At 39.5% G+C, this 72,089-nt stretch overlaps 5 protein-coding genes across 5 annotated transcripts; all 5 read left to right on the top strand.

Annotated features, from left to right (window-relative positions):
• The first annotated feature begins 19,344 nt into the window (after positions 1-19,344).
• Positions 19,345-31,931, top strand: LOC119745102 (complement C1q tumor necrosis factor-related protein 3-like). The gene is made up of 3 exons (XM_038221325.1): positions 19,345-19,476; positions 19,654-19,911; positions 31,917-31,931. Exons 1-3 carry the CDS (start codon positions 19,345-19,347, stop codon positions 31,929-31,931), a joined length of 405 nt encoding a protein of 134 aa, XP_038077253.1.
• Positions 31,932-34,838: 2,907 nt separating this feature from the next.
• Positions 34,839-45,181, top strand: LOC119745101 (collagen alpha-1(X) chain-like). Its single transcript, XM_038221324.1, has 4 exons — positions 34,839-34,993; positions 35,261-35,405; positions 44,914-44,976; positions 45,122-45,181. Exons 1-4 carry the CDS (start codon positions 34,839-34,841, stop codon positions 45,179-45,181), a joined length of 423 nt encoding a protein of 140 aa, XP_038077252.1.
• On the top strand, positions 43,602-47,130 carry LOC119718786 (collagen alpha-1(X) chain-like). Its single transcript, XM_038188208.1, has 3 exons — positions 43,602-43,632; positions 44,914-44,976; positions 46,294-47,130. The coding sequence occupies exon 3, from the start codon at positions 46,294-46,296 to the stop codon at positions 47,128-47,130; it is 837 nt and encodes a 278-aa protein (XP_038044136.1). The 5' UTR covers positions 43,602-43,632; positions 44,914-44,976.
• An 11,309-nt stretch (positions 47,131-58,439) lies between these two features.
• On the top strand, positions 58,440-59,417 carry LOC119745100 (collagen alpha-1(X) chain-like). Its single transcript, XM_038221323.1, has one exon. It carries the CDS (start codon positions 58,440-58,442, stop codon positions 59,268-59,270), a length of 831 nt encoding a protein of 276 aa, XP_038077251.1. The 3' UTR covers positions 59,271-59,417.
• Positions 59,418-70,314: 10,897 nt separating this feature from the next.
• LOC119745099 (collagen alpha-1(X) chain-like) lies at positions 70,315-71,322 on the top strand. Its single transcript, XM_038221322.1, has one exon. The coding sequence runs from the start codon at positions 70,315-70,317 to the stop codon at positions 71,143-71,145; it is 831 nt and encodes a 276-aa protein (XP_038077250.1). The 3' UTR covers positions 71,146-71,322.
• The last annotated feature ends 767 nt before the right edge of the window (positions 71,323-72,089 follow it).

The raw sequence follows: 72,089 nt of genomic DNA, 5'->3' as shown, positions 1-72,089 counted from the left end.
ATTAGGCGAAGTAAAAAAAAAAAAAAAAAAGTTTCTTATCCACGCAAGCTTCCTTTTTGGAGGCCGCCTGGATTTTTGTATTATTTCTTATTTTTAAAATATGCAGTAAAAAACACCCCAAAAGTCCACAAATTCATCGGAAAATAAATACTTGTATCTAAACTGTTCACTGTAGACCAATATTCAACTCTAAATGACACTGTAAATATGTTCAGTTCTCTTGTCCAACTTGTTTTTTTATTTTAAAAGTGTCTTTGAACAGTGGTAACACCAACGGATGCAGGACATTTTTAAATGGCGACCATCTTGAAAAAATATAAACAACAAATAAAAAGCCCATCTTCCTCTTTTTTTTTCAAAAACCAGAACGAGAAACATTTTTTTTTTATTCAGCCTTATGTGTCAAATGTATGTGCACGATCCTCCAATTGCATCGCCGGAGTGGTAATTTGTTTGATATAGAATAACACTGTATAATACGACATGATATTGATGATATAGTAAATACCACACACATTATGTTGTACAATTAATGTCACTGTCCTGTGGGTGTTCAGTACAACAGCTCTACCACGGTCTGTGGCAATTACAACATACATTTGTAGGATACTCTCCTTGAACCTCATGTCCTCATTTGTGTGTGTGTGGTACCACAGGATATCGAAGGTACCACACACATTTATGTGGTACTCCCCTCCAATTCCACTGACCTGTGGTATAGTTTGTGTGATATTTATTTAGTACAGTACAACAGAAGTACCACAGGATGTCGAGGATACCACACACCTCCTCCAATTCCACTGACCTGTGGTAGTTTGTGTGGTATTTAGTAAGTACAACAGAAGTACCACAGGATATTGAAGGTACCACACACATTTATGTGGTACTCTTCTCAAATACTACTGTTCTGTGGTACTTTGTGTGGTACCTACATGTACTACAAGAATACCACAGGACCGGGATATCCACCGTTGGCATTACCACATAAATTTGTGTGGTACTCTGGTGATATATACTTTTCCTGTGGTAATTTCTGTGGTAAACATATGTAACACAGAAGTACCACAGGAATACCACAGGACATTTTCGTAAGGGTTCAACTCAGTAGATTTTACGGAACGTACATTTTGAGGAACCTGTTGAAGTTTCAGCTCAGTAGAAGATGCGTACATTTTGAGGAAAATTTATGCGCTATGTTTTGATTCTCGTAATGGATTTCCGTCCCTAAACGTACGTACAAGAGCGTGCCCGTCGGTATACCATTTAAAAAAGAAATTTTTGCTAGGGTTATTCGAACAAATTCAAATAGAATTTGAACACGTGTTATCTTCACTTTCGACATTGCACAGTTTTTGTCATTAAATAGGTACTTGTCCGGGCATTGCAAATGATCTCACGTAACTTCAACTTAAATTTGCTGAATGCTGACATAATTATGTTTAACGAAAATCTCATTTGGTGATGAAATCACTCGATTCCAAACTAGTAAATCCTAAAACAAAGATATGATTGAGTCCAGTCAGAGCCTTTGGAGAACACATTTCGTTTGAAATATACAAAAAAATCAATCCTTAATCTTAGAGATATTTTTTGCGGTGTTTACGTGAAAAACTCAGCTATGCCTCCCCTACCAGCCCCCAAATTATCTCAGATCGAATTCTTAATGACTCATTTTTTTGGGGTATTATTTTCAGCTAGCAATCTGCTCGACTGTCGAGGATTCCTGTCCTGATAGAATTCCAGCACGTTTACTTCAAGGTGAGTGAATGTTATTTGATAATTGTTTTATTCAAGCATCACCATAGAGCGATGATTTGGTGGGAGACTGTATCTTTTTATGTGCATTTTGTACATTGCTGGGTCAAAATTATAACAGAAAACGTCACTCGACGAAATGAGGGACCCCCTCCCCTATCACCACCGTGGAGCTGTGCCTGACATTTTGGCTAATCGCAGGCCAGACATACCTTTTTGGCACATAGTTCTTAATCAACGTGTGATTGAGGTCAGGAAGATTATTTCTGACGCAATAATTCGGGCGATTCACAATGTAGTGCGCCACCAAGAGTTTGCCGTGCAGGCAGTCAAGGGTGCACTGAACCAATTCAAGCCCCATTGAAAACACTGTCAAATTAACAAAGTTCAGGGCCAAATAGCATGCAAGCCGAAATCACTTGGGTTTCTTAAACAAAAATTTAATTATTGTCTTGTCCTTCATCTTTTTATTTCTTTTCAATTTTGGTTAGACTAGCCAATTACATTTTTAAATATAAATACCAAAACAAAATTACCTTCCGAAAAGTGATTGTTCCCAAGCCTGCATGAAGCCATTGTACAAGTGGCATCCTTCCACTTTTTCAGGCAAATAGGACCATTTTTTAACCGTAATTTTATCAAGTCTGTCCGCAGATGGAAGCTCCAAACACCAGGGAGTTGAACCTTGGCCATATTTACACAATTCCACCGTTTCTAAAGCCAAATGGTCTCCGTTTTCGAAATAAATTGTGTGGGTACCTTTTTATGCTAATGAGCTCGCGTAGAAATTCTCACTTGAATTAGTTCACTGCACCCTATATATATTTTGATTTTAATTACCTGACACAAAATGAATACTAAAAAAGATCAAGAATGAATCCAAGACCTCAATTGTAGAAGAAAAAAAATAAAGAGTTGATCCACTGGCCGTCAGTTTTAAACCAGCACACATACAGAATCTGCAATGTCTTCAGAAATATGCTAGCATCATTTAATAATATGCTAGCATCATTTAATAAAGTTCTATTTTTTTCCAAATGTACGTGGGTGTTTAGGTTGTTGGGTGAGCTCATGAGAAAATGTTTCGTTTGTTCGCTTGTTTTCTACGATTTTTGTTTATTATTTAAATGTTTAATTCTTTTTTGTGGGGTGGGCGTGGTTATCTTGAAAAAAGGTGGCAGGGGAGGAAATGTTTAAAAGTCATTGAAGATTTTACTTTATAGCAGGCTTATGTCTTCAATGAATACCCCCAATCCACCACACCCCACCCCCGCAACAACCACCCCCACGTCCGTACCCCCTTCAACAACATCACAACCCCCCCCCCCCCCCCCCACACACACACACACTATTCCAGTTAGGGTTACGTTTCATAAGTTATCTTCCGTTAGGGTTAGGATTTGTTAGGGTTGCCTCCCGTTAGGGTTACGATCATATAGGGTTGCCATCCGTTAGTGTTACGGTGCCTTAGGGCTGCCCTCCGTTAGGTTTATATCCTCCGTTAGGGTTGAAGTTGGCCTGAGCTAGGGTTATATAACTATTGCCAATTTCATAGTCTGAATATCGTGTACATCAATTACAATTATGCACTTTGGATGAGGCAATGCCCTGTACAGGCCTTCTTCTGTGCACAATCCAGAAAACTGTCTCCCAAGATAGTTCCTAAGCCTGCATGTAGCCATTTTACAAGTGGCATCCTTCCTCTTTCTCAGGCAAACAGGACCCATTTTCAACCGTAATTTTATCAAGTCTGTCCGCAGATGGAAGCTCCAAACACCAGGGAGTTGAACCTTGGCCGTATTTACACAATTTTTAAAGTCATACGGTCTCCATTTTCAAAAGAAATTGTGTGTGGGGGGTACCTTTTATGCTAATGAGCTCGCTTAGAAATTTTCACTTGAATTAGTTCACGCACAGAGCCATGGTCGACCTCAGTTTCTTGTCCCGAGGTCACGCACGCATGGCCTGGAAGCCTACGCGAGATTTTACGAGACCGTCACGAGATTACAGAAAAAAAGTGGTCCGTTTTCAGATTAGTCATCTTCAGATTTCCAAAGATGTTTTTTCGGCAACACTGTCAATTTTAGACTCCGCGACATTCTTTTCAGAAGGCATATCTGTCATTCGAATTCGACAAAGAGCGGATTCGTCTTGAAATAATCCGGCAATGCTCGACAAAACTGTTACCTTCACTTTCGTCGACGGGAAATGAATTCCCTTGAATGAGAATGTTTTTAAAGTGAGGCTTTCCGAACTTGATCAGAGATGTTTGAGAATATGAACTCTTTTCAGTGTTCACATGTTAATATGTATGGATTTCTTTTTATTTTAAAACGGCGGCAAATTTCACAGAAAGCCTAAAGTGAGTCATTTGACGAATTATCGTAATGAATGAGTCATTTTATCTGTGTAGTGACACACTTTAAGCCACATGTGTCATTACCGGACAAATGACTCATTTTTTTCACTTTGGGTTTTCAAAAGTCTAACTCTAATACCCATTTTTACTGACCCCAATATCGTTTTATCTCATCTTCCCCCTACTATTTTCAATAGTTTTTGTATTTCAAATGTATTGTTCTCTTTACAGATGAAGAATTGCGTGCTAACCATTATTTCAATTGCCCTCCTTCTGGGTAACTCTGTCAAGCTCCAAGCTTCCGATTATACTGGGCCGGTTCCCTCGGATGGCGATGGTCCTGCGTCTCAGGTGTGTCAGCAGTGCTGCCAGGGACCTGCCGCATTACCCGGCATACCAGGTCTGCCTGGGCCAGCAGGACCGATGGGGCCGTACGGTCAGCCGGGGTCAAAGGGCGATGCAGGTCAAAAAGGTGAGATTGGCCCGAGTGGACCTATGGGTGAGCGGGGAGCACCTGGGAACACTGGGTCTAGAGGTAATGATGGATTTGGCCTACCTGGAAAGATAGGTCCTAGAGGTCTACCGGGTTTAGTTGGTACAACCGGGGAAACTGGTGTCAAAGGTCAGAAGGGTGAGCCAGGGGAGACACCAGACGACTCCGACCACAGCGGGTGGCATTCACCGTAAGGAGGACGGGCCCTTCGGATACCTTTACGAGTCACGACTCCAATTTGCCCTTCGATGAGACCGAGACACTTCTACCGCGGGTACCGGCTTCGATCTCGAGACCGGTACATTTACCTGTAGAGTGCCCGGCACCTACGTGTTTACGTTTTCTGTGCTCCAATACACTCCAAGCACTACTCTTACCATTTGCCTAAATGAAAAAACGACGTGGTTGTCACTGGCTACAGCAGTGATTCAGGTAGTCAAGAGCAGGTGTCTGGGAGCGCAGTGCTGGTTCTACAGATAGGGGACACGGTGTATCTAAGCATGGTCGGTAGGGCGGGTAGTGATTTCCGTGGATACACCTCATGTAGTGGCTTCCTCCTTTACGCCGAATAATACACATTACATTTCCCATAATAAGTACTCCTATACGTAATCAAAAATCTTTGGCGATGAAACGCTTATGCCATTGCTCATTCGTTTTCCAGAAACAAATAAAGCGATAAGGAATAATAAAATCAAATAATTTGGATATTGTCATTAGATTAACGATCGTGTGTCGTGTTCTTCGTCAATTGTATGTTAATAAGGCAAACACGACATTAACTGTCAATACATTATTAATTGAGAGATATTCATGTAATGCATTATGCCTGTGCAGAAAATACGGACAAAGACTGCTGGGTTACGGGGGTATTTGTACACTATCCTGTATTCATAAATACCTCAGACAGTTGAACACTCCATTTTTTTGCTAGAGGGATGTTTCAAAAAGCATGAAGTGAACTTGTTGAACAAAATCAGGATTTTTTGAACGAATTATTTGATTTTTTTTTAACAAAAAGGTATTTATGAATGGGAATAAGTATGTGCTCGGTCGGTATTGATCACTCGGGTCGGCTCGGGTAATTATCAGCACCCAGACTCTAAACGGTCTTAAACAGAGTGATAAAAGCCTCTCAAGCACACATTTATTCCCTTAATGTAAAGTTTGTAATCGTTGAATTTGAACAGCACCCCCATTAAAAGTATTGCACGATTCCCCTCCCCCCCCCCCCCCCACCTCCACACTTCCCCCATCCCACACCTATTGATTTCACGGAGTGAAGGACATATTTTAATGAAAATATATTGGATATTTCATTTATATCAAATTTGTTCAATTATGAACAGGGTTAAAAATAATAACGACTGTCAAACGGACATTGATACTAGCGGATACAGATATTTTTTTAATCGAATTTTACGTCCTTTATTCGATGAAGATATTTCTTTGAGGATTTTCTTCTTAACTGTACACGACATTAACGTGAAACTTAGAACAAACCTGAAACCTGATCCCAGGCGTGTAATGTTACTCTGACGTCATGATGTCGTCATTGGCTATCAAATTACAAGCAATTTTGGTTCAAAATACATGTATTACTATTTCCTATTATACAAATCATGAATGTTTGTGAGTGCAATGGTAAGAATAATTTCATGAGATGACAGATGGAATGTTCCATTCCACGAGGCGAAGCCGAACATTTCATCTGTCACCGAATGAAATTATTCTTTCCATTGCACGAACGTGAAACGTTCATTATTTGTTTTGTATAACACCTGAAAAAAAATCCCTGTCATCTTATTGGTTGTTTTTTTAATAGCCAATTTATTCAGGTTAAAAACTGTTTAAAAGTTCGACAAGTTCATCATATTTATGTTAATGCAAACTGTTCAACAGGTTGAGAACAATCATATTAAATTTATCTCGATTTAAAACAGCGCCACCACCAGCAGCAGCAGTGACACCGTGCAATGGAAGTTCTATTCAGCGTGCACTTCCATTGCACTGTGCGCTGCGCGCCACGCGCGTGCAGTGCGTTGGTATGAATAATTCAATGACATGTGAACAACGATCCACCAATCAGATGACAGGGATTTATTCAAGCGTTGTATAACATTGTATAACTCACGAACAAAATGCACAATAACGTTCACACTTTGTGATCATACTTGATTAACAGTTTGATTACCAAATGCAAAGTCGGGGGAACTGGAAGGTACAAGTCATCTGAATATAAAATGCATAGAGAAGCTTAAAAAAACCCGACTAAATTCTACATAACGGATCAATGGAGAAGGATGAATCCTGGTACAAATTTGAACCTTAGTCAACTGTGTAAAAGATGTGTACGTTTGTGTGACGTCATCATGATGTCATTCACTCACTCACTCACTCGTCTGCATAGACAGCATAGGTCCGTCGCGCCGATCTCCTGTGCCCGCGTCCTACAGCCTCATTCCACATGCAGTCAATCAGGCTAGGCCGTCCGAGTTGTTCCAACCACAATGATCTGGGACGGCCACGGGGTCGTCTCCAGCCTGGAGTTGGTCGTTGACCTCTCCTGGAATTGGTGGAGTTTAAAAGCTTTCGTGACGTCATCGCGATGTCCTTGCACATCAAATGATATGTTTAAAATTTGACAAATATTTTGAACTATATCGTTTGAACTGCACTGACATGCTAAATAGCACCTTGTTCATTTCACTGTGGATGTACATGATGCCTTGGGAAGCATTTCTAATTCCCGAACACATTCAATCGCTTGGTATTTACTTCCGGTGTTACTGGAAGTGCATTTAGAATTAAATGTAATTTTAAAACGGTAGGGTTTTACTACAAACAAATAGTGAAAATATTTAGTGAGGAATGCCATTACACTTTTTTGTAATACTGGTCAAAAGTTTATAAAAAGTCCCTAGATGTTTTTGGACAACCTGACTTTGCGAGGATTCAAATTACGACCGTAAGTTATTGTAGAAAGAATTTGAAATTATCTAGTTTCAATTGTTTTAATGCCAATCTATTATTTGATCAGTATCCATGACTACGTTCGTAGTACGATAACGATTTGCGTTTGGGCTTCGGCTGCCAAATGTGTGACGTCATTTAACCAGAAGTCATATGTTATTAATACAAACACTTTTGAAAATAAAAGTTGTTTGTATTGTGTAATTAAACACTAACAGGTTAATGCAAACAAAGTAGAAAAGACAAACATGAACAAGTTACTAAATACAATTATTTTTGTTCCTCATTACCTTGATAGTATTTGGGTCGTTATCGTGCACACACAGTTTTATTTCTCGGCTGTATGTTCCCTATATAACACGCTGTTGAAATAGCTACATCATACGCCGCCGGGGTCACCCGTTGGCGTATTCATTGGAAAATACAAATAACGGAATCCGAGACGTTCTGAGTGATATCTAAAGTCAGCTTCGAATCATTGTATCATTTCCGGGCTTATTTATTCTTAATGTTTCAGCATATTTAAACGAGAAAATGTTCACCTAAGTCGCCCGTACAGATGATATGGTAAAATTGGCGGACGAGACAATGTGTGGAACGGCCACTATTGTAGATGACGCCGCGTGACGTTACACTTCTGCGGCGTGTGCCCAGCGCAGAAAATTTAGATTTAATCCATCACATGCATGTATCATTTTTTTATTTTACAAAATATCCAAAAAGATTTCCTGGCCTGTTGACTTACATTTGGTGATTAAATAACAATTATTCAAAATATTGTATTGCTATCTATAGCATTTATATGAAACGTTGAGATTTGCATGTAAACTTTAACAGTTTACAGGTGCTTCGAAAAAAAGGAGAATACACTTTTTTTTATTTAAATGATTGCATTATTGATAACATGATAATCTGTTAGCATTTTTGTATAAGTTATACTTGACTGCAAAAAAGTACAATTGAAAAAAAATGAAATGTACAAAGCCTCATTCTGATGATTACGAAACACGTTTACCACCGTTTTTTAATATTTTTGCTCGACTTTTGTATAGAAACAAAAACGTTTTATATGCTTTACGTTGAGAAAATAAACAACCTTCCTCATTTTCCGAAACAGAAAAGTGCCAAAAATAGGGGGGGTGGGTGGAATTTTCCGAAGAGTTCAAAGCCCCAAAAAGGATGGCATGTGTTTCTTGATTAAAAGACTCAATAAGCCTCTGTTCTAATGATTTCACACTTTGTTTACATGTGCACTTTCATATGAAGCCAGTGAGGCCAACGGTCTACTGAGCACCATAGGAAAGCACACACATAAACAAAGTGTGACGTTATTAGCAAAGAGGCTTATTCAAGAAACTCACTTTGAAAATATCAAGTATACAAAGTAAACATTCCAATCGAGTGAGGAGGGATTTTGGACTGGTTTGATTTGTTCATTTCATCCAATAAGCTGCCATCAGATGGGATAATTTTCTATTATTTTAACTTAAATGTCTTTGTTGACTTCTACTGTGATACCAAATTTTGAATGAATAATTTACCACTACCTCTCTCATGGATGTGGATCATATTTATTGTATGATAAAGTTAAAATTAACACATTCAACATTTTAACACAAAATATCCTCTTCGGTTTTTAGAATTTGGAAACCTTCGTGAGTAGATGAGCGAAAAGTAGCACATATTTGGGGTCGCCTGATTGAGAATTTATTATTGAATTATGTAATGAGTGCACTATCGTATTATGAATGCGCAGGATGAGGAGTTATAATTCACATGTGACCCACAACCTGACTGAATAAATTAAAATAAGGAAATTTCTGGTCACATTTTGCTGAAATACTTTGTTCCAGTAGAAATGTTTGATTGTGAAATGAGGTTTTGTTAGATTATACATATTTGGTTAATAGTTGTGAACAAGTTTTGTGTTGACACAGTTATTGCCTGGCGGTCTTGTGAGAAATTACAATTTTTGAAACTTGAACAAAGTCAGTTTATATCAGGCCCAGGGCATAAAATTACAAACAAAATCCATCTCCATCAAATGCTGGAGTTTTTTCAATTGAGGATTCATGCGGTATTTCTACAATTTGAACTCCAAAGTAGTTACAAGCTTACAGTGACGACTCAAAACTATAAGAAAAGAATAATTTGATATAAAACTTCTCTATACCCTATTACACTAGCTTTTGAACATGTGGAAACTATCTACGTCTTTGGCTGGACTTCATTTATGCTTCAAACATGTTTGATCGTTCAACTGAAAACAGTTATTGATATCGTGTGTCGTAGCAACGTAGCAAATCCCAATCTTACTTTTTTGGGGAAAAAATTCTCCCAAGTTCTCAAATCTGCAATGATTGTTAAAATTATAATCACTTTGATATTAAAAGTCCTGTATGTATTAAAAGTCTGTCGTTCGCCTTGTAATGCTTTATGGTTTGATATTTCGACTTCTGGCAGGTCATGATGATTACATACATGTATATGAATTGAAAGAGTTTAATTTGTATAAATGATTGTTCATGATTTATTACAATGTGGGTTGTTAAATGTGACACTATCACAGAGAGAAGAATAACATTGTTCCCATCGCTTGTCAGTAACACAGTAGTAGCTTATAATTGTTTTAAGAAAAGGATTGCTTAGTTTCAAGTACAGCTGGTTATATCGCTCTCTTTGACAGCTTATATATTTGACAACACGAAGTAATCAATTTGATAAATGTCGAATATAACTACACAGAAAATGTACGAAAATAATAAGAGAAAATATCTTGAGCTTTTGATTACTGCAAAAACGCTTTTTAAAACTCCTTCGGCTGTACTTCATTTATGGTGCCAAACACTTTTGAAATACACTCTAAGTTTGGAAGACGTCAATTGAATTCACGGGGAGTAAAAGCTCAAGGCATTTTAGGGCGTTTACTTAATTTAGAATCATTTGTGACTCATAAACTCATTTCTTACAAGTGCGTATATTGAATGTGTAAACTGAATAAAATAACCATTGCCTATCATTAAAACTATTGCCGATATTGTCCATCATGTACTTAGGATCAAGCTGTAGCATGTTTTGATTTCTTAAAAGCCAGGATGATCAATATTGTGATGAGCCTAAATGTCGGGTGAAGATTTGTAGAGGATGGGTGGGTTTGAGGGTTAGTTGAATTAAGGCTGATGGGGTTGAAGATAAGGGATTGGGAATTTACGGTTGAGAAGTTCGAGGATGAGGGTTTCGGGTAAGTGGGGGTCGGGAACGGGTTGGGGACAGGTTGGTGTCGAGGGAGGGGGCATGCTCAAGCGCCCCACCCCAACAAACCATTGTATTTACTTTCAGTAAGCAAACAAAGAACAAGATAAAACCACCATATCAAACACGATGATGTCTACTCATTTAGCTTTCCTACATTGATTCTTGAAATCCACCGATCCTTTAAAAAGTCCGCGACCCTGCGCCTTTTTTGGAATAGCCAACTTGTCGGACATTGGGCCTTCTTAATTTTAATCTTCCCCTCCCCCTCACCCCCCCCCCCAAAAAAAAGGTTATAGAATAGATCCACCGGTGAAAGGCGGGGGGAGGGGTCAGGCTTAGTTTGGGTTTGATAGTACGGCAGAGAGGTAATGGGGTCCTTTGATGATACAAGTGTGGAATTTGGCACACATCCAGAGTATGTCATGAGAAAGATATGTGGTTATTTGGCCATCGTAGAATTGCCCTTTGAAAAACAAAAATGTTAAATAACAAGAAAAGGCCGTCATTTTGAAAATTTTGAAAATTGCATATTTTAGCTATTTTTTTTTTCAAAGGACAAATCTGCGATTGCTGTATCGTAGCCAAATATCGTTTTCATGACAAGAGCAAGGATATAATAATCAGAATTTTGATTTTTCAAATCAACACACAAACGGGCAGTGTACAGTGACGGTTGCGATGCAAACCCCTTCTACATATGTTTAAATGGGCGTTGTTCACGAGTCGGCCATAATGAAGTAAAAGCGAGGTAAAATCGTCATTTTTGGAACTTGCGAATAGAACGGAAAGCAAGTAAATTAATAATTACTTCAAGTCTGCTTCAATGAATAATTTAAAATTTCTATTTAAACATTCCCTAATATTTTAAGCCAAATTTAAAAGGAAAATGACAGTAAAATAAGGCCGCATAAATAGTCTCCCGCCATCCCATTAAACAGTTGAGAATGTATAAATTACATTCAGGGAACTCAACAAAAATGGACAACTCGTGCATAACGCCCATTACGTAATCGTTTCTTGCTATTTAAATTGGCGAGCGCCCTCTTAGTTGTGTAAACCAGTTTGCGCACTTTCCGCTGTTCTTCGTGGGTTTTTTGGTCGAAGACCAAGAATAAACCACTCTCTTTGTTCCTGAACAGGTACCGATCTTTTTATATTTTACCTCATTCTTTCCCATAATTAAAACATATTATTTCACAGTTACGTGTAATATCCTTTGGTTTCATTGGTATTGTTCTTCGGTCATTATTGTGTAGATTCTGGAAACATATGACCAGATATTGATTGACTTGCGATCCTTTATGTATTTAAGAATTATTTGTATTTTTGAAGATTGATTCTGTTTTCGGCGAAGATCAAGTAACAAACAGTCTTTTGTGCTTCAACAGAATCAATGTTCAACGTACAAAAGAACGAATGAACAAAATACTTATCACCAAAATAGTAAATGATCATCATAAAATAGTAAATACAAAACAGATGCATCAATAATATTAAACAATAACCCGCGGTTCGCGCCTGAATTCGGGCAGCGTCCGTAATCATGGAGGCCTGTGGGCAACAAGGAGATGCCAAGTAAGTATGTTCTTGGCAATTTTACTGATACAAAATTTAAACAAAACCTGTTAATATAAGACATATTTCTCTTTAAGGATTAGAATAATGTTACCTTTATGTGCCATTTTTGGGTGGGCAAGTATATTTTTCGTTATTAGAATATAAGAACGTTACTTAATTGAAATTAACTCATAGGTTTGTTATTTTTTATTATTTGTATTGGATATCGATGTTTACCCTTTTCACTGTAAAAATATATTTACTTTTGAGAATTAAATTTTTAATAAAAAAAAAAAATCAGCCCCGGATCACAAGACTGGAATTGGCACCCCTACGTCATGCAAAGGAGGAGGGCTATCGTCGAAGAAGAATCTTGTAATTAACCCAAGGGGCCTAACTTATCGCACAGACAGATTCCTTCGGGACATCATGGGCAAGAAGCTACATTCCAATAGACGGAAACGTAAACACACTCAATGTCAGGAGATTATGTTCAAATGAACAACCCAACAATGGACTTCACTTATGACATTTCCCACAACTAAAGGAAACACTTGTTGTTTGGGCAGGTATCCTGGGCAATGGATCCATCATCGGCTGAATTTTCATTTATAGTAACATGAATGCTGGCGAGAACCTGGAGCTCATCAATGTAAATGATGCAATCGTTCCAAGATTTTGACAGTCTTTACGGGCTTTGCATACGTAATTTTTAAACAAAAGGTCAAAATCACAGAACAAAAATCTTGTTTTGGTTAAAGAAACTCTATCATCACATGTTGTTTAAAAAATATATATAGTTTCCTCAGAAACAAACATGTTGTTTGTCTACTAAATTGTGTTAAGACGCACTGCACATGTAAAAGAAAATCAGCTCAATTACCTATATTCATTATGTTTCTATCATTTTCGTCATTGACTACTAACATATGATTTTCTGCAACTATCACATTCACATTATTTTGTTTTGCCCATGTGATAATTATTTCACCGACCGAATTTCAAATAAGACAGTCATAAACATGTTTATTGTTTTGTTTTTGTTTGCATTACATTCTTTATTTCAAGCATTAACACTATATACGTACGCGTATGTACATGCATTCTACACTTGGACAGTGCCCTCAATAGTCAGATAGCGTCCAAACTCTCTCCCAACCCCCAGGTTTTCTCATTTTCCAAGTTGGCGGTTCCCCAAATAATAACAAGGAAGTTGCTCTGCTGGTCAAAATTAATGACCTAACTGTAGCCTTTTCACAAGGTCAACCTGACTCGCGCCGGTATTTGACCGAGTGGCAAAACATCCAGGCGTTTTTTAACGAAGACTATATAAACGCCGAGAGAGTGACTTTTTCAAATCCCGGCTTCATTCCATATCCATATCCAGCTCCATGGGGAAACCGAATCTGAAGCCGGAAACGGAACGTAGCCGGATTTTGAAAAACACTTTTTTAAGTCTCGTGACTTCGAGCGTTTTGTAAACCTAGGCTTCGTCCCCGGCATGCATGGGAACATGGCCATTAATGTTAGGCCCTAATTAGATCAGTAGCTTCGTCGTTATCTTTTTTTCCCAACCGGGTTGGGGAGGGGGCGTGTGGTCGTTCAACTACCCCACCCGACCCCCATCGTTGCAATGCTTGGCTTAAGAGATTGTTACAATGTGATGATGTTGAATATACAGAACTGCACACTGTAGTGTGATTTATTTTTCCGGATATCACCAAACCTAGTTCAGAATGAATCGTTATGCGGAAGTCATATAATAACAGTCACCGGAAATCTGGTCAAACCATACTTGCCTTTTTTGTTTATATCGAGAAAGGGGGTATTTATCTTGAAATATTGTACATGCTATTGTTAAACTGTGTCATTGTTTTAGCTAGTGAATGGGTGGTTTTAAGTTTCATCATCACCGGTCAATTTTTACATTTCTCGGACTGATTATTCGGACTTATAGATACGCAAGCTCAAAAACACACTTCACCGTAAGAGGGCTGCAGTGATACGCGGACTGGATTATGATGCGTACAGTTTAACGAAGTTCATTTAACTTTCTACCAACACGTATTTAGTTTTTTTTTTCTTTTTCTTAAAGTCTCAATTAAATAGCAAAGCCTAACTCAGGGGCACAACTACGGGGGGACACGGGGGACATGTCCTTCCCCTCCTTCTCCAGTGGAAGCCAATGCCCCCCCCCCACCCATTTTTAAATCCTTATTTGAAATGCACTGTTGTAATAACACCTTTCATTTGAATTTATTGCATGGACCATTATGAAGAACAAAAACACCCCGGGTTCTGACACCCCCCCCCCTGCGAAGTTAAAACCTAGTATTGCCGCTGGCTTGACTAAGATTTAATTGCACATAAAATCCCGAATAACATATCCTCACAATTTGATAGACTGAAGTGCAAACTGCTCATTGAATGAATCACGGCCGATGTACGTCACTTCGCTATCCACCAATTGAAGTTTGTCACCCAACAAGTCGGTGACCACAAGTGAGTAGTCTGAGATTGACATGTTGTGTGTGTCTATCGCAAAACACGTGTTTTAGATGTGTCACCGACATTCATATGGTATTCACCAATACGATGCGGCTATTTCAGTGTCGGTGATACATGTTTTTATAATGACTATATAGCCTGGACCACATCAACTCATAACATCCGTCTCATTAATATGAAGCGAGTCAGTGGTGTGTGATTGACAGTGCGCAGGGACCAATCACAAACCGGGCCATTGTCCTCAGTCACTGCTCAGGAAATCGATGGTAATATTTAAGGCACGAGCGCCCGCTTTTCCCCTCACAGGCGACCGCAGCTCCTCTTCAGCCTCTTAAGACAAGCCAAGAGAGACCTAATTGTGAGAACAACAAGAACGAGATTTGCTAGGTGAGTTTTACAAACAATTGTTTTACTCCACCTGTATTGTTACCGCCACTATATATACTTCCTCGGTATGAGATCGATTCCCTTATGAATGTAGACAATGTATGCTTAGTGTGATTCATACAACAAATTCAAGCAATTTTATTTTGTTAGATGCAACCAAATTCCATAGAATATGAACTAGGGTGCATTACAACTAACCTGTTGAAGTTTTAGCCCAGTGGATAATATAAATGTAAAAAAAATGTATGCACAATGTTTTGGTCTGGAAAATGATTCCGTTGCAAACACACGTAAAAGAATGTGCCCGCGGGGACATTATTTTGAAATTTTGTGTTCAGCTTAATTTTGTGTTCAGCTTAATTATAAACGATTTTCACAGGGTATTGATTAGAGTCTTATCTTCATTTTGAGCATTGCGTTTCTGTCATTAAACCGGTTAGTTACTTTTCCGGGAATTTGTAAATCAACTTGGTTCCTATAAGGGAAAAAAAACACTTTTAAATTATTTGACTAACCAAACTCATTGGCGACATTAAGAACAAATAGGTATGTGATAAATAATGGGCAGGACTTTGAGTTTTTGAGGGAAATTTGGGGGCAAAATGACGATGAAAACAACAAAATGCAACACGGAAATAAAGATGACGATCACCGCGCGATGTACCGTGAACATGCAGGGCACCAACTGTAAACCACACAGGAAAATCGTAATTTCTACCCCAAGAACCTGTTTAAATATTACCAAAAAAAAGGATTCATTATATTGAGAGAAGTCTGCTCTAGGTTGAAAAGGTCATTTCTAAGTAATACAAAAAACACTTTTTTCTAATTTTATGGAAACTAAACAGGGGTCCTACACTGCACGATCGCCATAAACTTACATGGCTTAAACTTGTTTTGTTTTTCCTAAAGATTAAAACAAAGAATAGAATCCTTTTTGTGAGTAAATATTTTTTTTCGAAATTGTAAACATTTGCGTGAGTCCGTTGAAGCCGTAAACGCAGTTCGCCCGACAAAGATATGTTTACTTGTGAAATTCGGCTATGACTCCTCCACCGAGTGGATTTGTAAGTTAATCTTTTTTTCTTTTTTTTCAGCCAGCATTCTGCTAGAGTGCTGAGGATTCCTTTCGTGATAGGATTCAAGAACGTTACTTTAAGGTAATGTATGTTACTTGACATTTACCGCAATCAAGCATCATAATAGAGATGTGATGATGTAGGAGACTGCATCTTTTTGTTTATGTTCATTTATAAACCATTTTGGTTAAAATTATTACGGAAAACGTCACTCGACGAAAAGGTGTTGAAGTGATGTTATTTTAGGGTCCCATTGCCCTACACATCCACATTACAACTGTGTCTGACTTTTTGGTTAATCACTTACCAGGCATAGCTTTTTCCACAAAGTGTTTAAATTAAGGTGCGATTAAGGTTTTGAAAATTATTGCTGACACAATTATTTTTCAAACAACAAGCTTGGTTGTACGTTGTTATTTCCCTTTTTGTGTTTTTGTACTGTGTACTTGCTTGGGGACTGCAAAAACCCTTGATGTTGATGAATACAATATTTATTGAATCTTTTGTGACTATGATACTACGAAAGCCCATTAGCGCCACTGCAAGTATATATGTTACAGATTATGTAATTCGTTATTACGGATTATTAATTCGTTATTACGGATTATTTAATTCGTTATTACGGATTATTAATTCGTTATTACGGATTATTAATTCGTTATTACGGATTATTAATTCGTTATTACGGATTACTAATTCGTTATTACGGATTATTTAATTCGTTATTACGAATTAAGTCTGATGTTCTCACACGTGGAGAGCACGTGAACAGGGGCCTATGTATATAGCGCCGCTAGGCGGCGCTATATACATAGCTTTACACTGGCACCAAATGAAACGCTCGCACTAGCTCCGGTGCCGTCGTTGCCGAGTAATGAATCAGAATGTATAAGTAATTCGTAATAACGAATTAATAATCCGTAATAACGAATTAAATAATCCGTAATATCGAATTAAATAATCCGTAATAACGAATTAATAATCCGTAATAACGAATTAATAATCCGTAATAACGAATTAATAATCCGTAATAACGAATTAATAATCCGTAATAACGAATTAATAATCCGTAATAACAATTAATAATCCGTAATAACGAATTAAATAATCCGTAATTACGAATTAAATAATCCGTTATAACGAATTAGTAATCCGTAATAACGAATTAAATAATCCGTAATAACGAATTAATAATCCGTTATAACGAATTAGTAATCCGTAATAACGAATTAATAATCCGTTATAACGAATTAAACAATCCGTAATAACGAATTAATAATACGTAATAACGAATTAATAATCCGTAGTAACGAATTAACAATCCGTAATAACGAATTAAATAATCCGTTATAACGAATTAGTAATCCGTAATAACGAATTAAATAATCCGTAATAACGAATTAATAATCCCTTATAACGAATTACTAATCCGTAATAACGAATTAATAATCTGTAATAACGAATTAAATAATCCGCAGTACAGAATCATTTGTCAGTTTGCTAGTTCACAGTGCGCAATTCCGGTTTTTTTAATAGGCTACTTTTAACCCTAAAAGGGCCGGGGGGGGCGGAATCCGCCCCCCCCCCCTCAACATTTTCCGTGATAGCCTCTAAAAAATTTTTTTTCGCGACCCGAGCTGTTATGACTTTTTAGCCTCGAGCTTTGCGCATCTTTTGATACCAAAAACATAAAAATCGGACCACGGGTTACCGCGTAGCGAAAAATTTTCCGGCGCTACGCGCCGTGAAAACTGAATTTTTGCATATACGTCGTGTACACAGAGCATAATTGCCATATGTACATATGAATAATTAATTAGCCATAATTCCAAAACCCCTTTACCTATAGTCATGAAATTTCTTGGGTAAGTCAAGGAAGAGTTGCTCTATGCATGTATCGAGTTTCAAAATTTTTCGTCACTCGATGGCCGAGATCTTAGGGGGGGGCCGAATCCGCCCCCCCCCCCCCCGGCTGAGAGTTGGTCAAAATAACCCGGCCCCTTTAGGGTTAAGCAACGTATGATAAGAGAGTACCTGGTTAGGAAAGATTACATGTAGAGGGCACATAATAGCACAAATCGGACCTTGATGATGATAATCTGATGTACAACATTTTATTCAATTTCAAATTGCTTTATCTATTTGGAATCATATGTAGAAATCATGAATGGAAATGATGTTTATATAAATTAATGGCCCTTCTGCCCCGCTGTCCGCTTTAAACGTTTCAAGCGCAAGCTCTTGGGTGACTATTTGCATGTAGGGCACAATATCTGGGATGAATTTATTTTTGTATGTAGGTTTTCACCCAGCATGCCCCCTAGATTCGAAACAACCATGGCTTGATATTTAGAAATTTATGTTTTCTTTTACAGTTGGAACACGGATATTTACAAATTCAACAAATTTTCTAAGACTCGATCTGTTATGAAACAGATGGCAGCTGCTGCTAATAGCAAAACTGATCAGCGCTGATTTCCGATTTCACTTTTGGATGAGACATTAAACAAAATAAACCACCTGCATTTAGAAAAATGAATTTCGTTCAGTGAGAACGTTAAATAGAAGCTTTTTAAACTAGATCAGTTTTGACTAAGCATACAAAATGTTAACATCAATAATTATTCATTTCTTTTTCAAACGACGGCAACTTTTCGTAAGTCTTACTTAGGCCAAGATGTGATTCCCCAGTTTGTCTGCATGACTTCAATATTTTTTTCTCTCATAGATCATTTTCCCGGCATTTAATTTGTTCTCATGTTTACGTATTTTATTGTTATTTTTCTTTACAGATGAAGATCCGTGTGGCAATTTTATCAATCACCCTACTTCTAGGCAACTCTGTCAAGCTCCGAGCTTCCGTTACTGGGCCGGTTCCCTCGGACGGTGATGGTCCTGCGTCTCAGGTGTGTCAGCAGTGCTGCCAGGGACCTGCTGCAATACCCGGCATACCAGGTCTGCCTGGACCTGTAGGGCCGATGGGGCCATTCGGTCAGCCGGGGTCAAAGGGCGAGCCAGGTCATGAGGGTGAGATTGGACCAATTGGCCCTATGGGTGAGCGGGGAACACCTGGGAACCCTGGGGACGACGGGATAGGGTTGCCCGGCAAGGTAGGTCCGAGGGGTACACCAGGGTTAGTTGGAGCAACCGGTCATACTGGCGTCAAAGGTCAAAAGGGTGAGCCAGGGGAGACACCAGACGACTCCAACCAGCGGGTGGCATTCACCGTGACGAGGTCGAGTGCTTCAGATGTGTCTACGAACAGTAACACCCGTTTGCCCTTCCAGCAGACCGTGACGCTACTGCCGGGTACCAGCTTCGATCTCGAGACTGGCACATTCACGTGTAGTGTGTCGGGCACCTACGTGTTCATGTTTTCTATGAACAAATATCCTTCCAGCAGCTACCTGTACGTCCAGCTCCGGAAGAACGACGACGTGGTTGTCTGTGGCTTTAGCACTGCAAGTCACTATGAGCCGATGTCTGGGAGCGCGGTGCTGGTTCTGCAGCAAGGAGACACGGTGTATCTTACCATGCTCGGCAGGGTGGGTGGTTATTCCAATCACGACACCTCATTTAGCGGCTTCCTCCTTTACCCCGAATAAATAAAATATCACCACACATAAATACATAAGAGCATCGTGTTGCTGAATACTTAGAATTCCATTTTGCGGAAAAAAATAACCACCGAATTAAAAGAAATTGTTGTTGAACAGTCATTATTTGTTTTGCGTTACCCACACGCACATCTTGTATACAATTGATATATTATTGATAGACATTAAAAATAATAATTACACTTGTTGACAACGGTTTTGTATACATTGTGGAATAAAAAAAATTCTGATGAAAATATCTTGAATATTTCATTTATACTATCTTAGTACAATTATGAACATGATTGTCAAACGGACATTGATACTGGCGGTTAATACAGATAATTTCAATCGATTTTCTCGTCCTTTTGTCCATGAAGATATTTCTTTGCAAATTTGCTTCTTAACTGTACACAATATTACGTGAAACTTAGAACAAACCTCAAACCTGATCCCAGGCGTGTAATATTACTCTGACGTCATGATGTCGGCATTGGCTATCAAATTACAAGCAAGTTTGGTTCAAAATACATGTATTACTATTTCCTATCATTTTATAACTCGTGAACAAAATGAACAGCACTTTGTGATCATATTTGATTCACATTTTGATTACCAATGCAAAGTCGGGGGAACTAGAAGGTAAAGTCATCTGAATATAAAATGCACAGAGAAGCCTAAAATACCGACTAATTTCTACGTAACGGATCAATGGAAAAGGATGAATCCTGGTACAAATTTGAACTTTAGTCAACTGTGTAAAATATGTGGACGTTTTGTGATGTCATCATGATGTCATTCATTCACTCACTCACTGTCTGCATAGACTGCATAGGTCCGTCGCGCCGATCTCCTGTGTACCGCGTCCTACAGCCTCATTCCACATGCAGTCAATCAGGCTAGGCCGTCCGAGTTGTTCCAACCACGATGATCTGGGACGGCCACGGGGTCGTCTCCAGCCTGGAGTTGGTCGTTGACCTCTCCTGGAATTGATGGAGTTTACAAGCTTTTGTGACGTCATCGCGATGTCCTTGCACATCAAATGATATGTTTAAAATTTGACAAATAGTTTGAACTATATCGTTTGAACTGCACTGACATGCTAAATAGCACCTTGTTCATTTCACTGTGGATGTACATTATGCCTTGGGAAGCATTTCTAATTCCCGAACACATTCAATCGCTTGGTATTTACTTCCGGTGTTACCGGAAGTGCATTTAGAATTGAATGTAATTTTAAAACGGTAGGGTTTTACTACAAACAAATAGTGAAAATGTTTAGTGAGGAATGCCATTACACTTTTTTGTAATACTGGTCAAATGTTTATAAAAAGTCCCTAGATGTTTTTGGACAACCTGACTTTGCGAGGATTCAAATTACGACCGTAAGTTATTGTAGAAAGAATTAGAAATTATCTAGTTTCAGTTGTTTTAATGCCAATCTATTATTTGATCAGTATCCATGACTACGTTCGTAGCACGATAACGATTTGCGTTTGGGCTTCGGCTGCCAAATGTGTGACGTCATTTAACCAGAAGTCATATGTTATTAATACAAACACTTTTGAAAATAAAAGTTTTTTTGTATTGTGTAATTAAACACTAACAGGTTAATGTAAACAAAGTAGAAAAGACAATCATGAACAAGTTATTAAATTAAATTATTTTTGTTCCTCTTTACCTTGATAGTATTTGGGTTGTTATCGTGCACACACAGTTTTATTTCTCGGCTGTATGTCCCCTATAAAATACGCTGTTGAAATAGCTACATCATACGCCGCCGGGGTCACCCGTTGGCGTATCCATCGGAGAATACAAATAACGGAATCCGAGACGTTCTGAGTGATATTAAAAGTCAGCTTTAAATCATTGTGCCATTTCCGGGCTTATTTATTCTTAATGTCTGAGAAAAATTTAAAACGAGAAAACGTTCACTAAAATCGCCCGTACAAATGCTATGGTTAATTGGCGGATGAGACAATGTGTGGAACGGCCACTATTGGAGATGACGCCGCGTGACGTTACACTTCTGCGGCGTATGCCCAGCACAGATAATGTAGATTTAATCAATCACATGTTTGTATCAATTTTAATTTTACATAGCATTTCTCAAATTATCCAAAAAGATTTCCTGGCCTGTTGACTTACATTTGGGAATTAAAATAATAATTATTCAAAATATTGTATTGCCATTTATAGCAATTTGATGAAACGTTGAGACTTTTACAGTTTACAGGTGCTTCAAAAAAAGAATACACTGTTTTTTATTTAAATGATTGCATTATTGTTAACATGATAATCTATAAGATTTGAGGCTTTGCATGGTGGGGTATCGGTATCGTTTCGGTTTTGCGGTAACACCATGTGGTAATAACTACTGCTTAGAAGATATTAGTTCTGAAAAGAACTTGTCCTGCTTATTATCAACTTGCTAAGTAGTTTTTGTTCTGTTTAGAACAGTCCTGCTGTAAGTTCTAAAAGAACTTGTCTTTGGTCTCAACGTTTCGACTAGCCTGCTCTAGTCATCGTCAGGAGACTGCATTTGAATGCGCAGGATGAGGAGTTATAATTCACATGTGACCGACAACCTGACTGAATAAATTAAAATAAGGACATTTCTGGTCACATTTTGCTGAAATACTTTGTTCCAGTAGAAATGTTTGATTGTGAAATGAGGTTTTGTTAGATTATACATAATTGGTTAATAGTTGTGAACAAGTTTTGTGTTGACAAAGTTATTGCCTGGCGGTCTTGTGAGAAATTACAATTATTGAAACTTGAACAAAGTCAGTTTATATCAGGCCCAAGGCATAACATTACAAACAAAGTCCATCTCCATCAAATGCTAGAGTTTTTCAATTGAGGATTCATGCGGTATTTCTACAATTGAACTCCAAAGTAGTTACAAGCTTACAGTGACGACTCAAAACTATAAGAAAAGAATAATTTGATATAAAACTTCTCTATACCCTATTACACTAGCTTTTGAACATGTGGAAACTATCTACGTCTTCGGCTGGACTTCATTTATGCTTCAAACATGTTTCATCGTTCAACTGAAAACAGTTATTGATATCGTGTGTCGTAGCAACGTAGCAAATCCCAATCTTACTTTTGTGGGAAAAAATTCTCACAAGTTCTCAAATCTGCAATTATTGTTAGAATTATAATCGCTTTGATATTAAAAGTCCTGTGTGTATTGAAAGCCTGTCGTTCGCCTTGTAATGCTTTATGGTTTGGTATTCCGACTTCTGGCAGGGCATGATGATTACATACATGGATATTAATTAAACGAGTTTAATTTGTATAAATAATTGTTCATGATTTAATACAATGTGGGTTGTTAAATGTGACACTATCACAGAGAGAAGATTAACATTTTCCCCATCGCTTGTCAGTAACACAGTAGTAGCTTATAATTGTTTGAAGAAAAGGATTGCTTAATTTCAAGTACAGCTGATGATATTGCTCTCTTTGACAGCTTAAATATTTGACAACACGAAGTAATCAATCTGACGAATGTCGAATATAACTACTCAGAAAATGTACTAAAACAATAAGAGAAAATATCTCGAGCTTTTGATCACTGCAAAAACGCTTTTTAAAACTCCTTCGGCTGTACTTTATTAAGGGTGCCAAACACTTTTGAAATACACTCTATGTTTGGAAGACGTCAATTGAATTCACGGGGAGTAAAAGCTCAATACATTTTAGGGCGTTTACTTGATTTAGAATCATTTGTGACTCATAAACTCATTTCTTACAAGTGAGTATATTGAATGTGTAAACTGAATAAAATAACCATTGCCTATCATTAAAACTATTGCCGATATTGTCCATCATGTACTTAGGATCAAGCTGTAGCATGTTTTGATTTCTTGAAAGCCAGGATGATCAATATTGTGATGAGCCTAAATGTCGGGTGAAGATTTGTAAAGGATTGGTGGGTTTGAGGGTTAGTTGAATTAAGGCTGATGGGGTTGAAGATAAGGGATTGGGAATTTATGGATGAGAAGTTCGAGGATGAGGGTTTAGTGTAAGTGGGGGTCGGGAACGGGTTGGGGACAGGTTGGTGTCGAGGGAGGGGGCATGCCCAAGCCCAACCCCAACAAACCATTTAATTTACTTTCAGTATATATCAAACAAAGAACAAGATAAAACCACCATATCAAACACAATGATGTCTACTCATCATGCTTCCCTCCACTGATTCTTGAAATCTGCCGATCCTTTAGAAAGCCAACTTGTCGGACATCTTCCCCTCCCCCTCACCCCCCCCCCCCTAAAAATTGGTTATAGAATAGATCCACCGATGAAAGGCGTGGGGAGCGGTCAGGCTTAGTTTGGGTTTGATAGTACGCCAGAAAGGTGGGATCCCTTTGATGATACAAGTATAGAATTTGGCACACATCCAGAGTATGTCATGAGAAAGATGTGTGGTTATATGGCCATCGTGTATAGCCATTTGAAAACAATAAGGTTGAATAACAAGAAAAGGCTGCCATTTTGAAAATTGCATATTTTATCTATATTTTTTTTCAAAGGACAAATCTGCGATTGCCGTATCGTAGCCAAATATCGTTCTCATAACAAGAGCGAGGACATAATAATCAGAATTTTGATTTTTCAAATCAGCACACAAACGGGCACTGTACATGCAGTGACGGTCGCGATGCAAACCCCCTCTACATATGTTTGAATGAGCGTTATTCACGAGACGGCCATAATGAATAAAAAGTGAGGTATAATCTTCATTGTTAGTACTTGCGAAGATAAAGGAAAGCAAGTAAATTACTAATTAATTCAAGTCTGCTTCGATGAATAATTTAAAATTTGTATGTAAACATTCCCTAATATTTTAAGCCAAATTAAAAAGGAAAATGACAGTAAAATAAGGCCACATTAATAGTCTGGCGCCATCCTATTAAACAGTTAAGAGTGTATTAAATACATTCAGGGAACTCAACAAAAATTGCAAACTCTTGCATAAGGCCCGTTACGTAATCGTTTTCTGCTATTTAAATTGGCGAGCACCATCTTAGTTGTGTAGACCAGTTCGCGCGCTTTCCGCTGTTCTTCATGTTGTGTTTGTTTGATTTTTTGGTCGAAGACCAAGAATAAACATCACTCTCTTCGTTCCTAAACAGGTAAAGATCTTTTTATATTTTACCTCATTCTTTCCTATAAATTTTATAACATAATTATTCACAGTAAGGATGTAATATCCTTTGGTTTTATTGGAATTGCTCGTCGCGGTCATTATTTTGTTGATTTTTAAAACATATGACCAGATATTGATTGACTTGCGATCCTTTATGTATTTAAGATTTCTTTTATATGTTGAAGATTGATTCTGTTTTCGGCGAAGATCAAGTAAAAAGCGGTCTTTTGTGCCTCAACGGAATTAATGTACGGAGTACAAAAGAACGAATGAAAAAATACTTATCATCAAAATAGTAAATAATCATCAAAATAGTAAATACAAAACGGATGCATCAATAATTAAACAGTAACCCGCGGTTCGCGCCTGAATTCGGGCAGCGTCCGTACTCATGGAAGTCTGTGGGCAAGGAGGTGCCAAAAGATTCCGACTATTTCTGATGAATCTTAAGTCCGGTAGCCTTCGGTAATACAATGTATTACAATTTACGTCACGTGACTAAAACGGGAGGAATTCCTCCTTTTTCCGAAAATTTCCGAAGTTTGCCGAAGTCGGTTCGTCGACAATCGGATAGCGCCCGAGTATTTCCGAGTATATAATATAGGTTTAATTAACTGCTAATTGCTTATGAATTTTATTTTAAATGAGTTGATAATTAATATTCATTGTTTTCATTTAGGAAACTTGAAATTCAACGACGATTTTGTGCATCAAATATACTCGGATCGTACTTGCGAACTTTTTGCTGCGTCATGTACAATTTTGAATTTGACGACCGTTACCGAGATTTTTCAAAACTCGGTCTTCATTTGGCTCCACCTGCTAACAGTGCTATTTGGTTCCCTAATTTTGAAGATTCCAGATCAACATTACTCAATGTTATCTTACAAAAACATGAAACTGTATTATCATAACTGTTTGATATTACGAAGCAAGTGATTTATTTAAGGATTTGATCAGAACATTAAAAGCTACAAGTGGTAAAGCGAAATCGGAAACGAAGCCGCGCTTTGAAAAAGGGCCATTAATGTCGTCATGTTTATTTTTAGCCACGGAGGCTGCCTGGCCTACAATTTAAGACGTGAGCGTCGGGAATAATTGTCAGGTCTGGGAACCAGACTAGTGCCAAGCAAATATGTTCTTGGCAATTTTACAGATAAAAAAATGCAACAAAACATGTTCATTTTAGAAATATCTCTTTTTCGGGATTAAATGTTAAATGTACCTGCCATGTTTGGTGCGCAAGTTTTCCTTTTGTTATTTAAATATCAGAACGTTACTTAATTAAGACCAACTCATTTACTTATGTTAATTTTTCTAATAAATATTATTATTGGATATTGATGAATTTAATTTAGTTTAATTTAATTTAATGAGAATTTAATTTTAAACAAAAAAAGTTTATTTACTTATATGTATTATATTATTAATTGTTAGTATTGCTCTCTAACTAACAAAATATAGAGCAGTCAATCCACAAATATTACAAATACTAGCACTCTTGTTTTTGGTGTGCAAAACTTGCCTATGGGGTTTGAAGGCATAGGTAATACTCGACACAATATCCCATCTGATTTGGACACCCAGTCCAGAGATGCGGTTTAATTAATAAAAGGACTTGAATTCCAATTAAGTTGTGCGACTTTTCAGATTATCTGGCGTCCAAGGAAAGGCATCATTTTGGCAGCCTACACTGCAATTCCCTCATTCCAGAGTACCAAGCAGAACAACGTTAGGAGTTATGCTGATAGATACTTGGGATATGGTACAAGTCTCAACAGAAACCTTGGAAACAGCGGCAGACTAAGAAGTGCAAGGACACAAGTTTGGTTTGTTGCGTCAGGCCCTTCAAACTGATCCAGTGATAAATGTTATGCGTAATTCGTATATACGCTGCCTAATATTAGCCCAGTAACCTTTACCAGATCACATGACTGGATTCGGCACCCCTACGTCATGAAGAGGAGGAGTGCATGCTCTCCACGAAGAAGAATCTTCCAAGTAGAATGCCGTATTTCCTATGGTTATTAACATTGGGGATGAAGCTATAATCCAATGGATGGAAACGTAAACACACAGAGTGTCAGGAGATATGTTCCAAGGAACAACCCACCAAGGGACTTCACATATGACATTCCCCACAACCAAAGGAAAAACTGGGCAATGGATCGATCATTGGCTCAATTTCCATTGACGTAGTTGTGTCCAAAACTTCCTTTATGCTGGATGGTCTCGCTCCCTTTATGCTGGGTCTAGGACCCTCTTAAATTGCATCAGCGCAGTGATTTTGCCAACATAATGTGTTTATTCATGATCCCAGGTGCATGCTGCCGTTCAAAAGTTATGTTTTTGCACTATCGAATGGCGATTATCTTGGATTTCTGGGTCAAAATGATGTCATAGCGTCAAACTGATGTCGGAGTCGGAATCCTCATGGTGGACTTACCTGATAAAGTGTCTTCATATTTTATTCTAGGTGCTCTGGTTCAAAAGTTCCTTTTTAAGAAGGCGCGCCGGCGGCCATCTTGGATTTTATTTTGCCGATATGATGATTTCTATTTATTCACTGACCGGATTTCAAATAAGACAGCCATAAACATGTTTATTGTTTTGTTTTTGTTTGCATTACATTCTTTATTTCAAGCATTAACACTATAGACGTACGCGTATGTACATGCATTTTACAACAGTGCCCTCAATAGTCAGGTAGCGTCCATCCCCACCAAACACTCTCCCAACCCCTGGGTTTTCTAATTTTCCAAGTTGCCGGTTCCCCAAATAATAACAAGGAAGTTGCTCTGCTGGTCAAAATTAATGGCCTAACTGTAGCCTTTTCACGAGGTCAACCTGACTCGCGCCAGTATTTGACCGAGTGGCGGAACAGTCAGGCGTTTTTTTGAACGAAGACTATTATACACGCCAAGAGAGTGACTTTTTCAAATCCCGACTTCATTCCATATCCATATCCAGCTCCATTGGATAACCGCATACCGAAAGCCGGAAACGGAACGCAGCCGGATTTTAGAAAACACCTTTTTTGGTCTTGTGACTTCGAGCGTTTTGTAAACCTAGGCTTCGTCCCCAGCTTCGAAACATGGCCATTAATTTTAGGCCCCTAATTAGTTCAGTAGCTTCGTCATTATCTTTTTTCCACCGGGTTGGGGATGGGGGGGGGGGCGTGTGGTCGTTCAACTTCCCCATCCGACCCCCATCATCGCAAGGCTTTGCTTACTGAGAGATTGTTACAATTGATAATGTTGGATATACAGAATTGCACATTCTAGTGTGATTTATTTGTCCGGATATCACCAAACTTAGATCAGAACGAATCGTTATGCGGAAGTCAAACAATAACAAACACCGGAAATCTGGTCAAACCATACATGCCTTTTTTGTTTATATCGAGAGAGGGGTATTTATCTTGAAATATTGTACATGCTATTGTTGAACTGTGTCATTATTTTAGCTCGTGAATGGGTGGTTTTAAGGTTCATCATCACCGGTCATATATTCTTACATTTTTGGGACTGATTATTCGGACTTAGACATACGCAAGCTCAAAAACACACCTCCACCGTAAGAGGGCCGCAGTGATATGCAGACCGGATATGATGCGTATACAGTTTAACGAAGTTCCTTTAACTTTCTTCCAACTCGTATTTAGTTTTTTTTTTTCCTTCAAGTCTCAATTAAATAGCAAAGCCTAACTCAGGGGCACAACTACGGGGGGACACGGGGGAAATGTTCTTCCCCTCCTCTTCCAGTGGAAGCCGGTGGCCGCACCCCCCCCCCATATTTAAATCCTTATTGGAAATGCACTGTTGTAATAACACCTTTCATTTGAATTTATTACATGGACCATATGAAGAACACAAACACCCCGGGTTCTGACACCCCCACCCCCCCCCCCCGCGAAGTTAAACCCTAGTATTGCCGCTAGCTTGACTAAGATTTAATTGCACATAAAATTCCGAATAACATATCCTCACAATTTAATAGGCTGAAGTGCAACCTGCTCATTGAATGAATCACGGCCGATGTACGTCACTTCTCTATCCACCAATTGAAGTTAGTCACCCAACAAGTCGGTGACCACAAGTGAGTGGTCTGTGATCGACAGGTTGTTTGTGTCAATCACAAATCACGTGTTTTTGATGCGTCACCGATATCCATATGATATCTGCCAATAAGATGCGACTGTTTCAGTGTCGGTGATACATGTTTTTATAGTGACTATATGTATATAGCCTGGACCGCATCAACTTATAACATCCGTCTCTTTAATATGAAGCGAGTCAGTGGTGTGTGATTGACATTGCGCAGGACCAATCACAAACGGAGCCATTTTCCTCAGTCACTGCTCAGGAAATCGATGGTAATATTTAAGGCACGAGCGCCCGCTTTTCCCCTCACAGGCAACCGTAGCTCCTTTTCAGCCTCTTAAGACAAGCCGAGAGAGAAACCTGACTGTGAGAACAACAAGAACGAGATTTGCTAGGTGAGTTTTACAAACAATTGTTTTACTTTTAAAGTTCTCGCTGGGATTCCTTTGTAGAAATCAGTGTATGCAGTTGAAGTTTGTACACATTTTTTTTATGCGGGCCTTTTGCTGTACTGACCCCTTAAAAAAATTGCAGCACAAGCTGTCGCATGAATTCAGTTATGTTTGCATAGGGTTCCACTCAGCATGCCACTCAGGTTCTGTTGAATTATTTTTTTACAAACAGCGATAGTGGTATTTGGCTTAATATTTTGAATATATTTTGTTGAATGGTTGTACCGATTTTCACATATCCTATAGATTTAAATCCACATTCGGTTGCTAAACAGATGGTGGCTGACGCTTTAGCCAAACCAGTACCCTGATTTCTCATACCAAAATATATTCTTCTTTTTAGCGACTGTAACTTGATTGCGGTAGTGGCAGCAAATCATTTTTTGCAAGTCCAAGTCAAGTCACAAGTCATTGTTTGCAAGTCCAAGTCAAGTCACAAGTCATTAGGTCCAGTCACAAGTCAAGTCACAAGTCATTAGGTCCAGTCACAAGTCAAGTCCCAAGTCATTAGGTCCAGTCACAAGTCAAGTCACAAGTCATTAGGTCCAGTCACAAGTCAAAGCACAAGTCATTTGGTCTAAACACAAGTCAAGTCACAAGTATCTTTGTCCAAGAACACGTCGTCAAGTTGCACATTATTTTGTCCAGCTGTAATAAGCTAAAAGAACCTGGCGTCAACTTACGAGTTATTTTGAACATGCCTCCTTAATTCCCCTTTTTCAATGTGTTGCTAATACTATTCTTGTAGTTTATCACATATCTGTTGGATATTAGCCCTTTGTATACTTTAATTAATTTACTTAACACTGTAGAAATAAATGTTGACATGACATGAAAAAAAGACTCACTCGATTACATGTAGTATACTAACACTAATTGTTCAATTTTCATGTATACTAAACGTCTACCAATGGGTTAAGCTATCCGGTATTTTACATGCAATTGACAAAGGGCTGCTTTCTTTTCATGAAAGGTTCCTTTCAAAGTTTGTTCAACCATTACATTAAGCAAGAGACTTGGTCATTGAAAACTGTGTAGTTTGTTGTGACAGTCTTATTGAAAACTTTTGAAACTAGTGGGAACTATTCATTTTACTGGATTTAGCGTCTGACTTGGGTTGGTAACAAGTCATTTTTTGCAATCCCGAGTCAAGTCACAAGTCATTGTTTGCAAGTCCAAGTCAAGTCACAAGTCTAAGATGGTATTTACAAGTCAAGTCACAAGTCACAAAAATAGCGACTCGAGTCCGACTCGAGTCCAAGTCACTTGACTCGAGTCAGCAACTCTGGGTAGTCCACCTGTATTATTACCGCCACTATATATACTTCCTCGGTATGAGATCGATTCCCTTATCAATGTAGACAAGGTATGTTTATTGTGATTCATACAACAAATTCAAGCAATTTTACAGGAATATAGTTATTTTGTTAGATGCAACCAAATTCCATAGAATATGAACTACGGTGCATTTCAACTAACCTGTTGAAGTTTTTTGCCCAGTGGATCATATAAATGTTAAAAAAAATGTATGCACAGCAATGGTTTGGTCTGGAAAAATAATTCCGTTGCAAACAAACGTAAAAGACTGTGCCCGCGGGGACATTATTTTGAAAACCCATTCCGTGTTCAGCTTAATTATAAACGATTTTCACAGGGTATTGATTCGAGTCTTATCTTCATTTTGTGCATTGAGTTTCTGCCATTAAACCGGTAAGTTACTTTTCCGGGAATTTGTAAATAAACTTGGCGATCGTGTATCTACGGGCCCGGTTTTTATAAGGGAACAAAACCCACTTTTAAATTATTTGACTAACCAAACTAATTGGCGACATTAAGAGCATATAGGTATGTGATAAATAATGGGCAGGATTTTGAGTTTTTGAGGGAAATTTGGGGGTAAAATGACGATGACAACAACAAAATGCAACACGAAAATAAAGATGACGATCACCGCGGGGTCCTACACTAAACAGGGGTCCTACACTACGCGATCGCCATAAACTTGCCTGGCTTAAACTTGTTTTGTTTCCCTAAAGATTAAAAAAAGAAAGAATAGAATCCTTTTTGTGAGTAAATGTTTTTTTTTCGAAATTGTTAACTTTTGCGTGAGTCCGTTGAAGCCGTAAGCGCAGTTCGCCCAACAAATATATTTTTACTTGTGAAATTCAGCTATGCCTCCTCCACCGAGTGGAATTGTAAGTTTATCATTTTTGTTTGTTTTTTCGTGTTTTTTTTCAGCCAGCATTCTGCTAGAGTGTTGAGGATTCCTTTCGTGATAGGATTCAAGAGCGTTACTTTAAGGTAATGTATGTTACTTGACATTTACCGCAATCAAGCATCATAATAGAGATGTGATGAGGTGGGAGACTGCATCTTTTTGTTATGTTTATTTATAAACCATTTGGGTTAAAATTATTACGGAAAACGTCGCTCGACGAAAAGGTGTTGAAGTGATATTATTCTAGGGTTCCATTGCCCTAACACATCCACCTTACAACTGTGTCTGACTTTTTGGTTAATCACTTGCCAGGCATAGCTTTTTCCACAAAGTGTTTAAATTATGGTGCGATTAAGGTTTTGATAATTATTGCTGACACAATTATTTTTCAAACAACAAGCGTGGTAGTACGTTGTCTTTCCTTTTTTGTGTTTATGTACTGTGTACTTGCTTGGTGACTGCACAAACCCTTGATGTTTATGAATAAAATATTAATTGAATCTTTTGTGACTATGATGCTGACACACGTTTGCTAAATTGTCGAACCAGCGCGTTAATTTCCGATCCAGAAATTGTGCCTTTTCCCAACGGACATTTTGGAATCAGTTCATTATGTCATGCTGTGTTATTTAAAAAAAAAAAATTTTTGAAGGTTTGTACTTACTTTTACACATTGACTTAATGTTTCATGTTGTTTTATATATGATTTGAATTACTGATTATATTTTGTGTATTGTCTAATTTTACGCAACAGGTAAAATGATGTAACACGGCCCCTTGAAAAACAACCTTGGTTCAATGGGTTACCGTGTATAAACAAGTTTAAATAAATAAATAAATTAAAAGAAAATAGCTCGATGCTTTATTGAAATCCATGTTTGAAATTAACCAGGTGAGAGGGCATTGTGCTGTGCATGATATAGCTGAATAATGGTTCCTACGCAAACAGTTGATGCAGATCCCGGACCAACATTTTGTGAGGCCACAACTTTAAGCAATAGAAAACAAACGGGAATCAGGTGTTTGTTTTTTTCTATTTGGACAAAGAGGAATTCCTGTCAGCTTACAATATTTCCGCAACTACTTACACTGTATTATTGTTTTTTAATCCATGACTGGTTGCTTTATGGGTCTGAGAAACTCACTTGATATCTTGATGCAAAACAATAGCGCAGTACAGAATCACAATCACGGTACTTTTCATTGACAAAACATGGCTATTTATGTTTGACTGCATTTCTTTAAAATTTTCTGCTAATTTACGAATAATTTAAAATTTAGTATGGTTCCTGGTGATTCACATTTGCGCACTGTCATTCTTTTACATGTAATAAAACATTGTTTTGTGATAAGCTCGACCCTGTATATTCCGACTCGTAAAATCAAGCATCACTGTATATTCTACCTCGTTTCTTTTTCTCTGTTGATTCGAAGCCTTCCTATTCAAACACAAACATGTGTTTCGATGAACATGTAAACATGTTTTTAGCAATCACTCTAAACAATTTAGGATGAAAAGTTGGTCACGGAAGAGCGGATGCAGGAAATCCGGACCACTCACACATGGCTGTCTTATTAGTGTTATGAATGAGTCGGATCGCAATATATACCCTTTGCACTTTTGAACTTTGTCAGTTTGCTAGTTCACAGTTAGTCTTGGTTCCAAGACTTTCGTGGAATATTTTTGTTTTCTCCGCGCAAAAATTATATTCCACTATAGGCCTACAATACAAATCTGTTATCGATTCTGCAATGTATTCGATTCTTATTCACTGTGTTTATTCAACATATTTATTCAACGAGTATCGATTCTAGCGCGATCGATCCTGTACTTCCACTTCTGTAATGAATTGAAGTGCGCCCTCTGTTGATTGAAAACAATTGTTTTGCAAAAGTGTTCATTAGTAGTATGATTACACACGTACACAAACACAGGTAGTAACGTCTTCGAACAAAGACTAGTTCACAGTGCGCAATTCCGGTTTTATTATTAGGCTACTTTATTAAGCAATGTATAATAAGAGAGTCACCGGTTAGGAAATAGAATAAATTGGACCTTGATGATTGGATGATGATGCACAACGTATTATTCAAGTTCAAATTGCTTTATCTATCTGGAATGTAGAAATCCTGAATAGATATGATGTTTGCAGAAATTATATGGCCCTTCTGCTCCGCTGTCTGCTTTAAACGTTTCAAGCACAAGCTCTTGGGTGAATATTTGCATGTGGGGCACAATATCTGGGATGAATTTATTTTTGTATGTAAGTTTTCACCCAGCATGCCCCCTAGATTCGAAACAACCATGGCTTGATATTTTGAAAATCATGTTTTCTTTTACAGTTGGAACAGATATTCACAAATCCTACAGATTTTCTAAGACTCGATCTGTTATGAAACAGATGGCAGTTGATGCTAATAGCAAAACTGATCAGCGCTGATTTCTGATTTTAACTTTTGGATGAGATATTAAACAAAATAAACCACCTGCAGTTAGGAAAATGAATTTCGTTCAGTGAGATCGTTAAATAGAAACTTTTCAAATTAGATTAGTTTTGACTTAGCATACAAAATGTTAACATCCATAATTATTCTTTTTTTTTCAAACAACGCAACTTTTCATAAGTCTTGCTTAAGCCAAGATGTGATTCCCCAGTTTGTCTGCATGACTTCAATATTTTTTCTCTCATAGATCATTTTCCCGGCATTTAATTTGTTCTCATGTTTACCTATTTTATTGTTATTTTTATTTACAGATGAAGATCTGTGTGGCAATTTTATCAATCGCCCTACTTCTAGGTAACTCTGTCAAGCTCCGAGCTTCCGTTACTGGGACGGTTCCCTCGGACGGTGATGGTCCTGCGTCTCAGGTGTGTCAGCAATGCTGCCAGGGACCTGCTGCTATACCCGGCATACCAGGTCTGCCTGGACCTGTAGGGCCGATGGGGCCATACGGTCAGCCGGGGTCAAAGGGCGAGCCAGGTCATGAGGGTGAGATTGGACCAATTGGCCCTATGGGTGAGCGGGGAACACCTGGGAACCCTGGGGACGACGGGATAGGGTTGCCCGGCAAGGAAGGTCCGAGGGGTACACCGGGGTTAGTTGGAGCAACCGGTCATACTGGCGTCAAAGGTCAAAAGGGTGAGCCAGGGGAGACACCAGACGACTCCAATCAGCCGGTAGCATTCGCCGTGACGAGGTCGGGTGCTTCAGTTGTGTCTACGGACATTAACACCCATTTGCCCTTCATGCACGCCGCGACGCTACTGCCGGGTACCAGCTTCGATCTTGAGACTGGCACATTCACCTGTAGTGTGTCGGGCACCTACGTGTTTATGTTTTCTGTTTGCAAATTGTATTCCAGCGGAGTACTGTACGTCCAGGTCCGGAAGAACGACGACGTGGTTGTCTCTAGCTATAGCAGTGCTTCAAGTCACGAGCCGATGTCTGGGAGCGCAGTGATGGTTCTGCAGCAAGGAGACACGGTGTATCTTACCATGCGCGGCAGCGTAGGTGGTTGTTCCAATCACGGCACCTCATTCAGTGGTTTCATTTATCCCGAATAAATAAAATATCACCACACATAAATACATAAGGGCATCGTGTTGCTGAATACTTAAAAACTGCATTCCATTTTGCGGAAATAATAACCACTGAATTAAAAGAAATAGTAGTTGAATATCTCAAAATTATACTGTAAATATTTGTTTTGCGTTACCCACACGCACATCTTGTATACAATAGATATATCATGGATAGACATTAAACATAATACTTACACTTGTTGACAACGGTTTTGTATACACTGTGGAATAAAATATTTCTGATGAAAATATCTTGAATATTTCATTCATACTATCTTAGTACAATTATGAACATGACTGTCAAACGGACATTGATACTGGCGGATAATTCCAATCGATTTTCTCGTCCTTTTGTCCATGAAGATATTTCTTTGCAAATTTGCTTCTTAAAGGGAATATACATCATTTGCTTTTGCTGTAATTTTCAGAAATGGATGGAATTGGGGGGTTGGAAATATATAGCAAATATAGTTACACTGACTTTTTTGAGGTTTTGGGTTCGAAAATGCTATAAAAACCAAGAAAAACAATCATTTTTCTGTAGTCTGGTTCCCTGACTCCATATAAGAAAAAACAGAGCAGTGTACATACATTGGGGAATTATAAGGTCAGGGAAATTGATACAAAAATACCACTTTTCTTGAAAATGACAGTATACCAGGTGCCATAATTTTACATGATGCTTTACACTGTCATTCACTAACAGTCCAGCAAGGTATTTCAAAATGATTTGGTGGTTTTATTTTTTTGATGTTTGCAAATGTTGTATTTTCCCTTTAACTGTACACAACATTAACGTGAAACTTAGAACAAACCTTAAACCTGATCCCAGGCGTGTGATATTTCTCTGACGTCATGATCTCGCGATTTTTGTTCAAAATACATGTATTACTATTTTCAATCATTTTAAAACTCATGAACCAAATGAACAATCACGTTCACACTTTGTGATCATATTTGATTAACATTTTGATTACCAAATGCAAAGTCGGGGGAACTGAAGGTAAAAGTCATCTATATATAAAATGCACAGAGAAGCCTAAACAAAAACCGACTAATTTCTAAGTAACGGATCAATGGAGAAGGATGAATCTTGGTACAAATTTGAACCTTAGTCAACTGTGTAAAATTTGTGGACATTTGTGTGATGTCATCATGATGTCACTCACTCACTCACTCACTCGTCTGCATAGACAGCATAGGTCCGTCGCGCCGATCTCCTGTGCCCGCGTCCGACAGCCTCATTCCACATGCAGTCAATCTGGCTAGGCCGTCCGAGTTGTTCCAACCACGATGATCTTGGACGGCCCCGGGGTCGTCTCCAGCCTGGAGTTGGTCGTTAACCTCTCCTGGAATTGATGACGCATTTGTGACGTCATCAAGATGTAATTGCACATCAAATTATATGTTTAAAATTAGACAAAATAGTATGAACTATATCGTTTGAACTGCTCTGACATACTAAATAGTGTACCTTGTTCATTTTCCCTGTGGATGTACATGATGCCTTGGGAACATGTCTCATTCCCGAACACATTCAATCGCTTGGTATTTACTTCCGGTGTTACTGGAAGCGCATTGCCAATAAATGTAATTTGAAAACGGAAGCGTTTTACTAAAATCAAAAGATGGAAATGCTTAGTAAGGGATGCCAAACACACAAAAAAGCCACGATGACATCATCCTCAGAAAGGACACCCTCTAGAGGCACGTAAAAGATTTGTTTTTTAATCACTGGTCTAAAGTATATAAAGATGTCCCTAGATGTTTTTTGGACAACAGCAACTGACATTGCGAGGTTTCAAAATCCGACCAGAAGTTGTTGTAGAAAGAATTTTGAAATTATCTAGTTTCAATTTTGTTCAATGCCAATCAATTATTTGATCAGTATCCATGACTATGTTCCTAGCACGATAACGATTTGCGTTACAAATTTGGGCTTCGGTGGCCAAATACTGTGACGTCATTTAACCAGAATTTATACAAACACTTCTTCATTCATTGTCATGTTTTGTATTTTAGAAGTTCTCCTCACGTCATGAATCAATAGGTATCGTTCCTGAAACAAATCAATATTCAGCTTGCACTTTTTAACTGTGGACATAATCAAACCGGAAGTAATGAGTGCGTATAAATACATGTAATTTCGTCACCATTTTTACGAAGAGCCACACATGTCAAATATGACAATTTTTCGATTTCGAGTTTGTCCCTACTTCGCTTTAAAACATCGTACTGTAAACCATTTTGACATGCTTCTTTAAGCAAAACATCATTAAATTCTTAATTACATTAATGATGCACAGGACAGGCATCTCAAGTAGTGCATTCTGTGTTACCACGTAGAAACACGGACGTAGGTGCCCCTTGAACGCGTACATAACAAAAAAACAGATGGACGGAAAGGCGTAAAAGCAGGTCAAATGAGATTTTCGTTTTGACGAAGAGCCACACATCTTTTTTTTACATTATTAGTTGCGCGTGTAATACGCGCACCTCTTGCCTGTGGAAAATCACGTTGAACAGAAAGGGCCTAAATGTAGGAAACGTTGATATTCATTTTTACAAAGGTACACGCACCTTTACTAATTGGTGTTGGCTAATTAACTATTGTGCTGAATCTATTTAATGGGTTTACATAAACGTTTACCGTTCAAAGAATCATGTGCATGTTCAAATGAATCATGTGAAAGGTGTTACAAAGTAGTAGTTGTTGTTGCAGTTTTAAAACTGAGGAACTTCTTTTACTATTTATATCTCAAAACGCTTTTTCTTCAAAATCCACATGTGTGGCTTTTCGCGACATCCATGAAGATTTGACAGACCAAAATGTGCTTTTCTAAAAAAAATAATTATACACAATTGTTCTTTTGAAGAAAAGCTAAATTTCGTGATTTTTGTTCTGTTTCTACATAAATCTATTCACAACTAAACTGGGCAATATCCAATGGAAAACTTGTCTACCCAATTACTCCGGGTTTATAACTCAACACACGTGTATCTATAGTTTTGATATAAATGAATTCAAAATCACCTGTGAGATATATCAAGGCAACAGACAAGTAAAAGAACATCAAATAAAATCTAAAAAGGGGAAATAAAACAATGTTATTTTTGAACATTTATTCGTCAAAATACAAACCCACTGATTACACTTAATAATGTCACGAAGCACAATGCGACAAAAACGCATCTAACAGTGCGGACGGTGCGGGAGCGGTGGGATTGCTTATTCTTTTGGTTAAAACGTTATAGGATCACAGCCTCTGGATCCACCCGTGCTAACAATGCCAGCATATTGTCATCAGAAGCTTATCTTCAGACACATAAACATTGATTTTCCAAAAATATTTCCGAAAACACTTGAAAAGGTGTGTTTCCGCGGGAAAAACATAGTTGACACGCCCCCAAATCATTTATTAATCTTCAAAATGTTCTTTTTAAAACGAGGTTGCATTTGAATTGCACCAGAAGGGTCTCATAACAATTCTTAAATGTCCTAAAAGTCAAACCTCAAAGGAACAGGAACAAAATTTGACTTCAGCAGAGTTTTGAGTTAAACAACAATGTATATTACTGTTATACACTGAAGGGAATGGATTCTTTGCTTGACTTGACAGTTGTTTCGAGTAATCAGAGTTTGACTTATCGAGATTTCACTGTACACTTTATGTTTTGCCTCAAACATTTTAATTGGAATTCAGACGTTTTAGTATGTGGTTTTTGAATTAAAGTTAGACCAAATTGACTTTGAGAGTTTAATTCTTATCAAATACCCGTTTATGATTTTACGCCAATATTTGTTGGAAAAATACGACACTATCACGTAATAAAATGTAGCGCTTGTCAGTTACAATACACAAACTGGTTGTAAGAAAAGTGTTAACACCACGAAGTAATCTTGATGTCATATGTATCGAATATAACTACTTAGAAAAAGTAACTTAATATTATTCAAAACTCTAGCTTTTGATGATTTAATAAACTACCTGCCGTATTTTAAACTCCGATCCTACTGTTAAACTTTATTTCAAGTGTTTCAAACACTTTTGCAAACAAAACCTTTTGTTTGGAAGAAGTCAATCGATTTCACAGGCAAGTAAAAGCACAACATCGTTTTGATTTATACTCCAATAGGAATCATATTTTGTCGTTTATGGCACACAACCTGTCTGACTCTCGTCAGCAATTTCTTCCAAATTCTTATGTTAAAACTGTAATTAACTGTAATCATAATTGCTTTGATATATAATTTATTGCAGACTGAAGTAATTTACTTTGGAATGTTTCGTCTGTTTGATTTTTTTTTTATTTTTTTCGTTTGAATTTGGGTTGGTGAGGGTCGAGGGTGGATGGGGGTTTAAGATGAAGGAAGATGTTGGAGATTGATGGTTGTTCAGTTTTGGGACAGCAGTTTCGGGAAATTGGGGGTAGGGTAAGGGCTAAGGGTAGGTTGGTGTTGAAGAAGGGAGAGGGGGGCGAGCTCACGTCCCCTATAAAAACAAACGGTTTTGGTTGTCTATAATCAGTTTTAGTTTCCCTCCACTGAGTTTCCCTCCAGAGGACCCCCCCCCCTCAAACGAATTATATTTCCCAAACTGGAAAAGTAGCCATTTAAAAAAAGAATCCACCTGTAACATGGCTAAATAGCGCCACTTTTGGACCCAATTGCATCCAAAATGCTCAGAATTGGAAGCCCCAAGTCCAGACCAGAGGTGCAATGTCATATGTCTTCAATCCACTATAATTCCATGGCTCTCAAAAGTCTCTTATATAGAATAATTTGACTGTGTAACTTTTATTCATGAGCTCAGCGGACGGATCTTTGGCCTATTCACTGGGGGACCCTAAGGAGGTTATTTGCTAAATATGTCCAGGAGAACACTCACAATTTGCGACAGGGTAGCACAGCAGTTTAGCAATCGTGATTAGTGCACAACGCTGCAGATGAAAGAGGTGAGAAAACGGGTCTCTGAGCTACTAAATAATGGGGTCTAAATGTATTAGGATGATCGGGGCGGTGAGGAGGATTGAGCCACTCCTTTTCGATCCATGAAATGTCCCATATGATCAGCGTCTCAAATAGCCTCTCCTAATTCAAACTCCTACTGCCCGTCTTCACTTGCCGATCTCCGTTTAGAAATGAGGGCTTGAGGTCTGAAGGCAGGTTTCTTGCGCCTTAAAACCAGTTTGCTTCGGGCAGGTGGAGACAGCAACTCCGATTTCAAACACTTATCGAGCAGCCATCGATCAGTGCTACTGTGCCGATGCGAAACATGGACTCTAACTCCTACGAGTCGGAGACAAAATCGCAGCCGGTCAGATGCAGTTAGCAGGCCACTGTTACCAGCACTCGCAGCTGGAGACACACAAAGTCATTCTCTGGAAACCAACCCACGGATACAGGAGGCGAGGAAGACCGAAAATATCTTACACCGGGGTGTTGCAAAAGGACACCGGTGAAGAATCGACAGACGAACTGGCCACCCTCGTGCGGGACAGAATTAAGTGAAAAAGCCATAGGCCTACTCGAGCCCGCCTGTGGAAAAACGAGTTTTAACTTTTGAACCGAACAGTTTTCATTTTTTTGACAGAAAGGTTATTTATGAATGAGAATAAATATGTGCTAGGTCGGTATTAAACACCATGTTTAACCCCTTAAGCACGGGTTATAATAAGGACATTCCTCCACACATAGAGCAAGTGGCCCGCATGACTGCACAGCCTTTGTGTGGTAGCGGGACTGCACAAAAGCAGCAGCTGTGGAACTACCCACTAGCCGTGTGCCACAAAATACCACAGCTGGCAACTGCATTCTAATGAGGATTAGCGGCCGCGGCCATGACCGCTTCCCGGGCCCATGGGGTTAAGACTGGTTGGAGTCTGGAATGCTGATAATTGCCCTCTGCTTCGCATCGGGTAAATATCAGCATTCCAGACTCCAATCAGTCTTAAACATAGTGTTTAACACCTCTCAAGCACACATTTATTTCTTTATTATTCTATATTTTCGTCATTGACTATTAACATTTAATTCTCTGCACCTCTCATATTCACATTTAGTATTGCCTATTTAATACATTACGGTATTTATTGACTGTTTCTCTTGTCTGACAGCCATAAACAAAGTGTTTTGTTTAGGTTTGCATTACAAGAGTTTTAGTTTCAATTTGTTTGTGTATTTCATCAACATTTTTTTTTCAAGTATTAACAATCAACGCACGCGTGTATGCTACAACATGTACATATATTCTAGAGCAATGCCCTCAATAGCTACGTAACGTCCATTTCCACTTAACATCTTCTGCATCCCCAGATCTTCACCACTTCCAAGTTGACGGTTCCCCAAATGATAATAAGGAATTAACTCTGCTGGTCAAAAAAATGGCCTAACTGTAGCCTTTTTACGAGGTCAACCTGACTCTCACCGGTATATGACCGAGTGGCAAAACAGCAAGGCGTTTTGATCGGAGACAATAATTATTATACACACGCCGAGAAAGTGACTTGCGAGGTTTTCCAAGTCCCGGCTTCATTCCATAAATACAGCTGCAGCTCCATTGCAAAACCGCATGCCCAAAGCCAAAAACGGAACGAAGCCGCAGTTTGGGAAACACCTTACTACAGTAGGCCTTAATTTGACTTCGGGCGTTTTATAAGTTTAGGCTTTGTCTCTGGCTTCGGAACATGGCCATTAATGTTAAGCCCCTAAACACATCAGTGGCTTTTTTCACCGGGTTTGGGGGGAGGGGGAGGGGCTTGTGGTCGTTCAACGACCGCACCCCACACTTATATCGGCGCTACGCCATTGCTTAAGAGATTATTAAAATGTCGAGATGCTTAAACAAACAGAATGACACCTTCTGGTGTGATTAATTTGTCCGGATATCACCAAGGCTAAAGTTCAGGATGACTCGTTATGCGAAAGTCATTCAATAACAAACACAGGAAATCTGGTCATGCAAAACATGCCTATCTTGTTTATATGGGGGATATTTATCTTAATTCATTTTACGTTCTATTGTTGAATTGTGTCATTAGTTTAGCTAATTAATTGTGCTTTGTAAGTCCATCATAGCACTGCATACATTCCTGCATTTCTGGGAAGGTTCATTCGGACTGGGGTTTACACAATTCTAAAAACTCACGTCCAACAATACAAAGCTGCTAAAATATTATACAAAAGGCTGACAGCAAAGTTCATCGAAGTTCACTTAACTTTCTTCCAACTTGTATGTAATGTATCTTAGTCTTTAAAATCCCCAATAATGAATAGCAATGCCTTACCCATGGCACGACTGTAGACACGGGGTACATGAGCCGCCCCCTTCCCCTTGCCCCTTTCACCCCCTTGCCCCTTTCACCCCCTTGCCCATTTCACCCCCTTGCCCTTCCCCCTTCTCCCCCTTCCCACCTCACTGCTTCCCCCTCCCCCTTCCCACCTTACTGCCCCCCCCCCCGCCAGTGGAAAACCTTAACCCCTCTCCTCTTCCCTTGTGCTCTAATTTGAGATCCTGACTTGAACAAAATGCACTGTTGTATAACAGAACGTTTCATCTGAGTGAAGTGCATCCATATAATGTACCCAGGTGCTCCCAGATTTAAGTTAAATCCTACTTTAACCGCCATCTTGACTACGATTTGATTCCTCATGCAATCCTAAATAAATCGAAACAATTTAATGGACTGAAGTGCCAACTGCACATTTAATGAATCACGGCCAGTGTACGTCAATTTTCAATCCGCCAATCAAAGTAAATCACCCAACAAGTCGGTGATCACCAGTGAGTGGTTTGTGATTGACAGGTCGTATGTGTCAATCACAAATCGTGTGTTTTAGATGTACGTGTCACCGACATCCATATCCACCAATAAGATGCGGCTATTTCAGTGTCGGTGACACAAGTTTTGATTCTGACTGTATAACATCAACCACATTGACATCACTTCCTTCTTATTAACATGAAGCGAGTTGGTGATGTCTGAGTGACAGCGAGCAGGGGCCAATCACAAACCGGGCCAGTCACTGCTCGGGAAATCTAAGGCAATATTTAAGCCACGAGCGGCCTCTTCACTCCTCACAAGACCGCAGCACCTCTTCACCCTCAGACGATAACCCGAGCGAACTGATTGCAAGAACGAGATTTGCTTGGTGAGTGTTTGAAACAATTAATTGTTGTTTTTTTCTTTTCTTTTTCAGAAACAAAAAAGTTGCCTTTTTTGCACATAGTGTTATTTCAGTCAGCGTGGGATTCTTTTTAAGATTATTGCTGAGCGCGGTGGCCGTCTTGAAATTTCCCTTTTCTCTAACTGTACTTGCTCGAGGACTAAAAAAAACACGATTTATCTGAACAAAACTTCAATTGAAACTGATATTGCGTGACTACTGATACACGAATGTTAACAGCCAAACAAGCACGCTAATATTCGATCCGCGCCATTTTCTGTCAATGATTTATAATTACATTCAAACATTGCTAACAAAAGTATGGCTAGTCAGAAACAAACGCTCTATGGTTTCACTATTAGAAAGCGCAAATATAAACGGACCGGATGATCATGCAAACGGTTTTATTCTAGTTCAAATTGCTTTAACTAACTGGATTTATTTCTGATCATGTATAGAGTTGATATTTGTAGACATTATTCGGCCTTGCTGCATGCTCTGCACTCAGCCTTAAAAATTCGAAACACATGAATTTGAATTTAGTGATGTTTGCATGTAAAGGGTTCCACTCAACATGCCACTACATGTATTAAGATTCTGTTGAATATTTTTTGAAACACCGATAGTGGTATGCACGAGTCGGCCATATTGTATTGAGAGTGAGGTAACATCTTTATTTCTGGAACTTGTGTAGAGAAATGAAAGCAAGTTAATTACTAATTAAGTCCATTCTGCTTCAGAGAATAATTTCAAACTTGTAATTTAACGTTCCCTAATGTGTATAAAGCCAGATGAAAAAAAAAAATAACTGACTGTAAAGAAAGGCTGCATTATGCCTGCATAACAAGTCTGGCGCAATCCCATTCAACAGTTACGATTTAAGGGAATTAGAAACCGGTCATATCTTCACTTCTGGCATTGCAAAGTTTCTGTCATGATATAGGTACATGTCCAGACATTGCGATATGATCTCACGTGAATTAAACTTGATTTTGGTGACATATTTTGACAAAATTCTCATTTTGTGATTAATTCGTTCGGTTCCAAACTAGTTAATCCTCAAACAAAGATGATTGTTGCTCAAACGTGAGTCCAGTCAGAGCTGTTGGAGAACACAATTCGCTTGAAATAAAAAAAGAACTCAATCCGCAATCACAGAGATTTGTTGCGGTGTTTTCGTGTGAAATTAAGCTATGCCTCCCCCACCAGTCCCCAAGTCATCTCCGAGTGAATTTGGATTGACTATTTTTTTGGTATTATTTTCAGCTAGCAATCTGCTCGAGTGTCGAGGATTCCTGTCCTGATAGAATTCCAAAACGTTACTTCAAGGTAAGTGAAAATTATTTAATAATTACCTCAATTAAGCATCTCAATAGAGAGATGATTTGGTGAGAGACTGTATCTTTTCATACGCATTGATACATTTTGAGTCAAAACTTTAACAGATTGTGTTTAGTGTGTCATATTTGATCAGTTGGAGAGCCCCTCGACAGAAACCATGTTTCTTTACGGTAATCCAGCGGTAGCTGGTTAAAATTTATATTGTGTATGTTTTGTCTAAAATGTTGATGTGTGTTTCTGAGTATTTAATTTTGTTGTTTATTGTAACGAAATGTATCCCGAAAAATGAAATAAATGTAAATGTTAAAATATAGAGAACTGGCCATCATCCTAAAGTCCTTTTAAATTTAAGAAATATCGATCATCAAGTAAAATAAGTAGGAGGAACGAAGGGCGGATTCAGGATTTTTGGCCGGGAGGGGGGTTCCATCAGCAAATCAACGCTGAAATGTAGACAGGTTTTATTTTGTCCAGACACTTAACTCCATAAAATCAAGGGGGGGGGGGCTCGTACCTTACTTCAATTGTTGGCGCCTTCAAATCCGACGATTATTAACATTATATTACAGAATAGTGTACAAATACCCCCTAACAACTGGCTCAGAAGCTGGCTCTGTACGTATTTTGTGCGCAGGCGGAGTTTTTCTTATTACCAGCATATGTTTGGGTGTCAGAGCTGGGAGGCCGGTTTTTGCATTATTTTGAAGGAATTTCTGTAAAAAGAAAAACAAAACAGACCTGCGGGGGGAGGGGTGTTTGACCCCCCCCCCCCCGATCCCGGCGACTGGGAACACAATGTGCAGTGCTAAGAAGACCAAAATACCTCCTCGTATGGACTGACAGGGTTAATTTTCGGCCGAATTCGTCCAAGTGATATTCACAAATCATGTTCCTCCTAATTCATGATCAGAATAAAAGACGTTTTGTTAATTATAGTCTCCCCAGCGGTCCGTTTTCAGATTAGTCAGATTTAGACTTCAATTTAGACAAAGAGCGGATTTTCGTCTTAAATAATTCGGCGATGCTCGCTAAACTGTTACCTTCATTTTCGTCTCCGGGAAATGAATTCCCTTTAATGAGAATGTTAAAGAGAAGCTTTTCGAGCTTGATCAGTGATGTTTGAGAAAATCTTCACATTTTTCACATGTTAATAATGTATGAATTTATTTTTAATTCAAACGACGCAAAGTTTCAAAAGTCTAACTCTAATATAATTTCTCCAGTTTTCTCTGACCTCAATTTTGTTTATCTCACCCTTCCCTATTATTTTCCATATTTTTTTGTATGACTTTTTTTTTTAAACAGATGAACAATTGCATGGCAACCATTATTTCAATCGCCCTCCTTCTGGGTAACTCTGTCAAGCTCCGAGCTTCCGTTACTGGGCCGGTTCCCTCGGACGGTGATGGTCCTGCGTCTCAGGTGTGTCAGCAGTGCTGCCAGGGACCTGCTGCAATACCCGGCATACCAGGACTGCCTGGACCAGGAGAACCGATGGGGCCGTACGGTCAGCCGGGGTCAAAGGGCGATGCGGGTCAGCAAGGTCACAAAGGTGAAATTGGACAGATTGGACCTATGGGTGAACGGGGAGCACCCGGGAACACTGGGTCTGAAGGTGATGATGGGATTGGTCTGCCTGGCAAGATAGGTCCCAGAGGTATACCAGGTATCGTTGGAAGAATCGGGGAAACTGGTGTCAAAGGTCAGAAGGGTGAGCCAGGACAAACACCAGACGGCTCCAACCAGCGGGTAGCATTCGCCGTGGTGAGGACGAGCGGCTCGGATACCTCTACGAGTCACGACACCCGTTTGCCATTCCAGGAGACCGAGACGCTTTTGCCGGGTACCAGCTTCGATCTTGAGACTGGCACATTTACCTGTAGAGTGCCGGGCACCTACGTGTTTACATTTTCTGTGCTTGAATATGCTTCAAGCACTACCCTACACATACATCTAAAGAAAAACAACGACTGGGTTGTCACTGGATTTAGCGGGGATTCAACTAATCAAGAGCAGGTGTCTGGGAGCGCGGTGCTGGTGCTGCACCGTGAAGACACGGTGTATCTTACCATACGCGGTCAGGCGGGTAGTAACTTATATCACTACACCTCATTCAGTGGCTTCCTCCTTTACCCCGAATAGTCAAACACAATAACCATGCCTAATATATACACGATCACGCGCATCGCCGAATTTTCAATCGCTCCACCGTCTATCCGAAACAACATCTTATTAATGAGGAATGTGAAACATTTTTTTAAAAATATCAAAATAATTAAGTTGAATACTGTGTTACATGTACTTTAAAAAGTGCATAGACACAGAACGGTTTTACGGCATTGGATTAACACATGGTTTTGAATGCTTAATAGTAGCACCGTATGGTATCGTTTAAGTATCATTTAAAACAAATCTTACATCCTACTTAAAAGTACTGAAATTATATTATCCTGATTGAAACGTTTGTATGTGTATCTAATAATGAAGATATAGAAGATGTGTCATTAAAGAAAATCGTATCGCATATTTTTACTTTTTGTTCGAATAAGGTAAACATAACATTCACTGTCAAGTATACATTGTTATTTGAGAGATCCTGTAATGCAAGTGCATTTTGGTCATGGATTTTTTTTCTTTGTATGAAATGAATTTAAAATCTGACTAGGCAGCCGACGATTAATTTACCACAGTTCAAATTCAAAAGATATACAAATCAATAAATCTGTAATTTGTAATCGCCATTCACTTGAAAACAAACGTATCGGTTGCCCTTTTGTCAAGATGCGCTGAGAGATTGCGTACGTTCTCTCAGGTTTCTGAGTTTTGTTGATCGATCATGCATGCCTCAGACATCAGCACAAAACTGATTTCCCAACAAACGTCTATCTAATCATCCAAAGTTGAATTACTTGAAAGTCGCAGATAAGGAGTTTGAGGCTCTTTCTGGGCGGGCACACTGCAAAAACTTCACAAGTGTTGGTGTTTTTAATAAGCTTGCATTTGAATTGCACAATATGAATAACATTCTCAAGTTTCATAATTTATTTTATTATTTTCCTCTCGTGATTTGTTTAATTGCAGCTATAGTATTGACTGGGGGAATTCGTATCAAATAATAGTTTATGATTTATGAGTTCTGAGTACTTAATAGTTGCACCGTATGGTATCGTTTAAGTATCATATAATAAAATCTTGCAGCCTACTTAAAAGTACTGAAATTATTTTATCCTGATTGAAACGTTTGTATGTGTATCTAATAATGTAGATATAGAAGATGTGTCATTAAAGTAAATCGTATCGCATACTTTTACTTTTTGTTCGAATAAGGTAAACATTACATTCACTGTCAAGCATACATTGTTATTTGAGAGATATTCCTGTAATGCAAATGCATTTTGGTCATGGATTTTTTTTCTTTGTATGAAATGAATTTAAAATCTGACTAGGCAGCCGACGATTAGTTTACCAAAGTTCAAATTCAAAATAAATACAAATCAATAAATCTGTAATTTGTAATCCTCATTCACTTGAAAACAAACGTATCGATTGCCCTTTTTGTCAAGATGCGCTGAGAGATTGCGTACGTTCACTCAGGTTTCTGAGTTTTGTTGTTTGATCATGCATGCCTCAGACATCAGCACAAAACGGATTTCCCAACAAACGTCTATCTAATCATCCAAACTTCAATTACTTGAAAGTCGCAGATAAGGAGTTTGAGGCTCTTTCTGGGCGGGCGCACTGCAAAAACTGCAGTGTTAAATTTACACCATTAGTATCTATATAGGACCATCTGGTGTTAAATTTTACTGGTGTTGTCCTATATAGATACCGAATGGTGTTAAATTAACACCACAGTTTTTGCAGTGTGGGGACATGCCCAATTATCATTTATTAAACTTCACAGGTTTTGTTGTTTTTAACAAGCTTGCAGTTGAATTGCACAATAATGACCCATAACATTCTCAAGTTTCATTGCAGCTAAAGTATTGACTGTGGGAATTCGTATCAAATAATTGCTTATGATTTATGCAATGTTTGTTTTTAAATGTAACACTATTACAGAAAAAAAAGGTTGTCGAAACGCTTGTCAGGAAGGGCCTATAACACAGCAACAGTTTATAATTGGTCCTCAGCAAAGTGTTTTTTTTTTATTTTTGTAGTACATTTTGATTATTAATAGCTCTGTTTGGCAGTTTCAATAAATTACAACACAAAGTAATTATAATAATGCGATACGTATCGAATACAACTACTCAGAAAATGTAAATAATCAATACAACTCCAGCTTTTTGATAATGTGTACAACTACATGCCGCGTCTTTCAAGCTCCTTCGGCTGGACTTCATTGGTATCAAAAACCACGCTTGTTTTACAATCCATGTTTTGAAGAATTCAATCGAATTGATGGAAAAGTACAAAGACTTTTCAAACATTGCACTTGGATTGAAATCGATTGTTACAGTAATAAATGATGAGATACTAATCTGACTCTCGCGAACACATTTTTTTGAAGTAATGTTTAAACGGTTTTGCTTTATCAAAATAGCTTTGCAATTAAAGGTATTGCAGACAAAGTCCAGTTGTTGTGTATGTTTTGAAGTTTGAACTGTTTGCTAGTCAGGACGATTCAATTTGGGGCTGGGGTTAAAAATCAGATGCAGATTGGGCTGAGGGTCGGTGGGGGTACAGTTAGGGTTGGTGGGCAGAAGCATAAATCCGCATAACCGAGTGGGGGGGGGGGGTTCGGTGATAACACACCGCCTACTTGACAGCAAACCGTAGAAATTCAAAAAGAGGTGGGGGATGGACAGCAGGAGACACTAGGGGCGCTGTTGAGCATAAAAATGCGCTTACGTCCATTAACACACTAGGGGTGTGTGTTGTTTGTTCTTGTTGGTATTTACCTAAACTGATTTGTTTGACTTTTTTTATCACAACACTGGGGGGGGGGATGATCCAATGGCCAATCCTCCCCTTTATTAAAATAAAGCGTGGGGCTACATCCTTCCTAACACTACTCCCTGATTTACGCCCATATTGGTGGGAGTGTATTGGTTGCTAGCTCTATTGTTGGTAGGGTATAATGTGGGCAGTGGCGTATCCAGAAGGGTCCACTCGCCCACCAACGCTGCACCACAAGAACAGGTTGAGAAATTTTACGAGACCCTTACAGAAGCAGTAATGGGAGTGCCGGCTTACAATTTCTTGATAATACTGGGCGACTTCAACGCTAGAATGGGCCCTGAAGATGCACCGTTCACTTATCATGATGTTACGAACAGAAAAGGAGCACTGCCAGCCCATCGACTTCATATCGGGAAAGATGTGGACCTTCCAAGACAGAGGCTTGGGGATGAGGCGTCAACTAGACTACGTCCTTCTAATGCGGAGCAAGTGGAGGAACATCATTCTGAATTCTGAATGAATCGTGCTCGTCATTCAAATCCGTCGGCTCAGACCTCAGAGTGGTCTCCATGAGGGTGCGTCTAAGTCTCAGAGTACCAAAGCCGAGCAGTAGGACTAGGTATAACGGGAAGGAGTTCTCATCCCGCCTTGATATTCAAAAACGCTACACGGTGGTGATGCGCAACTACTACCAGTTGATAGAGGAGCAGGAGGACCCTACTGAGAGGTGCGGAAGGTTCATCAAAGCGAACGAGATAGTGGAGTGGTATCTAAGAAGGAGAGGGTAAAGAAATCTCTTTAGTCGAAGCACCCAGACATCGCAGGCTGCGAGAGAGGCTGTCATATAGGGACGCCTGTACTGCGACAGAGGCCACAATGAAGAGAACAAGCAAGCTCATAGGGTTGAAAAACAGCATTTGTTCTACACCTATGATAGACTAAAATGAAGAGGTCCTCAATGAAAACACTCAAATAATTGAGGCGTAGCACGATGGAGCACGCTACGGCGAGGGCTGGACGGTCATCAACGAAATAACTGGACGCAGGAAAGCAAAGGAAGGGCAAGAGGCAGGAGCTTCCCCTCAGGAAAGGGTGGAAACACAGATATGGTACACCCATGTCAGCAACCTACTAAGCAGCGCACCAGAGGTCGAGGATTTGGACGAGTAGGGCAGCAGGGCCGGATGACATTCCACCAGAAGTGCTCAAGAACTGTGACCTTGACGCCATAGCGTTTGAGATGTGTTGCATGGCCCTAATGGATAATCAGACGCAATTACAGTGGTCGCTCAACAAGATCATACCAGTGCCCAAGGCTGGTAACCTCTCTTACCCTGACAACTACGGAGGTATCAGTTTCTCATGCAACATTGCAAAAATGTACCGTTTGATCCTGAATTGCATCAGAGGCAATTGCATTGATCTTTGCATTGATCCACTGTTCACAAACAACCAAAACGGCTTCCGTTTGAAGCGCAAAACCATTGCCCAAATCCTAGCTCTAAGACGCATTATCGACAAAGTGAAATTAAACAACCTAGCAGCAGTATTCACATGTTTATCGATTTCAAGAAGGCATTTGATCCATACATCGGGGAATCGTTAAGAATCTTAAAGGCCTATACGGAGTTCCACCCCTGTTACTCCGTGCCATAGAGTCAATGTACGCCAACACACTGGCTAAGGTGGTTACTCCGGATAGTGAGACTGACTGGTTTGACACCACAGCAGGGGTGCTCCAAGGCGACACCCTAGCACCCTTCCTCTTTATCATTGTTCTCGACTATGCCTTCGGGTAGAGCCATACATGGGAGGGGGACCGACCTCAGATTCACTGTCACTCAGAGAAGATCGAAAAGGCAACCAGCGGTCACAGAAACGGATCTCGACTTTGCTGCTGACATCGCGTTGATGTCTGACCTAGTCGAGCAGGTGCAAGTACTCCTACACCTTGTAGAAGCAGAGTGCTTGAAGGTAGGGCTCAGGCTGAACACAAAGAAAACTGTGTGTTCAATCTACAACACGCCCGAACACATCCCACTGAAGACGCTGATGAAGGGTAGAGAGCTGAATAAGGTCCCTGACTTTAAGTACCTTGACGCGTGGATCAACTCTAGTGACCAGGACATCAATATCAGGAATGTCATGGAGGGCACTGGCTGACACGAAGAAAGTGTGGAGTTCCACGATTAGCCGCAACGTAGAAATCTATTTCTTCTTGGCAACCATCGATCAGTGCTACTATATGGATGTAAAACATGGACTCTAACTCCTACGATGGAGTCGGAGACAAAATCGCAGCCCGTCGGATGCAGTTAGCAGGCCACTGTTACTGGCACTCGGAGCTGGAGGCACACAAAGTCATTCTCTGGAAACCAACCCAAGGATACAGGAGGCGAGGAAGACCAAAAATATCTAACACCGAGGTGTTGCAAAAGGACACCGGTGTAGCATCGACAGACGAACTGGCCCCCCTCGTGCCGGACAGAATTAAGTGAAAAAGCCATACTCGAGCCCACCTGTGGGCGAACGAGATTTGACTTTTGGAAATTTTTTGACCGAAAAGTTATTGATGAATTGGAATAAATATGTGCTAGGTCGGTATTAAACACTATGTTTAAGACTGGTTGGAGTCAGCTGGAATGCTGAAAATTGCCCGCTGCTTCGCCTTAGGTAATTATCAGCATTCCAGGCTCCGATCAGTCTTTAACATAGTGTTTAACACCTCGCAAGCACACATTTATTCCGTTATTATTCTATATTTTCGTCATTGACTATTAACATTTAATTATCTGCACCTTTCATATTCACATTTAGTATTGGTAATACATTACTGTATTTATTTACTGTTTCTCTTATCTGACAACCATAAACATATTGTTTTGTTTATGTTTGCAATTTTCTATCAAATGTTTTTTTTTGAAGTATTAACAATCAACGCACGCGTGTATGCTAGAACATTATATTCTAGAGCAATGCCCTCAATAGCTACGTAGCGTCCATTTCCACTCAACATCCTCTCCATCCCGAGATCTTCACCAGTTCCAAGTTGACGGTTCCCCAAATAATAACAAGGAATTAACTCTGCTGATCAAAATAATGGCCTACCTGTAGCCGTTTCACAAGGTCAACCTGACTCTCACCGGTATATGACCGAGAGGCGAAACAGCAAGGCGTTTTGATCGGAGACTATAATGCACACGCCGAGAAAGTGACTTGCGAGGTTTTCCACGTCCCGGCTTCATTCCATATATAGAGCTGCAGCTCCATTGCAAAACTGCATGCCTGCAGCCGAAAACGGAACGAAGCCGCAGTTTGGGAAACACCTTACTACAGTTGGCCTTTAAGGGAATATACATCATTTGCTTTTGCTGTAATTTTCAGAAATGGATGGAATTGGGGGGTTGGAAATATATAGCAAATATAGTTACACTGACTTTTTTGAGGTTTTGGGTTCGAAAATGCTATAAAAACCAAGAAAAACGATCATTTTCCTGTAGTCTGGTTCCCTGACTCCATATAAGAAGAAACAGAGCAGTTTACATACATGGGGGAATTGTAAGGTCAGGGAACCAGTCTAGCTGGCTTGTACCCGTTCATAGGTTTGTAATCGATTGCAAACAAGTGCGATGGTCAATTGGGGCCAGTATTTGAAAAAAAGCCAGTTGTTTCCAACGCTGATCGGCCGATCAGCGTTGGAAATTGATACAAAAATACCACTTTTCCTGAAAATGACAGTCTACCATGTGCCATGATTTTACAGGATGCTTTACACTGTCATTCACTAACAGTCCAGCAAGGTATTTCAAAATGATTTGGTAGTTTTATTTTTTGATGTTTGCAAATGTTGTATTTTCCCTTTAATTTAACTTCGGGCGTTTTGTACGTTTAGGCTTTGTCTCCGGCTTCGGAACATAGCCATTTATGTTAAGCCCCTAAACACATCAGTGGCTTTCTTCACCGGGTTTAGGAGGAGGGGGAGGGGCTTGTGGTCGTCCAACGACTGCACCCCACACTTATATCGGCGCTACGCCATTGCTTAAGAGATTATTAATTGTCGAGATGATTAAACAAACAGAATGACACCTTCTGGAGTGATTAATTTGTCCGGATATCACCAAGGCTAAAGTTCAGGATGACTCGTTATGCGAAAGTCATTAAATAACAAACACAGGAAATCTGGTCATGCAAAACATGCCTATCTTGTTTATATGGGGGATATCTATCTTAACTTATTTTACGTTCCATTGTTGAACTGTGTTATTATTTTAGCTAACTAATTGTGCTTTGTAGGTCCATCATAGCACATCATATATTCCTGCATTTCTGGGAAGGTTCATTCGGACTGGGGTTTACACAATTCTAAAAACGCACGTCCAACAATACAAGGCTGCTAAAATATTATACAAGGCTGACAGCAAAGTTCATCGAAGTTCACTGAACTTTCTTCCAACTTGTATGTAATTTATCTTAGTCTTTAAAATCCCCAAAAAGAACTAGCAATGCCTTACCCATGGCCACAACTATAGACACGGGGTACATGAGCCCCCCCACCTTCCCCTTCCCCTTCCCCCTATCATCCCCCTCCCCCCCCCCACCTCACTTTCTCCCCCTCCCCCCTTCTTCCCCTTCCACCTTACTGCCCCCCCCCCCCCACACACCAGTGGAATACCTTAGCCCCTCTCCTCTTCCCTTGTGCTCTAATTTGAGATCCTGACTTGAACAAAATGCACTGTTGTATAACAGAAGTACGTTTCATCTGAGTTAAGTGCATATATATAATGCACCCGGGCGCTCACAGATTTAAGTTAAATCTACTTTGTCCGCCATCTTGATTACGATTTAATTCCTCATGCAATCCTAAATTAATCGATACAATTCAATGGACTGAAGTGCCAACTGAACATTTAATGAATCACGGCCAGTGTACGTCAATTTTCTATCCACCAATCAAAGTAAATCACCCAACAAGTCAGTGATCACCAGTGAGTGGTTTGTGATTGACAGGTTGTATGTGTCAATCACAAATCGTGCGTTTTAGATGTACGTGTCACCGACATCCACACCCACCAATAAGATGCGGCTATTTCAGTGTCGGTGACACAAATTTTGATTCTGACTGTATAGCATCAACCACATAATTGACATCACTTCCGTCTCAGTAACATGAAGCGAGTCGGTGATGTCTGAGGGCAAATCACAAACCGGGCCAGTCACTGCTCGGGAAATCTAAGGCAATATTTAAGCCATGAGCGGCCTCTTCACTCCTCACAAGACCGCAGCTCCTCTTCACCCTCAGACGACAACCCGAGCGAACTGATTGCAAGAACGAGATTTGCTTGGTGAGTGTTTGAAACAATTAATTGTTGTTTTGTTCTTTTCTTTTTCAGAAACAAAAAAAGTTGCCTTTTTTGCACATAGTGTTATTTCAGTCAGCGTGGGATTCTTTGTAAGATTATTGCTGAGCGCGGTAGCAGTCTTGAAATGTCCCCTTTCTCTAACTGTACTTGCTGGAGGACTGAAAAACACGATTTTTCTGAACAAAACTTCAATTGAAACTGATATTGCGTGACTACTGATACACGGATGTTCACAGCCAAGCAAGCGCGCTAATATTCGATCCGCGCCATTTTCTGTCAATGATTTATAATTACATTCAAACATTGCTAATAACAGTGTAGCTTGTCGGAAACAAACGCTCTATGGTTTCACTATTAGAAGGCGCAAATATGAACGGACCGGATGATCATGCAAACAGCTTCATTCTAGTTCAAATTGCTTTAACTAACTGGATTTATTTCTGATCATGTATAGAGTTGATATTTGTAGACATTATTCGGCCCTGCTGCATGCTCTGCTCTCAGCCTTAAAAATTCGAAACAGAAGATCTGGGATGAATTTAGTGATGTTTACATGTAAGGGGTTCCACTCAACATGCCACTACATGTATTAAGATTCTGTTGAATATTTTTTGAAACACCGATAGTGGTAAAACGAGGCGGCCATATTGTATTGAGAGTGAGGTAAAATCTTGGTTTCTGGAACTTGTGTAGAGAAATGACAGCAAGTTAATTACTAATTAAGTCCATTCTGCTTCAGTGAATAATTTCAAACTTGTAATTAAACGTTCCCTAATGTGTAAAGCCAGATTAAAAAAAACTGACAATAAAATAAGGCTGCATTATGCATGCATAAAAAGTCTGGCGCCATCCCATTCAACAGTTAACAATTAATGAAATACATTCAGGGAACTCAACAAAAATGGCCAAGTCGTCAATAAGGCCCATTTGGCTTCATGCATGTATGAAGTATTGTGCAGTAAATCTGACATATATTCTGGGACATACTTTTAATTTCCCACCCGGTTAAATAGTTATTTTTGTAACGACTGTTAACTTGAATGCCACCTGTAATATTTTCGCCACTACTTCCTTGGTATGAGATCAATTTCCGTTATTAATGCAGAAAATGTAAGCTCACTGTGATTCTCACAACCACAAATTCAAGCACATTTTGAGCCACATAGGATGAGAAACATAGGTTCATTTACTTTTGGTGCATTTTGTTTGTTAGAAGCAACATAATTTCTAAATATCTTTAGTAAGGTCCTTAACATCTATTTAACCAGTTGAAGTTTCAGCTCAGTAGATACGTACATTTTGAGGAACCTGTTGAACATTCAGTTCAGATAGAAGATGGGTACATTTTGAAAAAAAATGTATGTGCAATGTTTTGATTCTCGTAAAGGAATTCCGTCTCCAACAACGTACAACAGCGTGACGTGAACGTGGGGTCACTTTTTAATTAAACCAAATCTAAACAAGGGTTTTCCGAACGACTTAAGGGAATTAGAAACCGGTCATATCTTCACTTATGACATTGCAAAGTTTCTGTCATGATATAGGTACTTGTCCGGACATTGCGATATGATCTCACGTGACTTAAACTTGATTTTGGTGACATATTTCGACAAAATTCTCATTTTGTGATTTATTCGTTTGATTCCAAACTAGTAAATCCTCAAACAAAGATGATTGTTGCTCAAACGTGAGTCCAGTCAGAGCCGTTGGCAGGCGCGGTTCTAGAACCAATATTTGGGGGGGGGGGGGCTAGGCGTTGGAGAACACAATTGGCTTGAAATAAAAAAGAAAGAAAAAAAAAGAACTCAATCCGCAATCACAGAGATTTGTTGCGGTGTTTTCGTGTGAAATTAAGCTATGCCTCCCCTACCAGTCCCCAAGTCATCTCCGAGTGAATTTTGAATGACTAGTATTTTTTTGGTATTATTTTCAGCTAGCAATCTGCTCGAGTGTCGAGGATTCCTGTCCTGATAGAATTCCAAAACGTTACTTCAAAGGTAAGTGAATATTATTTATTAATTACCTCAATCAAGCATCTCAATAGAGAGATGATTTGGTGGAAGAATTATCTTTTCATATGTATTGATACATTTTGAGTCAAGACTATAGCAGATTGTGTTTAGTGTGTCATATTTAATCAGTTTGAGAGCTCCTCGACAGAAACCATATTTCTTTAAGGTAATCCAGCGGGAGCATGGTTAAATATTATACTGTGTATGTTTTGTCTAAAATGTTCATGTTAATTTTGTTGTTTGTTGTAACAAAATGTATCCCGAAAAAATGAAATAAATGTAAATGTAAAAATGTAGAGAACTGGCCATTATCCTAAAGTCTTTTTAAATTTAAGGAATATCGATCATCATGTTCCTGCGTTCAGAATTTATGATCGTAATAAAAAAAAGTTTTGTTAGGCCAAAAAAAAACATACTCGGTCTCTGGTCAGACCAAAGTTCCGGAATTGATGCGGCGACGTGGCTTTTTTTTTCTTCTCAAGCTTGGATTGTACAGACAGGGTGGGGTACTATTTTTTTTTTTTGTCCTCATGTACATTGGTGTCCTCCATAATTTGCCTTGGTGCTCTCGATCATTTACCTTGGTGCAATTTCCCATTCCTTGTTACTCTTTGGTAAGAAGATTTGAGGAGGTGTGGGAATAGAGGACGCTGTTGGAGCTACCGCGGAACACTTTGGGAAAAAAAGGATTGACGCGCATAATTAAAATTGACGCGCGCGCTGACCAGAGACCGACTATTTTTTGGCCTTAATTAATTATAGTCTCCCCAGCGGTCCGTTTTCAGACTAGTCAGACTTCCAAAGTTGTTTAGCAACATTCTCAATTTAGACTTCGATTTAGACTTCAATTTAGACTAAGAGCGGATTCGTTTTAAATAATTCGGCGATGCTCGCCAAACTGTTACCTTAATTTTCGTCTCAGGAAAATGAATTCCTTTAAAATGAGAATGTTTAAATCAAACTTTTCGAACTTGATCAGTGATGTTTGAGAAAATCTTCACATTTTTCACATGTTAATAATATATAAATTTATTTTCAATTTAAACGACGGCAAAGTTTCAAAAGTCTAATTCTAATTTAATTTCTTAATTTTCTCTGACCTCAATATTTTGTTTATATAATCTTTCCCTATTATTTTCTTTTTTTATTTACTTTGTATTGTTATTCTTCACAGATGAACAATTACAGGGCAACCATTCTTTCAATCGCCCTCCTTCTGGGTAACTCTGTCAATCTCCGAGCTTCCGTTACTGGGCCGGTTCCCTCCTCGGACCGTGAGGGTCCTGCATCTCAGGTGTGTCAACAGTGCTGCCAGGGACCTGCCGCAATACCCGGCATACCAGGTCTGCCTGGACCAGTAGGGCCGATGGGGCCGTACGGTCAGCCGGGGTCAAAGGGCGATGCAGGACAGCAAGGTGAGATTGGGCCGATTGGACCTATGGGTGAGCGGGGAGCTCCTGGGAACACGGGGTTTAAAGGTGATGATGGGATTGGTCTGCCTGGCAAGATAGGTCCGAGAGGTGTACCAGGTATCGTTGGAAGAATCGGGGAAACTGGTGTCAAAGGTCAGAAGGGTGAGCCAGGACAAACACCAGACGGCTCCAACCAGCGGGTAGCATTCACCGTGGTGAGGACGAGCAGCTCGGATACCTCTACGAGTCGCGACACCCGTTTGCCCTTCCAGCAGACCCAGACGCTTTTGCCGGGTACCAGCTTCGATCTCGAGACTGGCACATTTACCTGTACAGTGCCGGGCACCTACGTGTTTACATTTTCTGTGCTTGAGTATACTTCAAGTACTACCCTTAACATACATCTAAAGAAAAACAGCGACTGGGTTGTCACTGGATATAGCGGGGATTCAACTAATCAAGAGCAGGTGTCGGGAAGCGCGGTGCTGGTGCTGCACCGTGAAGACACGGTGTATCTTACCGTACTCGGTCGGGCGGGTAGTGATTCATTTCACTTCACCTCATTCAGTGGCTTCCTCCTTTACCCCAAATAGTCAAACACAATAACCACGCCTAGTATATACACGATCACGCGCATCGCCGAATTTTCAATCGCTCCACCGTCTATCCGAAACAACATCTATAATGAGTAAGTGTATAATTTAAATTCTTTCAATTTTATCAAAATAATTCAGTTGAATACTGTGTTACATGTACTTTAATAAGTGCATACGCAGATCGGTTTTACGGCATTGGATTAGTATGGTTTAGAGTGCTTAATAGTAGCACCGTATGGTATCGTTTAAGTATCATTTAATGCAAATCTTACAGCCCACTTAAAAGTACTGAAATTATATTATCCTGATTGAAACGTTTGTATGTGCATCTAATAATGTAGATATAGAAGATGTGTCATTACAGAAAATTGTACCGCATATTTTTCCTTTTTGTTCGAATAAGGTAAACATTACATTAACTGTCAAGCATACATTGTTATTTGAGAGATACTCCTGTAATGCAAATGCATTTTGGTCATAGAGTCGTTTTCTTTGTATGAAATGAATTTTAAATCTGACTAGGCAGCCGACGATTAGTTTACCAAAGTTCAAATTCAAAATAAATACGAATCAATAAATCTGTAATTTGTAATCGCCATTCACTTGAAAACAAACGTATCGGTTGCCCTTTTGACAAGATGCACTGAGAGATAGCGAACGTTCTCTCAGGTTTCTGAGTTTTGTTGTTTGATCATGCATGCCTCAGACATCAGCACAAAACTGATTTCCCAGTAACTTCTCTCTAATCATCCGAACTTCAATTACTTGAAAGTCGCAGATAAGGAGTTCGAGGCTCTTCCTTGGGCGGGCGCACTGCAAAAACTGTAGTGTTAAATTAACACCATTGGTATCTATCTAGGCCCACCTGGTGTTAAATTTTACTGGTGTTGTCCTATATAGATACCGAGTGGTGTTTAATTAACACCACAGTTTTTGCAGTGCGGGGACAGGCCTCATTATCATTTATTAAACTTCACAAGTGTTGGTGTTTTTAATAAGCTTGCATTTGAATTGCACAATATGAATAACATTCTCAAGTTTCATAATTTATTTTATTATTTTCCTCCCGTGATTTGTTTAATTGCAGCTATAGTATTGACTGTGGGAATTCGTATCAAATAATTGTTTATGATTTATGAGTTTTGAGTACTTAATAGTTGCACCGTATGGTATCGTTTAAGTATCATAATCTTGCAGCCTACCTAAAAGTACTGAAATTATATTATCCTGATTGAAACGTTTGTATGTGTATCTAATAATGTAAATAGAAGATGTGTCATGAAAGAAAATCGTATCGCAAATTTTTACTTTTTGTTCGAATAAGGTAAACATTACATTCACTGTCAAGCATACGTTGTTATTTGAGAGATACTCCTGTAATGCAAATGCATTTTGGTCATGGATTTTTTTTTTAATATGAAATGAATTGAAAATCTGACTAGGCAGCCGACGATTAGTTTACCAAAGTTCAAATTCAAAATAAATACAAATCAATAAATCTGTCACTTGTAATCGCCATTCACTTGAGAACAAACGTACCGGTTGCCCTTTTGTCAAGATGCGCTGAGAGATTGCGTACGTTCTCTCAGGTTTCTGAGTTTTGTTGTTTGATCATGACACCGGATTAAAACGGATTTCCCAATAAACGTCTATCTAATCATCCAAACTTCAATTACTTGAATGTCGCAGATAAGGAGTTCGAGGCTCTTCCTTGGGCGGGTGCACTGCAAAAACTGCAGTGTTAAATTTACACCATTGGTATCTTTACAGGACCATCTGGTGTTAAATTTTACTCGTGTAGTCCTATATAGATACCAAATGGTGTTTAATTAACACCACAGTTTTTGCAGTGTGGGGACACGCCCCATTATCATTTATTAAACTTCACAAGTGTTGGTGTTTTAATAAGCTTGCATTTGAATTGCACAATAATTATGACCCATAACATTCTCAAGTTTCATAATTTATTTTATTGATTTCCTCCCGTGATTTGTTTAATTGCAGCTATAGTATTGACTGTGGGAATTCGTATCAAATAATTGTTTTTGATTTATTGCAATGTTTGTTTTTAAATGTAACACTATCACAGAAAAAAACAAACAATTGTTGTCTAACGCTTATCAGGAAGGGCCCATAACACAGCAACAGTTTATAATTGGTCCTCAAAAAAGTGTTTCGTAATTTGTTTAGTACATTTTGATTATTATAGCTCTGTTTGACAGTTTCAATAAATTACAACACAAAGTAATTATAATAATGCGATACGTATCGAATACAACTACTCAGAAAAATGTAAATAATTAATAAACCTCCAGCTTTTGATAATATGGAAAACTACATGCCGTGTTTTTAAAGTTCCTTTCGGCTTGATTTCTTTGGTATCAAAAATCACGCTTGTTTTACACTCCATGTTTCGAAGAACTCAATCGAGTTTACGGACAAAGACTTTTCAAACATTGCACTTGGATTCAGATATACTAATCTGACTCTCGTGAACACATTTCTTAGAAGTAACATTTAATCTGTAATTGATTTATCAATATAGCTTTGCTATTAAAAGAATTGCAGAAAAAGTCCAGTTGTTTTTGTGTGTATGTTTTTGAGGTTTGGACCTTTTGTAAGTCAGGATGATTCAATTTGGGGCTGGAGTTAAAGATCTGATGCAGAGATTAGGTTGAGGGTGGGTGGGGGTGCAGTTAGGATCGGTGGCACTAGAGGCATAAATCCGTATAAGCGAGGGGGGTCGGTGATAACACACCGCCTGCTTGCCAGCAAACCGTGGAATTCGAAAATCGGTGGGGGATGGACAGCAGGGGACACTTAGGGCGCTGTTGCAACCTCGTCCCCAGGGTGTCGAGCAGTACGCGCCCACCACACCTGTTTTTTTCACCCTGGTACAAGGGCGGGTCCAGAACACAGTTTTTTTGGGGGGCCAACAAAAATGTTGGTCCCCCAAAAAAGTGGGTCAAAAAAATTACGGCGTGGGGTGCGGCGCCCTCTTAAGGGCCCCGAAATTTTTGTTGGATTCTAGATGCTCCGTGGTGCGATCTGAGGCAATTTCTGACCACTTTAACCAAAGTTTTTTTGAGGAAAAGATGGTGGTTGCCTGCCTTTATTGCGATGTCACATAAAAACAAATTAAAATTGGTTTCGATTTTATTTTTATTTTGTTTTTTTGGGGGGGGGCATGGCCCCCTTTGCCCCCCCCCCCCTGGATCCGCCCTTGCCCTGGTATTGGATCATTTGCATGTGCAAGATTTTTGAACACGTATGCAAATGAGCAATAGTCTGGTGCCTGCCTGTGTGTACATTTGCGTTTGTTTTTGTATGCGGTGTCATATATTGTCAACAATATTGGAAAGGAAATTAGTATTTTCGAGAAGGCGTGGACGAATGATCGCGAAAACACATGATGCAAGTACACGATACAAATCCATTACTATCCAATAGCGGTATCAAACCATGATCGGGAAGAAAGTTTCCTATCCATGGCTTATTATTGGAAACGAGGTTGGAAATAAAGTAAGCACTGGGGACGAGGTTGGCGCTGTTGAGGATAAAAATACACGCGCAATGCAAACTTACGCGCTTACGTCCATTAACACATTGAGCGTGTGTATTGTTTGTTCTTTTTTGTAATTATCTAAACATATTTGTTTGATTATTTTTTGTTATTCTCATCACAACACTCGCGGGGGGGGGGGGGTGATCCAATGGCCAAGCATCCCACTTATTAAAAGAAAGTGTGGGGATAAATCCTACCTAACACTACTCCCTGATTTACGCCCATATATATTTGGGAGTGTATGGGTTGCTAGCTCTATTGTTGGTGGGGTATAATGTGGGCAGTGGCGTATCCAGAAGGGTCCACTCGCCCACCAACGCTGCACCACAAAAACAGGTTGAGAAAATTTACGAGGCCCTTACAGAAGCAGTAATGGGAGTGCCGGCTCACAATTTCTTGATGATACTGGGCGACTTCAACGCTAGAATGGGCCTTGAAGATGCACCGTTTACTTACCCTCATGATGTTACGAACAGAAAAAGAGCACTGCTAGCCGAGTTCATATCGGGAAAGATGTGGACCTTCCAAGACAGAGGCTTGGGGATGAGGCGTCAACTAGACTACGTCCTTCTAATGCGTAGCAAGTGGAGGAACATCATTCTGAATTCTGAATCGTGCTCGTCATTCAACTCCGTCGGCTCAGACCTCAGAATAGTCTCCATGAGGGTGCGTCTAAGTCTCAGAGTACCAAAGCCGAGCGGTAGGACTAGGTACAACGGGAAGGAGTTCTCATCCCGCCCTGATATTCAAAAACGCTACACGGTGGTGATGCGCAACTACTACCAGTTGATAGAGGAGCAAGAGGACCCTACTGAGAGGTGCGGAAGGTTCATCAAAGCGAACGAGATAGTGGAGTGGTACCTAAGAAGGAGAGGGTAAAGAAATCTCTTCAGTCGAAGCACCCAGACATCGCAGCTGCGAGAGAGGCTGTCATATAGGGACGCCTGTCCTGCGACAGAGGCCACAATGAAGAGAACAAGCAAGCTCATAGTGTGGAAAAACAACATTTGTTCTACACCTATGATCGACTGAAATGAAGAGGTCCTCAATGAAAACACTCAAATAATTGAGGCGTAGCACGGTGGATTACGCTACGGCGAGGGCTGGAAGGTCATCAACGAAATAACTGGACGCTGGAAAGCAAAGGAAGGGCAGGTAGCAGGAGCTTCCCCTTAGGAAAGAGTGGAAACACAGTTATGGTAAGCCCATGTCAGCAACCTACAACCTACACACCAGAGGTCGAAGATTCGGATGAGTAGGGCAGCAGGGCCGGATGACATTCCACCAGAGGTGCTCAAGAACTATGACCTTGACGCCATAGTGTTGGAGATGTGTTGCATCGCCTTAATGGATAATCAGAAGCCGTTACAGTGGTCGCTCAAAAAGATCTTACCAGTGCCCAGGGCTGGTAACCTCTCATACCCTGACAACTACGGAGGTATCAGTTTCTCATGCATCATTGCAAAAATGTACCGTTTGATCCTGAATCGCATCAGAGGCGACATTGATCCAGTGCTCAGAAACAACCAAAACGGCTTCCGTTTGACGTATGAAGCGCAAAACCGTTGCCCAAATCCTAGCTCTAAGACGCATTATCCTGAAAGTGAAATTAAACAACCGAGCAGCAGTATTCACATTTATCGATTTCAAGAAGGCATTTAATTCCATACATCGGGGAATAACGTTAAGAATCTTAAAGGCCTACGGAGTTCCTCCCCTGTTACTCCGTGCCATAGAGTCAATGTACGCCAACACACTGGCTAAGGTGGTTACTCCGGATGGTGAGACTGACTGGTATGACACCACAGCAGGAGTGTTCCAAGGCGACACCCTAGCACCCTTCCTCTTTATCATTGTTCTCGACTATGCCTTGGGTAAAGCCATCAATGGGAGGGAGACCGACCTCAGATTCACTGTCACTCCGAGAAGATCGAAAAGGCAACCAGCGGTCACAGAAACGGATCTCGACTTTGCTGATGACATCGCGTTGATGTCTGATCTAGTCGAGCAGGCGCAAGTACTCCTACACCTTGTAGAAGCAGAGTGCTTGAAGGTAGGGCTCAGGCTTAACACAAAGAAAACTGAGTGTTCCATCTACAACACGCCCGAACACATCCCACTGAAGACGCTGATGAAGGGTAGAGAGCTGATAATTAGGTCCCTGACTTTAAGTACCTTGACGCGTGGATCAACTCTAGTGACCAGGACATCAATATCAGGAATGTCATGGAGGGCACTGGCTGACACGAAGAAAGTGTGGAGTTCCACGATTAGCCGCAACGTAGAAATCTATTTCTTCTTGGCAACCATCGATCAGTGCTACTATATGGATGAAAAACATGGACTCAAACTCCTACGATGGAGTCAGAGACAAAATCGCAGCCCGTCGGATGCAGTTAGCAGGCCACTGTTACCGGCCCTCCTAGCTGGAGGCACACAAAGTCATTCTCTGGAAACCAACCCACGGATACAGGAGGCGAGGAAGACCGAAAATATCTTACACCGGGGTGTTGCAAAAGGACACCGGTGTAGAATCGACAGACGAACTGGCCATCCTCGTGCAGGACCGAATTAAGTGAAAAAGCCATACTCAAGCCAGCCTGTGGGAGAACGAGTTTTGACATTTGGACATTTGTTTGACCGAAAAGTTATTGATTAATGGGAATAAATATGTGCTAGGTCGGTATTAAACACTATGCTTCAGACTGGTTGGAGTCTGGAAAGCTGATAATTTCACTCTGCTTTGCTTTGGGTAATTATCAGCATTCCAGACTCCAATCAGTCTTAAACATAGTGTTTAACACCTCGCAAGCACACATTTATTCCCTTATTATTCTATTTTTTCGTCATTGACTATTAACATTTTATTTTCTGCACCTCTCATATTCACATTTAGTATTGCCTACTTAACACATTACCGTATTTATTGACTGTTTCTCTTATCTGACAGCCATAAACAAATTGTTTTGTTCATGTTTGCATTCCAAGAGTTTTAGTTTAAATTTTGTGTGTATTTCATCAACTTTTTTTTTAAGTATTAACAATCAACGCACGCGTGTATGCTAAAACTTTATATTCTAGAACAATGCCCTCAATAGCTACGTAGCGTCCATTGCCACTCAACATCCTCTCCATCCGCAGATCTTCACCGGTTCCAAGTTGACGGTTCCCCAATAACAAGGAATTAACTCTGCTGGTCAAAATAATGGCCTAACTGTAGCCTTTTCACTCGGTCAACATGAATCTCACCGGTATATGACCGAGAGGCGAAACAGCAAGGCGTTTTGATCGGAGACTATATATTACACACGCCAAGAAAGTGACTTGCACGTTTTTCCAAGTCCCGGCTTCATTCCATATATACAGCTGCAGCTCCATTGCAAAACCGCATGCCCGAAGCCAAAAACGGAACGAAGCCGCAGCTTGAGAAACACCCTACTAGGCCTTAATTTGACCTCGGGCGTTTTGTAAGCTTAGGCTTCGTCTCTGGCTTCGGAACATGGCCATCAATGTTAAGCCCCTAAACACATCAGAGGCTTTTTTCACCGGGTTTGGGAGGAGGCGGAGGGGCTTGTGGTCGTTCAACGACCGCACCCCACACTTATATCGGCGCTATGCCATTGCTTAAGAGATTAAGTGTTGAGATGATTAAACAAACAGAATGACACCTTCTGGTGTGATTAATTTTCCGGATATCACCAAGGCTAAAGTTCAGGATGACTCGTTATATGCGGAAGTCATTAAATAACAAACACAGGAAATCTGGTCATGCAAAACGTGCCTATCTTGTTTATATGGAGGGATATTTATCTTAATTCATTTTACGTTATATTGTTGAATTGTGTCATTAGTTTAGCTAACTAATTGTGCTTTGTAAGTCCATCATAGCACATCATATATTCCTGCATTTCTGGGAAGGTTCATTCGGACTGGGGTTTACACACGGGTTTTCACGCACGTCCAACAATACAAGGCTGCTAAAATATGATACAAGGCTGACAGCAAAGTTCATAGAAGTTCACTTCACTTTCTTCCAACTTGTATCTAATGTATCTTATTCTTTAAAATCCCCAATAATAAATAGCAATGCCTTACCCATGGCCACAGCTATAGACACGGGGTACATGGGCCGCCCCTTCGCCTTCCCCCTTTCATCCCCCTTACCCTTCCCCCTTCTCCTCCTTCCCAACTCACTGCTTCCCCCCTTCTTTCCCCTTCCCCCTCACTGCCTCCCCCCCCCCCCCCCCGCCAGTGGAAGACCTTAGCCCCTCTCCTTTTCCCTTGTGCTCTAATTTGAGATCCTGACTTGAACACAATGTACTGTTGTATAACAGTACGTTTCATCTGAGTTAAGTGCATCCATATAATGCACCCACAGGTGCTCCCAGATTTAAGTTAAATCTACTTTGGCCGCCAACTTGACTACGATTTAATTCCTCATGCAATCCTAAATAAATCGAAACAATTCAATGGACTAAAGTGCCAACTGCACATTTAATGAATCACGGCCAGTGTACGTCAATTTTCAATCCACCAATCAAAGTAAATCACCCAACAAGTCGGTGATCACCAGTGAGTGGTTTGTGATTGACAGGTTGTATGTATCAATCACAAATCGTGTGTTTTAGATGTACGTGTCACCGACATCCATATCCACCAATAAGATGCGGCTATTTCAGTGTCGGTGACACAAGTTTTGATTCTGACTGTATAACATCAACCACATTGACATCACTTCCTTCTTATTAACATGAAGCGAGTCGATGATGTCTGAGTGACAGCGAGCAGGGGCCAATCATAAACCGGGCCAGTCACTGCTCGGGAAATCTAAGGCAATATTTAAGCCACGAGCGGCCTCTTCACTCCTCACAAGACCGCAGCACCTCTTCACCCTTAGACGACAACCCGAGAGAACTGATTGCAAGAACGAGATTTGCTTGGTGAGTGTTTGAAACAATTAATTGTTGTTTTTTTCTTTTCTTTTTCAGAAACAAAAAAGTTGCCTTTTTTGCACATAGTGTTATTTCAGTCAGCGTGGGATTCTTTTTAAGATTATTGCTGAGCGCGGTGGCCGTCTTGAAATTTCCCTTTTCTCTAACTGTACTTGCTCGAGGACTAAAAAAAACACGATTTATCTGAACAAAACTTCAATTGAAACTGATATTGCGTGACTACTGATACACGAATGTTAACAGCCAAACAAGCACGCTAATATTCGATCCGCGCCATTTTCTGTCAATGATTTATAATTACATTCAAACATTGCTAACAAAAGTATGGCTAGTCAGAAACAAACGCTCTATGGTTTCACTATTAGAAAGCGCAAATATAAACGGACCGGATGATCATGCAAACAGTTTTATTCTAGTTCAAATTGCTTTAACTAACTGGAGTCATTTCTGATTATGTATAGAGTTGATATTTGTAGACATTATTCGGCCTTGCTGCATGCTCTGCACTCAGCCTTAAAAATTCGAAACACATGAATTTGAATTTAGTGATGTTTGCATGTAAAGGGTTCCACTCAACATGCCACTACATGTATTAAGATTCTGTTGAATATTTTTTGAAACACCGATAGTGGTATGCACGAGTCGGCCATATTGTATTGAGAGTGAGGTAACATCTTTATTTCTGGAACTTGTGTAGAGAAATGAAAGCAAGTTAATTACTAATTAAGTCCATTCTGCTTCAGAGAATAATTTCAAACTTGTAATTTAACGTTCCCTAATGTGTATAAAGCCAGATGAAAAAAAAAATAACTGACTGTAAAGAAAGGCTGCATTATGCCTGCATAACAAGTCTGGCGCAATCCCATTCAACAGTTACGATTTAAGGGAATTAGAAACCGGTCATATCTTCACTTCTGGCATTGCAAAGTTTCTGTCATGATATAGGTACATGTCCAGACATTGCGATATGATCTCACGTGAATTAAACTTGATTTTGGTGACATATTTTGACAAAATTCTCATTTTGTGATTAATTCGTTCGATTCCAAACTAGTTAAACCTCAAACAAAGATGATTGTTGCTCAAACGTGAGTCCAGTCAGAGCTGTTGGAGAACACAATTCGCTTGAAATAAAAAAAGAACTCAATCCGCAATCACAGAGATTTGTTGCGGTGTTTTCGTGTGAAATTAAGCTATGCCTCCCCCACCAGTCCCCAAGTCATCTCCGAGTGAATTTGGATTGACTATTTTTTTGGTATTATTTTCAGCTAGCAATCTGCTCGAGTGTCGAGGATTCCTGTCCTGATAGAATTCCAAAACGTTACTTCAAAGGTAAGTGAATATTATTTATTAATTACCTCAATCAAGCATCTCAATAGAGAGATGATTTGGTGGAAGAATTATCTTTTCATATGCATTGATACATTTTGAGTCAAGACTATAGCAGATTGTGTTTAGTGTGTCATATTTAATCAGTTTGAGAGCTCCTCGACAGAAACCATATTTCTTTAAGGTAATCCAGCGGGAGCATGGTTAAATATTATACTGTTTATGTTTTGTCTAAAATGTTCATGTTAATTTTGTTGTTTGTTGTAACAAAATGTATCCCGAAAAAATGAAATAAATGTAAATGTAAAAATGTAGAGAACTGGCCATTATCCTAAAGTCTTTTTAAATTTAAGGAATATCGATCATCATGTTCCTGCGTTCAGAATTTATGATCGTAATAAAAAAAAGTTTTGTTAGGCCAAAAAAAAACATACTCGGTCTCTGGTCAGACCAAAGTTCCGGAATTGATGCGGCGACGTGGCTTTTTTTTTTCTTCTCAAGCTTGGATTGTACAGACAGGGTGGGGTACTATTTTTTTTTTTTGTCCTCATGTACATTGGTGTCCTCCATAATTTGCCTTGGTGCTCTCGATCATTTACCTTGGTGCAATTTCCCATTCCTTGTTACTCTTTGGTAAAAAGATTTGAGGAGGTGTGGGAATAGAGGACGCTGTTGGAGCTACCGCGGAACACTTTGGGAAAAAAAGGATTGACGCGCATAATTAAAATTGACGCGCGCGCTGACCAGAGACCGACTATTTTTTGGCCTTAATTAATTATAGTCTCCCCAGCGGTCCGTTTTCAGACTAGTCAGACTTCCAAAGTTGTTTAGCAACATTCTCAATTTAGACTTCGATTTAGACTTCAATTTAGACTAAGAGCGGATTCGTTTTAAATAATTCGGCGATGCTCGCCAAACTGTTACCTTAATTTTCGTCTCAGGAAAATGAATTCCCTTTAAAATGAGAATGTTTAAATCAAACTTTTCGAACTTGATCAGTGATGTTTGAGAAAATCTTCACATTTTTCACATGTTAATAATATATAAATTTATTTTCAATTTAAACGACGGCAAAGTTTCAAAAGTCTAATTCTAATTTAATTTCTTAATTTTCTCTGACCTCAATATTTTGTTTATATAATCTTTCCCTATTATTTTCTTTTTTTTATTTACTTTGTATTGTTATTCTTCACAGATGAACAATTACAGGGCAACCATTCTTTCAATCGCCCTCCTTCTGGGTAACTCTGTCAATCTCCGAGCTTCCGTTACTGGGCCGGTTCCCTCCTCGGACCGTGAGGGTCCTGCATCTCAGGTGTGTCAACAGTGCTGCCAGGGACCTGCCGCAATACCCGGCATACCAGGTCTGCCTGGACCAGTAGGGCCGATGGGGCCGTACGGTCAGCCGGGGTCAAAGGGCGATGCAGGACAGCAAGGTGAGATTGGGCCGATTGGACCTATGGGTGAGCGGGGAGCTCCTGGGAACACGGGGTTTAAAGGTGATGATGGGATTGGTCTGCCTGGCAAAATAGGTCCGAGAGGTGTACCAGGTATCGTTGGAAGAATCGGGGAAACTGGTGTCAAAGGTCAGAAGGGTGAGCCAGGACAAACACCAGACGGCTCCAACCAGCGGGTAGCATTCACCGTGGTGAGGACGAGCAGCTCGGATACCTCTACGAGTCGCGACACCCGTTTGCCCTTCCAGCAGACCCAGACGCTTTTGCCGGGTACCAGCTTCGATCTCGAGACTGGCACATTTACCTGTACAGTGCCGGGCACCTACGTGTTTACATTTTCTGTGCTTGAGTATACTTCAAGTACTACCCTTAACATACATCTAAAGAAAAACAGCGACTGGGTTGTCACTGGATATAGCGGGGATTCAACTAATCAAGAGCAGGTGTCGGGAAGCGCGGTGCTGGTGCTGCACCGTGAAGACACGGTGTATCTTACCGTACTCGGTCGGGCGGGTAGTGATTCATTTCACTTCACCTCATTCAGTGGCTTCCTCCTTTACCCCAAATAGTCAAACACAATAACCACGCCTAGTATATACACGATCACGCGCATCGCCGAATTTTCAATCGCTCCACCGTCTATCCGAAACAACATCTATAATGAGTAAGTGTAGAATTTAAATTCTTTCAATTTTATCAAAATAATTCAGTTGAATACTGTGTTACATGTACTTTAATAAGTGCATACGCAGATCGGTTTTACGGCATTGGATTAGTATGGTTTAGAGTGCTTAATAGTAGCACCGTATGGTATCGTTTAAGTATCATTTAATACAAATCTTACAGCCTACTTAAAAGTACTGACATTATATTATCCCGATTGAAAAGTTTGTATGTGCATCTAATAATGTAGATATAGAAGATGTGTCATTAAAAAGAAAATCGTATCGCATATTTTTTCCTTTTTGTTCGAATAAGGTAAACATTACTTTCACTGTCAAGCATACATTTTTTGAGAGATACCCTGTAATGCAAATGCATTTTGGTCATGGAGTTTTTTCTTTATATGAAATGAATTTAAAATCTGACTAGGCAGCCGACGATTAGTTTACCAAAGTTCAAATTCAAAATAAATACAAATCAATAAATCTGTAATTTGTAATCGCCATTCACTTGAAAACAAACGTATCGGTTGCCCTTTGGTCAAGATGCGCTGAGAGATTGCGAACGTTCTCTCAGGTTTCTGAGTTTTGTTGTTTGATCATGCATGCCTCAGACATCAGCTCAAAACTGATTTTCAAAAAAACGTCTATCTAATCATCCAAACTTCAATTACTTTGAAGCAGATAAGGAGTTCGAGGCTCTTCCTTGGGCGGGCGCACTGCAAAAACTGTAGTGTTAAATTTACACCTGATTGGTATCTACAATAGGACCATCTGGTGTTAAATTTTACTGGTGTTGTCCTATATAGATACCTAATGGTGTTTAATTAACACCACAATTTTTGCAGTGT

This window comes from Patiria miniata, unplaced genomic scaffold (assembly GCF_015706575.1).
Source record: "Patiria miniata isolate m_02_andy unplaced genomic scaffold, ASM1570657v1 HiC_scaffold_7, whole genome shotgun sequence".
NCBI classification, from domain to species: Eukaryota; Metazoa; Echinodermata; class Asteroidea; order Valvatida; family Asterinidae; genus Patiria; species Patiria miniata.
This window is presented reverse-complemented; position numbering and strand designations above follow the sequence as displayed.

Bases quoted from the DNA above. Each gene is read 5' to 3' on its own strand.
- LOC119745102 (XM_038221325.1), top strand. From the start codon at position 19,345: ATGGGGCCATTCGGTCAGCCGGGGTCAAAGGGCGAGCCAGGTCATGAG. The intron at 19,477-19,653 runs GTAGGTCCGAGG...TTGCCCTTCCAG, and splicing joins GGATAGGGTTGCCCGGCAAG to CAGACCGTGACGCTACTGCC.
- LOC119745101 (XM_038221324.1), top strand. From the start codon at position 34,839: ATGGGGCCATACGGTCAGCCGGGGTCAAAGGGCGAGCCAGGTCATGAG. The intron at 35,406-44,913 runs GTAGGTGGTTGT...TATTATTTTCAG, and splicing joins ATCTTACCATGCGCGGCAGC to CTAGCAATCTGCTCGAGTGT. The intron at 44,977-45,121 runs GTAAGTGAAAAT...ATATTTGATCAG, and splicing joins TTCCAAAACGTTACTTCAAG to TTGGAGAGCCCCTCGACAGA.
- LOC119718786 (XM_038188208.1), top strand. From the start codon at position 46,294: ATGAACAATTGCATGGCAACCATTATTTCAATCGCCCTCCTTCTGGGT.
- LOC119745100 (XM_038221323.1), top strand. From the start codon at position 58,440: ATGAACAATTACAGGGCAACCATTCTTTCAATCGCCCTCCTTCTGGGT.
- LOC119745099 (XM_038221322.1), top strand. From the start codon at position 70,315: ATGAACAATTACAGGGCAACCATTCTTTCAATCGCCCTCCTTCTGGGT.